The sequence below is a fragment of the Primulina eburnea genome, chromosome 2 (assembly GCF_022965805.1).
Source record: "Primulina eburnea isolate SZY01 chromosome 2, ASM2296580v1, whole genome shotgun sequence".
Classification (NCBI taxonomy): domain Eukaryota; kingdom Viridiplantae; phylum Streptophyta; class Magnoliopsida; order Lamiales; family Gesneriaceae; genus Primulina; species Primulina eburnea.
The window spans coordinates 31,513,238-31,585,326 of NC_133102.1; the positions used below are offsets into that span (position 1 = coordinate 31,513,238).

General features: G+C 38.5%; 1 protein-coding gene, 1 long non-coding RNA gene and 1 other non-coding gene across 5 annotated transcripts; 1 reads left to right on the forward strand and 2 right to left on the reverse strand.

Moving 5' to 3' along the window:
- Positions 1–31,755: 31,755 nt before the first annotated feature.
- LOC140823025 (F-box protein At5g49610-like) lies at positions 31,756–34,019 on the forward strand. Of its 3 annotated transcripts, XM_073184088.1 has the most exons (3): positions 31,756–31,885; positions 31,999–32,036; positions 32,717–34,019. In XM_073184088.1, exon 3 carries the CDS (start codon positions 32,727–32,729, stop codon positions 33,894–33,896), a length of 1,170 nt encoding a protein of 389 aa, XP_073040189.1. In that variant the 5' UTR covers positions 31,756–31,885; positions 31,999–32,036; positions 32,717–32,726; the 3' UTR covers positions 33,897–34,019. The 3 variants fall into 3 exon arrangements, with proteins under 3 accessions (XP_073040189.1, XP_073040188.1, XP_073040190.1); XM_073184087.1 differs by having other exon boundaries at positions 31,785–32,036; XM_073184089.1 differs by lacking the exon at positions 31,999–32,036 and having other exon boundaries at positions 31,786–31,885.
- A 309-nt stretch (positions 34,020–34,328) lies between these two features.
- LOC140823026 (uncharacterized) lies at positions 34,329–35,110 on the reverse strand. Its single transcript, XR_012116111.1, has 2 exons — positions 34,921–35,110; positions 34,329–34,805 (listed from the first exon to the last, which is right to left on the reverse strand). It is a non-coding gene; the product is annotated as an uncharacterized lncRNA (long non-coding RNA).
- Positions 35,111–56,981: 21,871 nt separating this feature from the next.
- On the reverse strand, positions 56,982–57,087 carry LOC140824885 (small nucleolar RNA R71). The gene has a single exon (XR_012116502.1). It is a non-coding gene; the product is annotated as a small nucleolar RNA R71 (small nucleolar RNA).
- Between the last annotated feature and the right edge of the window lie 15,002 nt (positions 57,088–72,089).

A 72,089-nucleotide genomic window follows, 5' to 3' on the forward strand; every position in this document is an offset into this window, starting at 1 on the left:
GTGAGCACAAGGAAATGAATTCCACTTACAACCAATAGAAACCTTGATTCTATTCTCTTGATACAAAACCTACAACAATAAACCATGAATTGTACCATCAACATCTGAATAATCACAATCCCATACAATAAAACCCATAAAACCAACACAATCAATAATCTCATATTTCCCCCAACACCATAAACCAAGAAATAACCAAAGCCACAAGCTTACCTTAGCTCTTTGAACCCAAAAATAACCTTGTTCTAACTTCAATAATCCAACAAGATGCTTGAATCAAGGAAAAAAAAGAAAAGAAATAAGAACCCTAGCTCTCCCAAGGCTGAAGAACCGAGGAAATGAAGTAAGAATGAGAGAAAATGAGCCAAATCCTTGTCTTATATCACTAAAAACACGAAACACGACTTTACTGTTTACTACCGCGGGTGCGCTACTGATCTTACCGCAGGTGCGCTGCCTGTACTTGACCACATTCAAAAATCTGAAAGTGACAACCGCGGGTGCGCTGCTCAGAAGACCGCGGGTGCACTCTCCATACTGTCCCATCACCGCGGGTGCGGTAGCTTTTTCAGTGCGGGTGCACTGTCACCTGAAGCCAACAATAAACTTTGCAAATAAAATCGAATCGCAACGTCACTTCTCTTCACAATCTGGCAACACTCCCAACAAGAAAGTTGCACCTCTATATCTTATCTAACCATTACAATTGGTCTCATACCAATTAGCTCAACATACAAATTAACATGAATTAAATCGCAACGATGCTACAATATAACCACACATCAACCAAAAACAACAATACTAGAAACCGTAAATCACAATTCTTAACATCAAAACTATACTTAAACTTAACCAAATAGTCCATAAACACAAGAAATCTTAAATCGTACCGTTCACCAAGCTTGGATATTACTATCTCCCCTCCTTAAAGGAATTTCGTCCCCGAAATTGACGTCACTGCGCAAACAACTCAGGATACTTTTCTGTCATCTCATCCTCTGGTTCCCACGTGGCTTCTTCAATCAACTGATTCCTCCAAAGGACTTTAACAATGCTGATCTCTTTATTTCTCAACACTTTAACTTTGCGATCCAGAATATGGACTGGAATATCTTGGTATGTCAATTCAATGTCAAGTCCAATGGCGCGTGGCGAAGAACATGGTAAGGATTCGCAATATACTTCCTGAGCATGGAGACATGAAAAACATTATGAACTCTATCAAGATCTGGCGGTAGGGCTAACCTGTAAGCTCGATCACCGACTCTGTCCAAAATGTCAAATGGGCCAATAAATCTTGGACTTAACTTTTCCTTTTTGCCAAACCGCATCACACCCTTAAGAGGTACAATATTCAAGAACACATGGTCGCCAACCTCAAACTGCAATGGCCTTCGTCTTACATCAGCATAACTCTTCTGTCTCGACTGTGCTGTCTTCATCCTATCTTGGATAACAGCAACAACATCAGCTGTCTGTTGGACCAACTCTGGACCCAACATCTTCCTCTCACCAATCTCGTCCCAATACAAGGGGGATCTACATTTTCTGCCATAAAGTGCTTCATACGGTGCCATGCCAATCGTCGCTTGGTAACTGTTATTGTACATGAACTCAACCAAAGGAAATTTGGAATCCCAGCTACCAGGATAGTCGATAGTACAAGCTCTGAGCATATCCTCCAAAATCTGAATAATTCTCTCTGATTGACAGTCGCTCTGAGGATGATATGTTGTACTGAATGCTAACCGCATACCCAAGGCTCTGTGTAAACTCTTCCAAAACTCTGAATTAAATCTAGGGTCACGATCAGACACAATCGACACAGGAACACCATGAAGTCTGAAAATCTCTGCTATGTACTCTTCGGCATACTGGTTCATGGAATACGATGTCTTGACTGGAAGAAAATGCGCTGACTTGGTCAATCGATCAACGATAACCCAAATAGAGTTATAGCCTTTCTGCGTTCTAGGAAGACCAACAACGAAATCCATTGTAATGAGATCTCATTTCCATTGAGGAATCGACAATGACTGCAATGTCCCAGCAGGTTTCTGATGCTCGATTTTCACCTGCTGACAAGTTAGACACTAAGAAATAAACATAGCAATATCCTTCTTCATACCTGGCCACCAATAGAGTCTACGAAGATCTTGATACATTTCGGTACCACCTGGATGTATCGAGTATGGCGCGGTATGTGCCTCTGTCAAGACGTCTCGTCGAATATCATCACCAATAGGAACGCAAATACGACCTCTGAATGTTATCAAACCATCTCTATTCATCCCAAACTCTGAATTACCTCTATCTTCTGCTCTGACTCTCATCTCTGTCAATTGCAAATTATTTGCCTGCTCTCTTCGGATCCTGTCCGTCAATGTAGCCCGAATGGTCAACACTAGCGAGCAATGGTTCCTGGGACTACCAAAGCTATATCCTCTTGTTGCAAGTCTAACAACAACGGCTGCTGAATCATAGAACTCAAAGAAGAACTTGACTTACGGCTCAAAGCATTCGCTACAACATTCGCCTTCCCTGGGTGGTAACTAATAGTCACATCATAATGTTTGACAAGCTCTAACCACCATCTCTGTCGCATATTGAGTTCTTTCTGGGAGAACAAATACCTTAAACTTTTGTGGTCCATGAAAATTTCACACTTTTCGCCATATAAATAATGTCTCCAGATTTTCAAGGAGAAAACCACAGCTTCCAGTTCTAGATCATGCGTAGGATAATTTTTCTCGTATTCTTTCAATTGATGAGAAGCATAGGCTATAACCTTTCCACGTTGCATCAACACTGCACCAAGACCCTTCTTCGACGCATCACTAAAAACAACAAAGTCCTCTGATCCACTGGGCAATGCAAGTACAGGAGCTGTCGTCAACTTATCTTTCAACTATTGAAATCCACTTTGGCATTCATTGGACCACTCAAACTTCACAGTCTTCCTCGTCAGATTGGTTAACGGCAGGGTAATCTTGGAAAATTCTGAAATAAAACGACAATAATAACCCGCCAAACCAAGAAAACTGCGTACCTCTGATAAAGTGGTAGGGATAGGCCACTTCTGTATCGCCTCGATTTTCACTGGATCAACAGCTATACCATCTTTCGAGACAACATGGCCTAAGAAAGAAATCTGCTCCAACCAGAACTCACATTTCTTCAACTTAGCATATAACCTCTTCTCTCTCAACAACTGAAGAACGACTCTGAGGTGCTCTGCATGAGGCTCTCTGGTTTGGAATAAATCAATATGTCATCGATGAAAACAATGACAAAGCTATCCAAATACGGCTTGAACACTCGGTTCATAAGATCCATGAAGATTGAAGGAGCATTAGTCAGACCGAATGGCATAACCAGAAATTCGTAATGCCCATACCTGGTCCGAAACGCCGTCTTAGGGATATCAGACTCTCTAACTTTCAATTGATAATAGCCAGATCGTATATCAATCTTCGAAAACACTGTAGCCCCTTGCAGTTGATCAAAAAGGTCATCTATCCGCGGCAACGGATATTTATTCTTGATCGTCACTTTGTTGATTTCTCTGTAATCAATGCAAAGCCGCAAAGACCCATCTTTCTTTTTGACAAAGAGAACCGGAGCTCCCCAAGGCGAAGAACTCGGCCGAATGAAAGCTTTATCCAAAAGATCCTGCAACTGTGTCTTCAACTCTTTCATCTCTGTAGGGGCCATTCTGTACAGAGCCTTGGAAATAGGAACCGTCTCGGGGTCTAGATCAATCACAAACTCTACATCTCTGTCCGACGGTAAACCCGGAACATGATCCTCAAATACATCAGGGAACTCTCTTACCACATCAATATCATCAATATTCAACTTCATAATTCTATCCAAATCAACAATTGAAGCCAAAAACCCATCACAACATCTAAACAACAACTTCTTAGCCTCAAGACATGAAATAAAAGGAAGGACCAGCGAAGCACCTGCACTGGCGAGCATACCTTCCTTATTAACATCATCTGCAAATTTCACAGTCTTGGCGACGCAATCAATCACTGCACGATAAGTTGATAGCCAATCCATGACAAGTATAATATCAAACGCAACCATCGGAATAACAATCAAATCGGCATAAACCACTCGCTTATCAATTTGAACAGAACACGCATACACAATAGACGACGGGCACAACACATCTCCCAAAGGCAATACAACATTAAACTGGAGGGAAAGAATAGAAGGAACTAAACCCGAAGATCTCAAAAATAGTTCAGACATAAAAGAATGAGTAGCACCTGTATCAATCAATGTCGTAGCTACTCTGCCTGAAATTAAAATAGTGCTAGAGATCACAGAAGAATCATGGTTTATACATTCCTTCATCATGGTGAAGATGCGACCATGCACCTTCTCTTTACTCGAGCCTCTCGGACAGTCCTTGGCAATATGGCCTGCAGTACCACATTGATAGCAAGTGTGAGTACCGAATCTGCACTCTCCCCTATGATGCCTATTGCTCTTGGGACATAACGGCTTCTCTGGATCAGATGGAACTGTCGGTGCTTTACAACTCGGCTCTACCTTCCCTTTCCCCTTAAAATTGCCTTTCCCTCTTTGGCTCGAACCTTGACCTCTTAGAGCAATAACCTGCTGCCTCGCCTATCTCTCTCTGGCAATATCTTTCTCATCTTGTTCGGCTAACAAGGCTTTAGCCACAATCTCTTTATATGTCACCGCCTTAGACATATTGATGTCCCTCCTGATCTCTGCTCGAAGGCCTCTAATGAAGCAAGCACCCTTATCTTTGTCATTGGAGGCAATATATGGGGCAAACAAACAGCCCTCCTCGAACTTCAAAATGTACTCGTCAACATTCATACCTCCTTGACGAAGCTCTAAAAACTCAGTCACCTTCCGAGCTCGAAGTGCATCTGGGAAGTACTTGTCATAGAAAAGATCCGTGAAATCTTGCCACTTAATTGCCGGAACATCAACACCTACCTTGGTAGCATTCCACCAAATACGTGCAGCTTTGACTAAAATGAATACTGCACAACCAACTCTGTCTTTGTCTTCATAATTGAGATGATCAAAAATCCCCTCAAGTGCTTTGATCCACTCTACAGCCACCAACGGATCAGTGCTTCCTGCAAACTCAAGCTGATCCACTCTCTTAAAAGCAGTAAAGATCCCATCGGTTTTAACTGCTGGAGCCACTTGGCCTCTCCCTTGGCCTCTACGTTGACCTTGCAAATGGATCAACTGTTGAATCTGCTCACTATGGACCTTGGCTTGCTCTTTCAATAACTTGCCGAACTCTTCGAAAACTCTCGATGAGGAACTATCCTCACCCTTTGAAGCTTTCCTCTTAAGAGGCATTAAATCCTACAATGTGCTCACATAATACATAACAACTGATAACAATAAATAGATGTAGAAGAAGACATACCCAGACTGTTGAAAGTAGACGAAGTCATATGCATTGGTCCGAAGAACGTTGCTCTGATACCACTAAATGTAACACCTCTGATCGATTTCATAAAATAACAGCGGAATTTTTCTAAAATTTACTTGAAGGGAGGAAGGATTTAAAAATTTTATTGACATAAATACATTTTCCAATCAAAAGTATATACATGATCAATAAAGTGTGGCAACAAATTACAAAATATCAATTTTTGATCATGTCAAAATGCTAGCAAAATATCTTTCCTCCTTCCATCTTTGTATGCATATGACCCCGGCTCCAATCAACGTCCCGGCTCGTCACTCTTATCTGCATCACAAGAAATAACTGAAATGAGTATAAAACTCAGCAAGTGGAACTCTTACATAGCAATGTATACATATCATACTCTGTAAAACATGGCTTTCAAATCATTGAATACCATCTAACTCTTGAAACATGAATAACATAGTATAACATAACAAAACGATGGTATTTCTCTTTTCTCTGTTGGATTGATATCTAAATAGTATCTCTGTCTCTGTACCTATATCCCATCGATATAAATCGATTACTCTGTTGGGATATAAGCTTATGGTCGTTGATCAACTAATTGCATGCAATCTCTGACTATGTATCTATCTATCCAATAAATCATTTGAACTCTCTTTTGGGCATTAAATCAAACACTTTGCATACTCTTTTCTTTTGTATTCTCTTTTACACAATTGAGACATATAAAAGCCTCTAATATACAACAAAGTGTATCTATACATAATATGAATCAAATGGAAGAGAATAACATGTTAAAACTATTGAAACACAATACATATATTATCATGTGAGCACAAGGAAATGAATTCCACTTACAACCAATAGAAACATTGATTCTATTCTCTTGGTACAAAACCTACAACAATAAACCATGAATTATACCATCAACATCTCAATAATCACAATCCCATATCATAAAACCCATAAAACCAACACAATTAATAATCCCATATTTCCCCCAACACCATAAACCAAGAAATAACCAAAGCCACAAGCTTACCTTAGCTCCTTGAACCCAAAATAACCTTGTTCTAACTTCAATATTCCAACAAGATGCTTGAATCAAGGAAAACAAAGAAAGGAAATAAGAACCCTAGCTCTCCCAAGGCTGAAGAACCGAGGAAATGAAGTAAGAATGAGAGAAAATGAGCCAAATCCTTGTCTTATATCACTAAAAACTCGAAACATGACTTTACTGTTCACTACCGCGGGCTACTGATCTTACCGCAGGTGCGCTGCGTGTACTGTAACATATCCAAAAATATGAAAGTGACGACCGCGGGTGCGCTGCTCGAAGGACAGCGGGTGCGCTGCTCCAAGGACAGCGGGTGCGCTGAAGGCTCTGCCCACCGCGGGTGCACTGCAAAATGGACCGCGGGTGCACTCTCCATACTGTCCCATCACCGTAGGTGCGGTAGCTTTTTCAGTGCGGGTGCATTGTCACCTGAAGCCAACAATAAACTTTGCAACTAAAATCGAATCACAACGTCACTTCTCTTCACAATCTGGCAACACTCCCAACAAAAAAGTTGCACCTCTATATCTTATCTAACCATTACAATTGGCCTCATAACAATTGGCTCAACATAAAAATTACCATGAATTAAATCGCAACGACGCTACAATATAACCACACATCAACCAAAAACAACAATAATAAAAACCATAAATCACAATTCTTAACGTCAAAACTATACTTAAACTTAACCAAATAGTCCATAAACACAAGAAATCTTAAACCGTACCGTTCATCAAGCTTGGGTATTACACTCTTTCCAGAGTATGAGATGTACGTTGGAGAAGGAGTTCTACAATAGTACAAGCTATGCCGCTATTTATATGTGTCACATAGTTATCGAATTCTTATGCAACCCTCGATGAACTAAGTGGTTGCAGATTCGATCGAGATATATGAGATGAAGGGACCGTACTGTACGTTAATTATAACTGACTGGTTATTGCAGGCACTATAAGTGATACCTAGGGAATCATGGGGCGATGCTACAAGACTCTCTTACCATGATTCGATGGATTTAATCAGAAATATGATTTTTGACATTTTCATGATCAATTGTTGATACATAGAATGAGGCAAATTAGGGTAAGCCCGAGTAAAGAATTATGTCCTGAATCACAAGGAGTTGTGAACCCACGGCTAGCTGTATCCCTAAATCATTGAGGGTCACACAAGCACTGAATCATTTGTTCCCGTTGAGAATATAAATTCAAGAAGTTGAATTTATATTATGATATATTAAATTCAAGGAGTTGAATTTATATAATTAAATTTTGAGAAAATAAATTCAAAGAGTGATTATGAGATAGTATATTCAAGAAGTTGAATTTATGAATTTATAAAATTTGGAGAGAATAAATTCAATGGAGTTGAATTTATAAATTGATATTTAATTTATTAAACTCAAAAATTGAGTTTATTGAATATTAAATTTTGGATGTGATAAATTCAACGAGTGAATTTATAATTTAAATATTAAATTCAAATGTTGAATTTAAAATGGATTTAAATTAAATGTAATGGTGTATGCATTATGGGCTTGTAGAGTACAAGACCAATAGACAAATTATTAAAGTTCTTATTTGGACTTTAAAAGATTATTAATTAATTAAACTAGTTGGAATAGAGTAATTAATTGATTAAGCCCATTAAGTATTTAATTTAATTAATGTAGCACTAAGCTTATATATATGTGTATTAGGTTTGGGGTTTAAAAATTCCACTCATAATTTTTGAAAACCCTAGCCTCCACAAGCTAGGAATTTCGAAAATCCTCCTCTCCTCCCCTCATAATTTTCGGCCTCCACCTTCGTTTATCAAAAGATTTGGAGCCTTCTCTTGTTTGATTAATCTCAACGAAAAATCCTTCTATACTTTCTAGTGCAAGTTGGAAGAGGAACACATAATCCAGTTGTAGACCGGATTAGAAGATTGAAGAAAGAAGATTTGAAGAAAGTTTGAAGGATTTACAACAAGAGCTACGTTCTCTTATACCAGGCGTAGTTGGAGCCAAGTGAAATTTCACTAAAGGTAAATTTACCAAACATCTTTTGTATGTTTAATTATTAAAATCATACGAGTGCTCAAATAATTATTTTGAACATCAAAATAAAATAACAATTTTAAAACTTCCGCTGCGTTTTGGGCACGAGAAAACCGAGATCCAACACGTCTTCCATAGACGGGCTTCCTTCTAGGGTCTTTTCCCATAAATGAGCTCTCTCTGAGGCCTTCTCCCGTAAATGGGCTCTCTCTGAGACCTTTTCCCCACACGACATGTGACACCCTAAACACAAAGGTACAGTAAATATATTTTAAAGTTTATTAGTATAACTAAATTATATTATTTTCATTTTAAAAATTTTACCACATTATTTTTCTGTACAAATTTTATTTGTCTAAAGTATCTAAAAATACATTAAAATACATCAAAATACACTTAAAAATTCATCAAGTACTATGAGGTTCTCATTCCCAGTCAAATACCCAAAATATAATAAAATATTATAATTAAGCTCAACATATATGTTAAGTAATTAAGTACAATAATCATTAGGTTCAATGTAAAATAATTTATAACTATGTTCAATACATTGGTTTAATGTAATGTAATTTATAATTAGATTTAATGAATATAATCATTAAGTACAATGTATTCTAACTAAGTACAAAGTATTTAAATGTATGTAAGTATATACTAATATTAAGTTTTGGATAAATATAATCTTTTTCATTTTATAAATAACAATGGATAAGCATGAAAAAAAAATGGATAAGCATGAAACATAAAATCAATATGTATAAACATGAAATCCATGGCTATATATATCTCTTATCAACCTCAAATTCATAAATCAACCAAGAAGAAAGAAACGAGAGAGAGAGAGAGAAGAAAGAAAAGGAAGAAGGAGAAGAAAGGAAGGAGGAAAAGAGAAGAAAATAGAAGAAAAATCTATACTCTTTTCCGAAAATTCCAATAAATCACCAACTATTCATCTCATATCTTAAAGCAATATAGCACTGGAGGTGATGTAAAAAGATCGATCAAGAACAAGAAAATCAAACCAAGATATTCGAAAAACGGCAACGGAATCCCGTTTCAAGCTAGGTAATCTACGCTCATCTTTCTTATAGTTACACACCAAACTAGAGGTTGACTTGAACACAAAAGTTGTACCTCTTGTTGCATAGATAAGGTACATACCGTCCGTCGTCACAAAATATTGACGGAACTAACATTTTCAGAATGTCGGAGTACCTTAGTTCTCCATAAGACGATATTTAAATTTGGTATTGATCGGCTAGAAATTTGAAAATACTTTCAACATAAGAATTAAAGATCTTACAAAGTTACATATGCTGGAAAAAACCCGGCCGCGTGTGGCTGCCGTAAGGCCACTCATGCGCCGGAACCATCGGCGCGTGTACCTCACGCGCCGCCGTATCACCGATTTTTCGGTGGCCGGACCTTCCTGGTGATATTTATGACTTTTTGGTCAAATTTCGTAATGTTTAGAGATATATTCTATTAATATGAATTTTGCAAACTTAAGTAAAATCAACCGAGTTAAATTTTGAACAAATGTAATCTGGAAATGATCAGCTAATTACTTAAAAATCTAACATATAAATATCATTCATAATATATTTTAGGACTTGCTCCAGTAACTCGGATTACTAATCAAGCCTAAACTGTAAGTTATCAGGTGGGGAAATTACTATTCATTCTTCTATTAAAGCCTTTGGCATTTGGCCGTAGCAAATTTTAAACAACATCAGATATTAGTTGGTTTACGTGACAGAACTGGATATACCATCAACTGGGTGATGCTGCATCGGTTGTGAGCTCAATTTGCCAGAGAAACGAGTTAAACTGCTTGAACTTGACTTCTTCGCAGACTAACTGGTCGAGCGGAATCTGACTAGGCTCAACTGGAATATAGCTGGTGAATCAATCAACCAACGTCCCCGAATGGATGAGTTTCTTCTGAAGAACTGCTGACCTGGTAGGCTTGCAACTGAAAACTTTTTCAATGAGAAATTTAGCTGTGCATCTTTGCAGATGATTCTCAGTCCCCTGCAGGATGATTAAAACCTCAAAGCTAAGAGTCTAGAGAAGTAGCTACAACGTTAGTTGGTGTGGGTACCCGGACGCTAATTCATTTCTTAATCATCGTTGGGAATAAATGGATCAACTAGATAAGTTGGGTCAATTTTTTTTTTTTAAATACATAAATGTACTATTTGTTACAACATGTGATAATCCATCTTATTTAATTTACAAGATCAAGTGTGATATCTACATCATGATCTACGATACAAACTTGTTCAAAGTAAAATCATACAACTAAGGTTCAACCACTACATCTCAAGTGTCGAAACCACTCTACTTCTGGGCCCGGATCTATACTCTAATCTCGATCTCTCATCGTCTTCTCGACTCTGATCATGTCCTACCTATTGTCATGCACACATACAAACACAACAACAGCCGGATAACTCCGGTGAGAATATAATTCCCAATATAAACAATGAATACATGCATTTCATATAAACATATAAAAAAACATATGACAGTTATCAATAACATGTATCATAATTTGAAAGACATGAATCGATATAAAACTGTAAATCAAACTCTTTGACTCTTAAATCTCTTACTCGACTCTTCTCTAGTCTAGGGATCCCGGTTCCCGGACGTTGGCACATTATATTGAATATCCGCAATAGGAGTCGATCTACTCTTAAGCACATCAATATAAACCAAACATCCAGTGTCTTGGCACCTCTGCCAAAGACTTGGCACCTCTACCAAAGACTCGTTCTCGATATCTATCTTCTATTCTCTGTTTTTCTATAAATCAATAGAATAAGCATACACATTCAATGAATTCAAAGGTATTAAAACAATACAAATAAGTATGTGGTTTGGGGAAACTCAAGTCGTATATAACTCGAGTCGTATCTCCCGGTTTAACATTGATTTATACCTTTTTTTTTTCGGGGTCTGGCTTTTCTCTGTCTTCAAAGTTTTCAATACCAATGTTCTTGTGAAGCCTTTGTTCAGAGAATCACGGAAATAAACTCGGATCAAAATTCTAACGGACGGATCTTTCGCAAATCAAATTCTAATATCAAAAGAACTTGAAGCTTTCCTTGGAGTCCCTCGCTTCTTTCCCTCGAAATCTGAATGGGAATTAAGGTTTTTACATCATATATGCATGATAGATCCATGTGGCTCACTCTTTGTAATACACGTCTCGCACATATGCGCGACCCTCAATGGCGCATATGCGCGAGACCTACTGGTCTCGGCATAGAGAAAATCTTATGCTCGCGCATATGCGCGTCCTGTCTCGCGCATATGCGCGAAACTTATTGTATCGGCATAATTCAAGTTCAACAGCTCGCGCATATGCGCGCCCTCTCTTCGCACATATGCGCGAGGTCTTCTGCCTCGCTCGCGCCTATGCACGCCTCTTATCCGCGCATGTGCGCTGATACCTACTGGATTTCACACTTACAATACTCATGCTTCCTCAATTCTCGTCTCGGCGCGGTCTTTCTATAATCACAATAATTATCAATTAATTATTCTCGGATTAATAGAATAAAACCTCGGGCATTACAATTCTCTCCCCTCTAAGATTTGATTTCGTCCTCGAAATCACAGGCAATCAAATCACATAAAAAGGGATACACAGAAGCTAAATAATAAAACTCACATCAATGAAATAACTCTGGAAACTTCTGTCTCATGTCTGATTCAGTTTCTCAGGTAGCTTCTTCAATGCCATTGCGATTCCACTGAACTTTCACAAGAGGAATAGTCTTCATTCTGAGGCTGCTTTTCTTTACGATCAAGAATCTGAATCGGCTTCTCAAAATAACTCAAAGTCTCATCAGGTTCTGCCTCGTCTGGCTTGAAGAATATCAGAAGCATCAGGAAGATATTTCCACAGTAAAGATACATGAAAGACATTATGTATTCCAGATAGAGATTAACGTAGGGCAAGTCGATAGGCACGATCACCTATCTTCTCCAGAATCTCATATGGACCAATATAACGTGGAGACAACTTTCCTTTCTTGCCAAATCTGAAAACGCATCTGAAAGGAGAAATCTTCAGAAATACTCGGTCTCCTGCCTCAAATACCAACTGGTCTTCATCGAACATTGTCATATTTGGCATGTCTATCTTGAGTTGTCTTCATTCTCTGACGAATCAGCTTCACTTTTCAGTCATATCTCGGATCATATCAGGTCCAATCTCAGGTATCTTAGAGATATCATCCCAATAAAGAGGGGATCTACACTTCTTGCCATACAACGCTTCAAACGGAGCCATCTCTATACTCGTCTGATAGCTGTTGTTGTACTGAAAACTCGCAAAGTGGCAAAGAATATTGCCAACTAGTGCCAAAATCTAGCACTACAGCTCTAAGCATATCCTCCAATGTTTGGATAGTCCGCTCTGACTGTCCGTCAGTATGAGGATGATATGCGGTACTCAAATGCAATTTCGTACCTAGAGCTTGATGTAAATGTGCCAAAAGTGCGAAGTAAACTGAGGATCACGGTCTGAAAAAATCGACTTCGGCACTCCATGCAATCTGACCAATTCTCTGACATAAATCTCTGCCATTTGGTCATGTATGTACGTCATCTTGTACGGAATAAAACATACTGATTTGGATAATCTGTCAATCACGACCCAAATTGCATCACAACCTTGGAAGGATCGTGGTAGCTTTGTAACAAAATCCATAGAAATGTGATCCCATTTCCATTCAGAAATAGATAAGCTATGCAATAAACCTCCTAGTTTCTTTCGTTCTGCTTTCACTTGTTGGCAATTTAGACATCTTGAAACAAAATCTGCAATATCTGCTTTCATCTGTTTCCACCAAAACTGTTTCTTCAAATCATTATACATCTTTCTGCTATCAGGATGAATACTGAATCGACTACTGTGTGCCTCAGGACAAGATCTGCTGTTTCAAATCTGAAACATTTGGCACAACAAGACGATTATTCACATATAATACATCATTACATACCTGATACTCTGATCAATGCCCTGATCTGGACCATCGCAATCGAATTCTGAATATTATGATCAACTCTCTGTGCTTCTTTAATTCTCAAAATCAGCTCTGGTTCAACTTGAACGGCATAGAGTCTCAAAGGTTTACAATCTGTTTCAAATACTAATCCAGACAAACAGCAATCTTCTATGAAATTTGAAACACCAATCATAGATAAGGATAAAGAGCATATCTTTCGACTCAGTGCATCAGCTGCTGCATTTGATTTTCCTGGATAGTATTTGATTTCACAATCAAAATCTTTTAACAAATCAAGCCATATTCGTTGCCTCATATTCAATTCTGACTGTGAAAATAGATATTTCAGACTCTTGTGATCAGAATAAATCTCAAATTTCTCACCATAAAGGTAGTGTCGTCAAATCTTCAATGCAAATACAATGGCCGCCAATTCAAGATCATGAATTAGGTAGCGAGTCTCATGTGGCTTCAATTGTCTCGAGACATAAGCAATGACATGTCTTCGCTGCATCAAAACACAATCTATTCCTCTGTGAGAAGCATCACAATAAACAACGAAATCACCAGTACCTGATGGGATAGTCAACACCAGAGCATTGGTTAATCTCTTCTTCAACTCAAGAAAACTGGATTCACACTCCTCTGACCAAACAAATTGTGCATTCTTCTGAGTCAAGTGAGCAATCGTCTTAGCAAAACTGGAAAAATCTTTAATGAATCGACGATAGTAACCTGCTAAACCCATAAAACTACGTATCTCTGGCACTGATGTCGGTATCGACCAATTGATGATAGCCTCAACTTTACTAGGATCAACAGAAATACCATCTCCAGATATAATGTGACCCAGAATTACAACTTGTCTCAGCCAAAACTCACATTTCGACAGCTTGGCATACAGTTTCTCAGCCTTCAGAATATTCAATACAATCCTCAAATATTCAGCATGATCAGTCAAATTATTTGAGTAAATCAGAATGTCATCAATGAAAATAATCACAAAATCATCAAGATACTTTTGAAATATACGGTTCATCAGACCCATAAATACAGCTGGAGCATTTGTTAAACCAAACGGCATGACTATAAACTCATAGTGGGCTATACCTGGTTCTGAAAGCTGTCTTCGATAGATCAGAATCTCTGACTCTCAGATGATGATATCCAGATCTCAGATCGATCATTGGAATACACAGAAGAACCCTGCAACTGATCAAATAAATCATCGATACGAGGCAAATGGTATTTATTCTTTACCGTAGCCTTGTTCAGTTGCCGATAGTCAATGCAGAGTCTCATTGAACTGTCTTTTTTTTTATGACAAATAGTACTGGAGCACCCAAGGAGAGACACTCGGTCTAATGTAACCCTTGGCCAGTAAATCTTCTAACTGATCTTTAAACTCTTTCAATTCAATTGGTGACATTCTGTATGGAGTTTTAGAAATAGGAACAGTACCTGGTAACAACTCAATACTGAAATCTATCTCCCGGACTGGAGGCAAACCCAGAATCTCATCTGAGAAGATGTCAGCAAACTCACACACCACTGGCAAATCCGCCAATATAGGGCTCGACTTCAGTACATCTATTGAATACACAAGGAATCCCTTAGCTCTTTTCTGTAATAGTCGAGTCATAGATAGTGCAGATATCAAAGGAATTCTAGATCTAGAACCCTTACCGTAAAATTTCCATTCATCAGCCATTTTAGGTCTGAATCTTACAATCTTCTGGAAACAATCTACGGTAGCTCTGTACATGGTTAGCCTATCAATACCAATAATGCAGTCAAAATCAGACAACCCAAGTACAATACAGTCTAACTCAATCTCATTACCATCATACTGCAGCATACAATGTTTAACAGCATTCACTGATATAAGACCTCTCCCCAAAGTTGATGAGATAGATACTACAGTAGATAATGACTCAACAAGCAAATAATGTATCAATGCAAATTGTTCAAAAATAAAAGTACGGGAGGCACCGGTATCAATCAATACATAAGCAGGGTAACCACAAAGAAAACAGTTACATGCAACAACATCATGTGGTGCTTCCTGGGCCTGTTCCTCAGTCAATGTAAATACCCTGGCCTGTTGTCTAGGAGGCTGGCTAACAGTCTGGCTTCCTCCTGGCCTTGGATGTGACAGGGTAGGTGCTGGCTGGAACGAGTGAACAGCAGATGATCGTCTATCAGGATGAGTCACTGATCCAGATGATTCTGCTCCCTCGGATCGTTGAGAACTTCTTTGTGGACAAACTCTGGCAAAATGTCCCTGTTGTCTGCAGATGTTGCAACTACCAAACACTCCTTGGCATTGCTCTGTGGGATGTCTCCCTCCACAAGTTTTGCAATAGACCCCTGTATAAATCTGGCTTGAACCAATGGAGCTAGATGAACTGCTGCCAGATTTCTTAAACTGTTTCCCTCTGGCTTTCAGATTATCTTTCTTCCCACTGCTGCTACTGCCACTCACAAATCTGGGAGGGGGTTGATGAAACTGAGGAGAAGGTGGTTGCTGTTTCGGTGCTGGTGCAACATACGAAGCTCCCCTCTGTCTGATCAGGACTGCTTCAGCTCCCTTTGCTCTATTCAAAGCATCAGCAAAGTTATTCGGTCTCCCAGTATTTACCAGTGTAAAGATTTCAGGATTCAATCCATTGATGAACTGATCAGCCACGGCTTCATCATTCTCGGCAATGCGGAGTAAAATGTAACCAGGTAGAGAACTTGGCCACATATTCTTCAATATTCAAATTACCCTGTTTCAGGTTGACAAACTCTGCACCCTTGTATTTCCTGTATGATACTGGGAAGAATCTTTGATAAAATTCATGTCTTAAAGATCTTCCAAGTAATACTGTACCTCGATGCTCCAAAGCCCTCTTTGTCGTAAGCCACCAATTCTTTGCAACGTCATGCAACTGATGCCCAATCAATCTGACTCTTCGTTCATCTGTATAATCCAATTAATCAAACATAATCTCAATAGTATCAAGCAAGCTCTCATAGTCAACTGACATGTCAGTTCCTTTCAGAGTCGGCGGTTAAAACGACTGAAATCTCTTCAGCAGTATTTCCATCAGTGTTGCTGTGACATCCATCAGATTAGTTGAGGTACTGCCCTATTCTGGGATTCTTCGAGGAGGCATATCTGATTATCAAAAGGGTTAGTAATCAAATCTGACAAATCTGTCTCAGTCCTCCTTTGATCATCTTACCTCTGATCAAAAATCAATCCTGATTCATATATCAATAATACATATTTCCAATCAAATCAGATAATCAGGTAACCATATATTAAAGTAATAAAACATGCTAGCATTGCAAAACCAAGGAAGAAAACTCAATCTACCCCGCTCACTCTCTTCTATCTCAGTCTAAGGAACCTACTGCTCTGATACCACCTGGTGTGGGGACCCGGACGCTAATTCATTTCTTAATCATCGTTGGGAATAAATGGATCAACTAAATATGTCGGGTCAATTTTTTTTTTAAATACATAAATGTACTAGTTGTTACAACATATGATAATCCATCTTATTTAATTCACAATATCAAGTGTGATATCTACAACAAGATCTACGATACAAACTTGTTCAAAGTAAAATCATACAACTAAGGTTCAACCACTACATCTCAAGTGTCCCCACTCTACTTCTGGGCCCGTATCTCCACTCTAATTTTGATCTCTCATCCTCTTCTGGACCATGATTCTGTCTTGCCTGTTGTCATGTACACATACAAACACAACAACAGCTGGATAACTCCGGTGAGAATATAATTCCCAGTATAAACAATGAATACATGAATTTCATATAAACATATACAAAAGCATATAACAGTTATCAATAACATGTATCATAATCTGAAAGACATGAATCAATATAAAACTTTAAATCAAATTCTTTGACTCTTAGATCTCTGACTCGACTCTTCTCTAGTCTAGGGATCCCGGTTCTCGTACGTTGGCAAATTATATCGAATCTCTGCAATAGGATTCGATCTACTCCTAAGCACATCAATATAAACCAAACATCCTTTGTCTTGGAACCTCTGCCGAAGACTTGGCACCTCTGCCAAAGACTCGTTCTCGATATCTATCTTCTATTCTCTTTTTCTATAAATCAATAGAATAAGTATACACATTCAATGAATTCAAAGGTATTAAAATAATACAAATAAGTATGTGGTTTTGGGAAACTCTAGTCTTATCTAACTCGAGTCGTATCTCCCGGTTTAACATTGATTTATACCTTTCTTTTCTCGGGGTTTGGCTTTGCTATGTCTTCAAAGTCTTCAATACCAATGTTCTTGTGAAGCCTTTGCGAGAGAATCACGGAAATAAACTCGGATCAAAATCTAACGGACGGATCTTTTGCAAATCAAATTCTAATATCAAAAGAACTGGAAGCTTTCCTTGGAGTTCCTCGCTTCTTTCCATCGAAATCTGAATGGAAATGAAGGTTTTACATCTTATATGCATGATAGAGCCATGTGGCTCACTCTTTGTACTGCACATCTCGCGCATATGCGCGACCCTCAATGGCGCATATGCGCGAGACCTACTGGTCTCGGCATAGAGAAAATATTCTGCTCGTGCATATGCGCGAGACTTACAGTCTTGGCATAATTCAAGTTCACCAACTCGCGCATATGCGCGCCCTCTCTTCACGTATATGCGCGAGGTCTTCTGCCTCGCTCGCGCATATGCGCCCCTCTTCTCCGCGCATGTGCGCGATACCTACTGGATTTCACACTTACAATACTCATGCTTCCTCAATTCTTGTCTCGGCGCGGTCCTTCTATATCACATTAATTATCAATTAATTATTCTCGGATTAATAGAATAAAACCTCGGGCATTACAGTTGCAGAATCAATCCTCTCAACTCTTTACTAAAGAGCGACATATAAATATTTTCAAATAGTTTTGAAAATAGTATGAAATACTTTTAAATAGCTTTTAACAATATTTTAAAGTAGAAAATTTTAAAAACACGGTTTTGTTCAAATGTTCTTCTTAGAACAGCCTGCTCTGGTACCAATTGAAGGATTGAGTGTGCTAGTGCCTTCGAAGGTATTTCAAACACTATATTCTCCAATGAGCTGCAATAGCTTGTGTTCTAAGAATATTAACACTGATGAATTAAATCGAGTTTTGTTTAAAACCAAACGGAAAAATCTCGAAATAATTCTTCGTTAAAAAGACTGTTATATTAGAAAATATTTTAACTCATGTAAATTGAATAACTGAAAAAGGGTAGATTGATTTTTGCATTCATCAGTTCAGTTATGGTGACAACTGAACTGACGGGTACTCCAACTGATCCAAACAGTTTGAAAACAGCAGTTAATCAGTTACATACACAAAATATGTTTATGGATGTTCGCCTACGTCACCTCTTCTACCGCATCGGGTAGGATCCACTAGAAGAATTTGATTTATACAACACTTGTACAAACACACTTAGCTAGGACTTACACTACTGTCTAAACTGAACTCCTAGCTATGAATGTAGCACCTTCCAGCCTTCTTTAACGTCTATACACAAGTTTAACGTCTTTGTGCAAGGCTGTATTTGAGTGATTGAGAGAGTTTGTGTGTGAGAACTGAACAAGGATGTTCTCACACACTGAGGGAAAATGACTTCTAATCTAAGTAGATAACACGTTAAAGTGTCTCTCTCGGCTGATTGCTTCTGAAAGCTGATGTTCAATGTGTATGCCCTTTCTTTATTCTCTTGTTGAAGCTTCTTTGTGTATATGGTTCTTTTTCTTTAGCTTCTACTTGTGTTCTTCTTGTTGAGTCTTCACTGATCTTCTCTTTATATAGGCGAGAAAAGTAAACGTACAGTGAGACTCATTTATTGAATCTGTTGCATCTTGAATTTGTTTCTTGGACTTTGTGTCTCGACTTTTTGACTGTCCTTCTGAAACGTTTTGTCTTTAATACTCTGATGCAACGTCCATTATTGTCCTTTGACTGGAAAATGACTTTGTACCTTCACGCACAGCTGAAATCCACTGAAAGAGTTTGTCTTCATCTACAACTGAAAGATTCTGACTGTTGCTTCAAACTGGTCAGCTGAACCGATCTTCTATTGGGCTGGTGAAATCAGTTGACTCGTCAGTTGAACTGATCTCACTCTCGTTCAGTTGAAATGATCAGCTTGGTTTCTTCATCAGTTGAACGCTCCTTCGGCGGTCAGGCTTATGAGGTTCTCCTACTGAACCACCTATCAGCTGGACAATCAGCTGGACTGCTCAATTGACGTAATCCGTTAGACTGATTCAGTTTGTGCGATCAGTTGGGTCTTCAGCTTGCGATGTAAACAGCTCGTGAATGATCCTAGCTTCTGCACACTAAGATATATTATTAGTAACACAAATTAACAAGTTTTCTTATCATTGAAATCAATATTGCGAACTTGAAAAGTTCAACAGTAAATCAATACAAAACCGCAAAAAATATGATTATTCACCTGTAATATTGATGACGGCTTCTTTTGTTGTCTTGGCGGTGATGGAAAGAGCATGCAATCCGGATTTCATCTCATCGGAGAGGAGGTCATACATCGTAAGGTGTTGTTTGGCGAGACTTTTCCCATGAAATCGGTCAACATGATTTTGACGTTGAAATGACTCTCGTTGGTTCCCCGGCCATTTATTTAACGGCAGATTGACCGGCGTGCCGTAGGAGACGTCCACCACCTCTAGAGCGGAGGCCTAGAGCGCCATTTCAAGCTTCATCTTGATTCTACTTGCACTCGACATCAGCACTCGCGACGCCATATTGCTCTAGAGGCCCCATTTTCTTTTTCAACTTTATATCAATTATTTTAATTTAAAACTATTAAGTATAGATTAATTTAGGGGTGTCGAAATCAGACACGATCCTCCAACCAGATACGGTTCAACCCGAAAAAAATCAGGTTTGAGTTTGAGGTTTTCAGGCTCAGGTTGGACCCGATAGCTGACCCGAAAAAAAAAGATCAGGTTGGGTTGGGTTGACCTGAAAATTTAATTTTTTTAATAACATAATTCATAAATATTACTTATATGTTTATATATTGTATCTCTGAAAAATATTTATTGTATATTTATATCATAAATTTTTATAATTTAATATTTATTTTAAACATATTAAATTTTTTAAACAATTGTTTATTTGATTTAGCAAATATATTTTATTTTTCTACAATTAGAATTTCGCATTTAAATCGTATATATGAGTATATTTTGTTATTATGTTTTTGAATTAAAATATTTTTTTTAATTTTTTTTAATTTTCTTTCAAAAAATAAAAAACAAATTCAAAATCAGGTTGATCGGATTGATTCAGGTTCGAGTTGGCTCTGTTCGGGTTGATCAATTTTTGAATAGTACTATTGCTCAACCCGACCCAACCCATCCAACCCATCCGAATTGACACCCTTAGATTAATTATTTAATTGGGTTTGACTAATCTTATTGAACTTATAATTTTTTATATTTTATAAGTTGTTTTAAGATATCATAACTTGTTAAGTCTTATTTTAAAAATAGTTGTTGAAGTTTTTAGATGAATTTATTTGAAATGACTTAAAGATTTTGATGTTGTTGATATTATAAGATTTTTTTATTGTTAAAATTAATAAAAATAATATAATACTTATGAAATAATGTAAGTAGTTTTACATATATATAAAAATAGTTGTAGAATTTTATTTTAAACTTATATTTTAAAAAATAAATTTATTTTATATTTTGACGTTTTTTGGGAAAAAATTATTTAATATTATCTTTATGTTCAAGAAAAAATTGATTAAATAAATTTGAGTTAAGACTGACTCAATAAAACTTTAACTCTTTTGTTTAATAAATTCTAAAAAAAATAGAACAAACACTTATTTTACAAAATATAAAGTAAAGTGATAAATCAATCAATAATTTAATATATTATGAACTTTACGAAAACATGTAATTTGTTAGGTTATTAATTGTTAAAATTTGTGGAAGTCACAGCGGACATTTAAGAAAGTATACAAAAATATTTTGGAGAAGTAAAATATTTAAATAAGATCTTTTTAAAAAAAGTGAGATGACCCAAATATTTTAAAGGAGATTATAAGTTCTCCAATTCCTTATTTTGATAGTTTATAATTTGTTTCAAAAAAAAATTAACAAATGCTTTTTTAGAGGTTCTAATCTCTTTCAAACACTCTCTAAATCGGTTTTGATTATCTACCTAAAGAATCAAAATTAAGTATGAACACTCTCAAGTTCAACTTTCTAGTGTGGTTTGCAGGTTAATGCGTTAGCACAAAAATTTATATTGTATACATCAAAAGATAGCATCTGTGCATTTCATTGTCATAAAAAAGAAGAAAAAGTTAAGCATGAACGAGCTCACTTATTTAATGAATTCGAGTTTTGATTATTTACGAATTTTAATATTTTTATTTTAGATGATGGATATACTTAAGTTACACAAACTCACTATTTTCATTGAAAATTTAAGTGATTATTTTTTTTAAATTCAAGTATTTTATAAATAATAAAGTTGATGATATATTGTAATGCCCGGAAATTTAATCCTAGTAATCTGTAATTATTGACCTATAATTGATGCGATTATGAAAGGATTAATCGGGACACGATTTGAGATAACGGGTGAAAATTAAATGTGCGAGAACAGTAGCCTCGGCGCACATGCGCGGTTATACGCGCGCACATGCGCGAGAAATCCAGTGGCTGTGGCGCACATGCGCGAATTAACGTGCGCACATGCGCGAGCACTCCAGTAGCCAAGGAGGAAGTCCAGTAGGTTCGGCGCACATGCGCGGCGGGAAGCGTGCATATGCGCGAGTGGATGCGTGCGGAGACAGTAGGTCTCGCGCATATGCGCGATGTCAGTGCGCGCATATGCGCGAGGCGGTTGCGCAGCACGCGCCGAGACATGGTATCGCGCATATGCGCGAAGACAATGCGCGCATATGCGCGAGAGGATTTGGGCGAATTGTAAGGATGACACGTATGGAATTTTGCATGCAATATATATATATATATACAATCGTTTCCTCAGAAGCAAGAAAGGAAAGAAAAAGAATTGGAGAGGAAACGTTGTTCTTGATTTTAGAATTCAATCGTGCGATCAATCCGTCCGTCTGAATTATAATCCGACTTCGGTACTGTTATCCTATCGACGTAGGCTACACTTTGACGTAAGTTTTACTACGTTTTGACATGTCTTGAAATTATGATGTTGTCAGAATTGAATAGGATTCAGATATGATGTTCTTGATATGTTAGACATCGTAGAATCGAAGTCAGAGTAAGAAATAGACTGATTATGGAATTGTTATGAATTTCTGATTATAATCGGTTGATATCGGACAGATTTAGATTATGGATTGATTATAGATTGTACTGGATATGAGTTATGGATTGTAACTGTTATCTGGTGTATTGGTATTGACGGGGATATTGGAATTGTACCGTTATACCGTTGGTTTTGAATTAAATCCAGATTGATCAAATTGTTATGGAATTGACTCGTATATTAATATGAGATTATTGATATTGTCAGTACCAGACAGACTGTGAATTCAGGACTTCGACTGAGCCAGAAACCGACGAAAAAAAGGTATAAGTCAATGTGGTAGTGGGAGATGGACTCGAGTCGGTTTAGACTTGGGTTTCCCTAAATCACATACTTTATTCTATTGCATGGATATTTGCATTACATTGATTAATGTACTTGTTCTCGTGAATTTAGATGACAGGTATTAGACGAGTTATGTTGTGACAGAAGTGCCGGATAGTGGTGGTATCGCCACGGCACATTGCACGATGTCTCAAGATAGGATATTAGCGATAGAGCTACAGTCCATGACGGTTAGGTCAGGACACCGGATGTTTGGTTATATCGAGTAACAGGGAATAGGAATTCGTCTATTACGGAAGTCGATATAGGAACACCGGATAGGGTTATATCGAGTAATAGAATTACGGTTCCTCCTATTACGGAATTCGATATAGGAATACCACATCTGGAAACCGGGATCCCTAGACTAGGATTGAGTCTAGTCTGAATTATGTGTCGACAGTTTGATTTTATATTGTTTATGTTTCAGATTTTGATACATATTCATGTTACCTGATTACATGCTTTATATTTGTTTATATGATTGCATGTTTCATTGATTTATACTGGGATTTATTCTCACCGGAGTTATCCGGCTGTTGTCTTGTCTGTATGTGTACTTGACAATAGGTGGGACAGGTCCAGGGTCGAGGAGATGAAGAGCTAGATCGTGATTAGAGTGGTGGCACCGGACTTGGACTAGATGTAGGGTTAAACACTTGACTTTAGTTTTAAACCCTAGTTTGAATAAATGTTGAAATACAGGACTTGTATTTTATATACTGATATGTATATATGTTGTATGTCACTACGTTCCGCATTTAAAAAAAAAAATTTAGACCCTGTTTTAATTGATTAATTAGTCCCAATGATGATTAAGAACTTGATTAGCGTCCGGGTCCCCACAACAGGTGGTATCAGAGCGATAGATCCTTGAGATTAAGATAGCAGCTAGTGAGCGGGGTAGAATGAGATTTTCTTTTCTTGCTTTTGATTGCTAGCATGTTTACTGCTTTAATACATGTTACCTGACTTATCTGTTATTGATATGGTATTGTGTATTATTGGAATGGATCAGCTGTAAGATGATCCAGGGAGGCTTGAACAGGATTATTGTTGGGATTGCTAATCCTTTTGAATTCAGATATGCCTCCGAGGAGAATGCCAGAACAGGGGAGTACCTCGAATCCTCCCATGGATGTGACACCTACAGCAATGGAGAAATTGCTGAAAAGATTCCAGTCATTCCATCCACCGACTTTGAAAGGTACGGAGAACTCCGTGGAATGTGAAAGTTGGTTGGACGACATTGAATCACTGTTTGAATCTTTGGAGTATACTGAGGAAAAGAGGGCGAAACTGATAATACACCAGTTGCATGACGTTGCTAAACACTGGTGGATCACGACTAGAAGGGCATTGGAACAGAGAGGTACGGCCATTACCTGGAATGTGTTTAAGACTGAATTCTATCTACGGTTCTTTCCAGTTTCTTATAGGAAAGACAAGGGAGCCGAGTTTTCAAACCTGAATCAAGGCCAGTTGAACATTGAGGATTATGTGGCTAAGTTTTCGACATTGCTCCGATTTGCTCCCCACGTAGCTGAACATGATGAGGCCGTAGCAGACCAGTTCATAAATGGCCTAAATCCTGAGATTTTTACGCTGGTAAATACTGGGAGGCCTAACAATTTCACCGATGCCCTGAACAGAGCCAAGGGAGCCGAGGCAGGCCTGATGAGGCTGAAAGAGGCTTCGTTTGTGGTTCCAGTATCGGGACAACCACCACCTCCTAGATTTGAAGGTGGCAGCAGTGGTAGCGGAAAGAAGGATTTCTTGAAGGCTAGAGGGAAGCAATTCAAGAAATCAGGGACTACTTCGTCCAGTTCGAGTGGCTCTAGACAGACCGGTGAGGGCCAGAGCTATGCAGGACCGTACTGTGGTACTTGTGGAGGGAGGCATTCCACAGATCAGTGTCGAGGAGTAGTTGGCAGCTGTCGTATCTGTAGACAGCAGGGACACTTTGCCCGAGTGTGTCCACAGCGAGGTGCCCAGGGATCGCAGGCAGCTGAGTCATCTGGATCAGTGGCTCAGGCAGGTAGACGACCATCTGCCGTTCATACTTTTCAGCCAGTACCGTCTACTCTGTCACAGCAGAGGCCAGGAGGGGGCCAGACCGCGAGTCAGCCTCCTAGACAGCAGGCCCGATTGTTTGCTTTGACTGAGGAGCAAGCACAGGATGCACCTGACGATGTAGTTGCAGGTAACTGTTTTATTTCTGGTTATCCTGCATATGTATTGATTGATACTGGTGCATCGCATACTTTTATTTCTGAGAGGTTTGCATTAAGTCGTGCATTACCAATTGAGTCATTGTCTGCAGTAGTGTCTGTGTCTTCCCCGTTAGGAACAGGTTTGATATCAGTGAAATCTGTGAAACCTTGTATACTGCAGTACGATGGACATACGATTGAGCTAGACTGTATTGTGCTTGGTTTATCTGATTTTGATTGCATTATCGGTATCGATATGTTGGCCAAGTACCGAGCTACAGTCGATTGTTTCCACAAGATTGTTCGATTCAGACCGGACATGGCTGAGGAGTGGAAATTTTATGGTAAGGGTTCTCGTGCTAGAATTCCTTTGATATCTGCAATGAATATAACTCGATTGTTACAGAAGGGAGCGGATGGATTCCTGGTATATTCAGTTGATTTACTGAAGACGAGCCCATCATTGGCGGACTTGCCAGTGGTGTGTGAGTTTGCTGATGTCTTTCCAGATGAGATTCCTGGATTGCCTCCGATTCGAGATATAGACTTCAGCATTGAGTTAATGCCAGGAACAGTTCCGATTTCGAGAGCTCCTTACCGGATGGCACCGATCGAGTTGAAGGAATTGAAAGAACAGTTGGAGGATTTATTGGCCAAGGGTTACATTAGACCAAGTGTTTCTCCTTGGGGTGCCCCAGTACTGTTCGTGAGGAAGAAAGACGGGTCGATGAGACTTTGTATCGACTACCGGCAGCTGAACAAGGCAACGGTAAAGAATAAATACCCATTGCCTCGTATTGATGATTTGTTTGATCAGTTGCAAGGTTCATCTGTATATTCCAAGATCGATTTGAGATTTGGATACCATCAACTGAGAGTCAGGGACTCTGATATCTCAAAGACAACATTCAGAACGAGGTATGGACATTATGAGTTTATTTTCATGCCTTTTGGTTTGATGAATGCACCGGCGGTATTTATGGGATTGATGAACCGCGTCTTTCAGAAATACTTAGATGATTTTGTGATCATATTCATTGATGATATATTGATTTATTCAAAGAATATGATTGAGCATGCTAATCATCTGAGGATTATGTTGAGAATTCTGAGGACTGAGAAGCTGTATGCTAAATTGTCGAAATGCGAGTTCTGGTTGAAACAGGTGATATTTCTGGGTCATATTATATCCGGAGATGGGATATCAGTTGATCCCAGTAAGATTGAGGCAGTGATTTCTTGGCCGAGACCTACATCTGTGCCGGAAATTCGCAGTTTTATGGGTTTGGCAGGATATTATCGCCGATTCATTAAAGATTTTTCGAGTATTGCCAAACCGATTACACAATTGACCCAGAAGAATGCTCCATTTGTGTGGACCGAAGACTGTGAATCCAGTTTTCTTGAGTTGAAAAAGAGACTGACCAGTGCGCCTGTGTTGACGATTCCTTCAGGCACTGGTGGATTTGTCGTTTATTGTGATGCATCTCACCGAGGATTGGGTTGTGTTTTAATGCAGCAAGGGCATGTGATTGCTTATGCCTCGAGACAGCTGAAACCCCATGAAACTCGTTACCCAATTCATGATCTTGAATTGGCAGCCATAGTCTTTGCATTGAAGATATGGCGACATTACCTGTATGGTGAAAAATTCGAGATATATTCTGATCATAAAAGCTTGAAATATCTGTTTTCACAATCTGAATTGAATATGAGACAGCGGAGATGGCTGGATTTATTGAAAGACTTCGATTGTAAAATCAAGTATTATCCAGGGAAGTCCAATGCAGCAGCTGATGCACTGAGTCGAAAGGTATGTGCACTATCCTTATCGACGATTGGTGTATCGAATTTGATTGAAGACTGCTGTTTGTCTGGATTAATATTTGAAACATATCGTCAGCCTCTGAGATTGTGTGCTATTCGAGCTGAACCAGAGCTGCTTTTGGAAATTAAAACAGCTCAGAAAGTTGATCAGAATGTACAGAATTCGATTGCTATGATTAGAGCTGGACATCAATCGGAATATCAGGCTCGTGACAATGTCTTGTATGTGAATAATCGTATTGTTGTGCCAAATGTTTCAGAATTAAGACAGCGAATACTGACAGAAGCGCACAACAGTCGGTTTAGCATTCATCCTGGTGGCAGGAAAATGTATAATGATTTAAAGACACAGTATTGGTGGAAACAAATGAAATCCGATGTGACTGAATTTGTAGCCAAGTGTCTGAATTGCCAACAGGTGAAGGCTGAAAGAAAGAAACCAGGAGGATTGTTACAGAGTTTGTCCATTCCTGAATGGAAATGGGATCACATTTCCATGGATTTTGTGACACAGTTGCCGAGATCCTCCCGAGGTTGTGATGCGATTTGGGTCGTGATTGATCGATTGACCAAATCTGCTTGTTTTATTCCATACAAGATGACATACCGATATGACCAGATGGCAGATATTTACATCAAGGAAGTGGTGAGATTGCACGGAGTGCCGAAGTCGATTGTTTCAGATCGTGATCCTCGATTTACTTCCACTTCTGGCAGAGCCTGCAACAAGCTCTTGGTACGAAGTTACATCTTAGTACCGCATATCATCCACAAACTGACGGACAGTCAGAGCGTACGATCCAGACATTGGAAGATATGTTGAGAGCTATAGTGCTGGATTTTAGCACTAATTGGCAAGAAGCATTGTCACTTTGTGAATTTTCGTACAACAATAGCTATCAAACGAGTATTGAGATGGCACCATTTGAAGCGTTGTACGGAAAGAAGTGGAGATCCCCATTATATTGGGATGATATCTCTGAAGTTCCTGAGACTGGACCGGATATGATCAGAGATATGACCGAGAAAGTTAAATTGATTCAAAAGAAAATGAAGGCAGCTCAGGACAGACAAGCCAAGTATGCCAACCTCAGACGACGACCGTTGGTATTTGAGGCTGGAGACTGAGTATTCCTAAAGATTTCTCCTTTCAGAGGTGTTGTCAGATTTGGCAAGAAAGGGAAATTGTCTCCAAGATATGTAGTTCCATATGAGATTCTTGAAAAGATAGGAGATCGTGCCTATCGACTTGCATTACCGCCTTCATTATCTGGAATACATGATGTCTTTCATGTATCAATGCTGCGGAAATATCTCCCTGATGATTCTCACGTGATTCAACCAGACGAGACTGAGCTGGATGAGACATTGAGTTATGTCGAGAAACCGATCCGGATTATAGATCGTAAAGAAAAACAGCTCAGAACAAAGAGGATTCCTCTTGTGAAAGTTCAATGGACTCGTCATGGCGTTGAAGAGGCCACTTGGGAGACTGAATCAGATATGAGACAGGAATTCCCATCATTGTTTCACTGATGTAAATTTTGATACAGTTTTTGTATACATACTTTCTTAATGATATGATTTGATTATCGATGATTTCGAGGACGAAATCGTATCTTAGGGGAGGAGAAATGTAATGCCCGGAAATTTAATCCTAGTAATCTGTAATTATTGACCTATAATTGATGCGATTATGAAAGGATTAATCGGGACACGATTTGAGATAACGGGTGAAAATTAAATGTGCGAGAACAGTAGCCTCGGCGCACATGCGCGGTTATACGCGCGCACATGCGCGAGAAATCCAGTGGCTGTGGCGCACATGCGCGAATTAACGCGCGCACATGCGCGAGCACTCCAGTAGCCAAGGAGGAAGTCCAGTAGGTTCGGCGCACATGCGCGGCGGGAAGCGTGCATATGCGCGAGTGGATGCGTGCGGAGACAGTAGGTCTCGCGCATATGCGCGATGTCAGTGCGCGCATATGCGCGAGGCGAGTTGCGCAGCACGCGCCGAGACATGGTCTCGTGCATATGCGCGAAGACAATGCGCGCATATGCGCGAGAGGATTTGGGCGAATTGTAAGGATGACACGTATGGAATTTTGCATGCAATATATATATATACAATCGTTTCCTCAGAAGCAAGAAAGGAAAGAAAAAGAATTGGAGAGGAAACGTTGTTCTTGATTTTAGAATTCAATCGTGCGATCAATCCGTCCGTCTGAATTATAATCCGACTTCGGTACTGTTATCCTATCGACGTAGGCTACACTTTGACGTAAGTTTTACTACGTTTTGACATGTCTTGAAATTATGATGTTGTCAGAATTGAATAGGATTCAGATATGATGTTCTTGATATGTTAGACATCGTAGAATCGAAGTCAGAGTAAGAAATAGACTGATTATGGAATTGTTATGAATTTCTGATTATAATCGGTTGATATCGGACATATTTAGATTATGGATTGATTATAGATTGTACTGGATATGAGTTATGGATTGTAACTGTTATCTGGTGTATTGGTATTGACGGGGATATTGGAATTGTACCGTTATACCGTTGGTTTTGAATTAAATCCAGATTGATCAAATTGTTATGGAATTGACTCGTATATTAATATGAGATTATTGATATTGTCAGTACCAGACAGACTGTGAATTCAGGACTTCGACTGAGCCAGAAACCGACGAAAGAAAGGTATAAGTCAATGTGGTAGTGGGAGATAGACTCGAGTCGGTTTAGACTTGGGTTTCCCTAAATCACATACTTTATTCTATTGCATGGATATTTGCATTACATTGATTAATGTACTTGTTCTCGTGAATTTAGATGACAGGTATTAGACGAGTTATGTTGTGACAGAAGTGCCGGATAGTGGTGGTATCGCCACGGCACATTGCACGATGTCTCAAGATAGGATATTAGCGATAGAGCTACAGTCCATGACGGTTAGGTCAGGACACCGGATGTTTGGTTATATCGAGTAACAGGGAATAGGAATTCGTCTATTACGGAAGTCGATATAGGAACACCGGATAGGGTTATATCGAGTAATAGAATTACGGTTCCTCCTATTACGGAATTCGATATAGGAATACCACATCTGGAAACCGGGATCCCTAGACTAGGATTGAGTCTAGTCTGAATTATGTGTCGACAGTTTGATTTTATATTGTTTATGTTTCAGATTTTGATACATATTCATGTTACCTGATTACATGCTTTATATTTGTTTATATGATTGCATGTTTCATTGATTTATACTGGGATTTATTCTCACCGGAGTTATCCGGCTGTTGTCTTGTCTGTATGTGTACTTGACAACAGGTGAGACAGGTCCAGGGTCGAGGAGATGAAGAGCTAGATCGTGATTAGAGTGGTGGCACCGGACTTGGACTAGATGTAGGGTTAAACACTTGACTTTAGTTTTAAACCCTAGTTTGAATAAATGTTGAAATACAGGACTTGTATTTTATATATTGATATGTATATATGTTGTATGTCACTACGTTCCGCATTTTAAAAAAAAAAAAAATTTAGACCCTGTTTTAATTGATTAATTAGTCCCAATGATGATTAAGAACTTGATTAGCGTCCGGGTCCCCACATATATAATTATAGGAAGTGATATTAATTTGCATAATAATATGAGACCGTTAAGTCTGGGTGTATGTTAGTACATTTTAAATAATGTCACTGTATTAAATTGGTAATTTTGTGCTTGAATTAATTAACTATGTAAAGATAGAGGAAGAAAGAAGATTAAAAGTTTTAAAAATCTTTAGATTGAACCAAATATAAATTTTGATATTTTATAATTGTACATTGATCAAATGAGTTAAAGTGAAATTAATTAATCCATAAAGTACTGGAGTGATACGACTAAATATAGATACATAAATTTTAAAAAAAATTAGCGAAAAAATTATATACACTTAAAATTGAATAAAAAATTATAACTTTTCTAAATCCCATGCTCTAACTTAGAGAAGAGTAGGTCACGGATTCCAATCTGTGAGACGGGTTAACCGTAACCATATTCACAATAAAAAGTAATACTTTTAGCATAAAAATTAATAATTTTTCATGGATTATCCAAATAAAGATCTGTCTCACAAAACACGACCCGTGAGACCGTCTCACACAAGTTTTTGCTCTTAAAGAAACTCTCTTAACCGCCCCTACTCGATTGAAAAAAGAGCTTTGACGGATAAAAATATAATTTAGTTTTGTAAGTTATTTTGTTTTAGATTTTAATCATATAATTTGTCAAATTTTAATTTTTATCTAATAATTTAAATTTTTTTTAGGTCAATTTTTTTGCCACTATATCTTATTTTTAAAAAAAGAAATAAATTTATTAGATGAATCATGGAAAACAAAATTTGACAAAAAAAAAAAAACATGCTAGAATCCAAAACACATCACGTATTGGATTAAATTGAAATTTTAACTACAGGGAATAATAAAACGCGTGACGTGTTTGTTCCGTCCATGACTCCATTCCCAAACCACAGTCTGCACTTTGCCGAGACGGAGAGACTGATACAGGCATGAATCCTTGAGCATTTCCAGGTTTACAGTTTCTTTCTTTTTTCTTCTTTTTGTTTTCATTATTATTTTTTGCACAATATATGGTATCAGATTCGTCACTCGTCTCTGTCGATTCTTCTTCTTGGTTTTCTCAGCTCCAGTAATCATCAGAAATTCGTTGCCAAGAACTGAGGTATGTTCTTGCTCCCCATGTTTTGAGCTCTTATTTTCGAAGAATTTCTTTTTGGCTTCGTGTTTCAGTGATTTTATCCATGGTTTTCTTTCATGGGTGTTGAAACTTTTTCCTTCGGATGCCTCAACATTTTAGGATTTCTGTTTTTTTGAGGTTGTACAGTCCGGCGGAAAACCCATCTTTTCTTTTAAGTTGTAAAGATGCTTTTTCATTGACGTTTGCTTTTATTTATTTTTTTTCTACGGATTCTTTTTGCCGGTTTGCTTGCTTACAAGAATCGTTGGCTTATTACGCACAGATTCGTCATCTTTTTCCCCTTTCCATCAGATATGGGGTATTTGTGTTATGATGTCTTATATTTTAAAGTTTAGTATTGGGTAGCAACACTGTTTGCTTAGCGCTAGTTTGGTATAGTGGCGTATCATCTAAACTTGTTATTTTTCTGAAAAATACTTGAAGCTCTCGTTGTAATTTATCGTTTCATAGTATAGAAGATTGGTTTGAAACCACTGCCTACGAAATGCTACTCAGTTTCTCCTCTCTGTCACAATTGAAAGGAGACTGACTAGAACTGCCATATTTATAACTACTTATGCAGTGTATGTTCTCAGATATATGCACTCTGTAAAACTTTATATGTTGGTATTTGATGACACCCAAGATGAAATTCTTTCTTGCAGTTTGTGGGAAATGAAGGGGCGTTGGTTTTCTGACAATGATATCCCCATTAATGTACTATCCCGACTGTCAGCTAGAGCATTGCATCGGTTGAAGTATGTTTCGAAAGAGTGGTATGATCTTATATCGGACCGTTCTTTCATTCGCCTCCAGTTGAAAAAGACAGAATCCGTGTCAGGACTATTCTTCCAGGAGGTATATAGGTGGTCTGATAAGGATATTGAATCGATCAGCTATATCCCAATTGAACTGGAAAGTGTTAAAGTGTGGAACAACATTTTGAGCTTTCTCCCCGAAAATGTTGTCATTTTGTCATCGAACAACGGCTTAATTTGCTGTCGAAGTTGTTTCCCTACTCCCACGCCTATAATATATGTTTGCAATCCATTGATTAAACAATGGACGCCTGTAAAATGGCCTAATCTGCCCAGAAGCAGCAGCATCTCCCTGGCTTTTGATCCTTTTCTGAACCCCATTGATGCTTCTACAGATTTCACATTAGTGTCAGTCTGTGCTACAGAGACAGAGGCCAACAAAGAAGAAGAGAAGGAAGAAGAAGAATCCTGTTTTGTTCTTGATATATATTCCTCAAAGACAGGGTTGTGGAGAAGATCACAAGAGTGTTGTAAATGCAATTACAATCTGGCTAAAAACAAAGGCATCTTAGTTGCAGGAATTCTGCATTGGCTCACAGATGGCGACCAAATTCTGATGTTTGACCCTAACAACGAGATATCGTGGTTGATAACGGTTCCTGTACCTGCATCACAATTGTCCAGCATACCGGAAATGTGTATAGGAGAATCCCAAGATAAGCTGTATTATGTTATAATCTCCGAAGATGGTCTCCAACTATGGGTGCTAGAGGATCACTTCACATCTCAGTGGAACCTAAAATGCTTTACATCCTTGGAAGAACTCGAGAAAAAAAATTCAAAAGTATTATACGACATACCAAAGAAAGTGGGAAGCCGGTTGTGCAAAGACATGCTTTCTTGGATTGATCCTCTTGCTTTCAAAGATGGAATAGTGTTTTTAAAGGTGTCGGCTAACATATACTCGTACCAATTCGAGACAGGGAAACTGAAAATACTCTATGATGCTAAGACACTTGGGCCAAAATCCATGCATTCTCCTATTATTGCTACGTATACTATGAGCTTGGTGCCACTTGATGAGTAGGAGATATGTGTTGGTCTTGTTTTAGCTAGATTCTGCAAATGTTAGAAAATGGTGTTTGAAATTCAAAAATTTTCGTCTTAGCCCTTGTTTTACGAAGGTTGGAAAAGTGGCAGTGATTTTAGATTTCTGTATAAATTAATTTTGTCGACTCAATTTTTTTTAATTTTTATTGGACTCTTTGAACCTACTTCAGTAAAAATATTCCTGGAAAATTTCTACTTGACACGGCAAGGTTGAATAAATCCACGGTCCCAAGGAAAATATAGCTTCATTTGTTTGAAATAATGAAGTGGCATTTTAACTAGCTGCTGGAAGACGCTAGCAGTTTTTCCCAATTTTCTCTATTTCCACCGAGTTTCGAACCTGGGCAATTCAAACTGCCATCTAATCAACTAACTTGGAGTGTTAAAAGCTTTTACAGAAAGAATCAAGGAGATTCAAATGCATGACCATTGAAGAAAACTTCAATACAAATGTTGGGATAATATCCCTTGAATACTCAATTCCAAATACATCCGTTGCTAGGGTACTATTTTATTAATCATTAGAAATCTTGATCCGTTCAAAATGTGATGCGGCCAGAGCCATTGGGAATAAATCTAAGCAAAATTCAGCTCCAATAACAAGCATTTAAGCTTACTTATGTTTGATAAAGTCACCTCATGAGCCAATGAACCCTCCTCTTCTGTCCAGGAACTCAGCTGCCCTCTCCTGTTTCAGTTACTGCAAGATTTCTCGTGTGGTAGAATCATAAAATTGATCATGAACAAATTTCCTTTCCTCAGCCTGTATCTCCTTGATAGCACTCGAATATGGATTTGGAGGTGGGCTCCTTCCTTGAATCCGAGCAATTTGTTTCAGCCGAGCAAATGCCTTCTTTTTGGCTTTTCTTTCATTTCGATATTCCATCTATCCACAAAGAAACCACGATTCAGAGGGGGAATAAATGAGATTTCATTTTCAGGTTTGACTGCTTTATTTATGACAAAAAATGAGAGTAGGTGACCTGTGACAGAGAACAAACATCGACAACGACAATAGCATCCTCATCACTAATTCCGTGCTCCTTTAACTCAAGCACCCTCCAAGCAAATACATGGGCAGCAGGTGGATCAAAACCAGATATCTTGTTCACGTGCAAGAATCATTGATTCATATTCACTTTCATGAAAAATGGACATACTCTTCTCTAAACCGTCTCTTGGTTAAACTTGGTCACTGATGCCACCCGGGTCGAACAGTGGAGTCGGGTCGGTAACTCTACCAGGTAAGCTATCAAGAATACGGGAAGAAATATGAGCTAAGACGGCGGACTGGGAAGAAGATTCTTCGTTGACCTTTGAAAGATCTGCCAATAAGAAAAACAACCACGTGAATGGGCGCCGGAGGGGGTCCCCGGCGTGGCCACTCCGATGCTTAAGTCAGCAGGGTACTCAAACAAGAAACCAATGTAGCCAAGTGATGGCTGTGATATTGGTGTGCAATAAATGAGTGTGTTAAATGTTCATTAATATCTGAATGAAGGAATAAATGCAAAACCTGGTATTTATAGTAGAGGAAATAATGATGACCTCGTTTTTTGGGACGTGCGCATTAAATATACTAGGGCGGCTGATTATACCCTATTGTTCTGACGTGTCAAATCATGTATTGGTCATATCCCATCTGTCCAGTCACTCATTAATGTTAATAGGTCGGCCGCGTGTATTTCAACATCATTAAATGCCTCCCTCGCTTCGAGATGTCAGAAGAGAAGTCATACCAGAACTCTGGTGCTATGTCCTGAATCAACCACTCGAGAGATGGGCTGTCCTGACCCGGGCATCGCTCATGGGCCTGACCCATGACCCTAGCATTCCCGGGATCAACTGCCCGGGACATATTGGGGTATCATCACTCCTTCCTTAAATAGTCGGGCTAGAGTCTACTCGCTGTCCCGATTAGTCCCTTGTGCCCGGTCAGGAAAGCCATTTTGATACACCTTCTGGACTGAGCATAGCTACACAGACGTCGGTGTATGGTGAAGACTCGCGATGTACATCAATCAATCATACCTCCCACGTTTTTATGTTTTCGAGGATGATTTATCGCAATATTTCGATAGGCGTGTACGTCTTTTCAACTTTCTGGTGCAATTCCCAATGTCCGTCCTGACCGTCTATGTATCCAAGGATTCGACGGTTGTGATTAGCCCCTTGCTATTATAAATATAGCAACATCTTTTTTATTTTTTCCAAGTTACCATTAAATAGTTGGTCACAAGAGTCAAATGGCGAGCTCCAGTAATCCGTCGAATTCAGATATGGAAGAAGTCTCGTGGCGATTAGTTGAGAAGAAGAAAACCGAGATAGAAGATGAAGTGTTCCATAAGATTGTTCGTTACTGGGAGAAACTTCAGAAATTACAACTTCTCCACGAGACCGGAGAAGCTAATGCTTCTAGACTGGTGGTAAAGATGGAGAAGTATCGGGAATGTCTGAACGTGACTGAAGAGGTGAACATCTTCGAGGGTGATTACATCTACCAGCTGATGTTGCTTAAGGAGATGAAAATCCTCTCGGGCATTACAAGCACCGAGGGCTTCCTCAAGTCTTCCCCAAATGAGCTAAGGAAATGGAAAACCATGTGGATACTCTTTGTAGAAGAAGAATACTCCGCTGTAATTAGTAGAAATGCTAGCAAGTGAATAAAGTTATTCTTCTGTTTCATCCTTGCTTTGTATTTTTAAGATCTGGCATGAGTCTTTATTACTGAATATCTGCTGAACAAACCAAACAAAAGTATCCCCACGGTAATGGTTGATCACCGGCTTTGCTTTGAAACATTACGTTGGGCCCTGACAATCTCTTAGAGAGGATACGAAGCTCCAAGGTTTGTGATATCCGGGTAGTCAGAATGATGCATGCATTATCATTGAATATTATCTCGGGAAACCTTTCATATTCGGGGTCGTTTTGATAACTGCATCCGCCTTTTGGTCTACCCCACGTAATTTTCGAGGCCCTTAATAATCGCCCACGTGCACTGGTCTTAATGGCTATGATACATTCTCCTTCCCAATAAATGACGGCATGCTTTAATTAACCTTAGGCTCTTCACATTCCCTCATCCCAAACGTCTTTTCCTCCCTTTCCTATAAATAAATTGGTGGATAAGATGCACCCATACCAATCAGAACAATGTCGAGCTCCAGCGACTCCAGCACTTGCAGCAGTGCCATCTCTTCTGTTGGTGTGCAAAGTCAAATCCCAGCGGAGTTACGTCCCTATGTAGAGCTTTTCAAAAAGAATGTCGATGAGTACATTCTGGCCAAAGTCGTATGTACCTGGCATAAGCTTCAATTCATCGGCCTTCTTTATTTGAACGGCACAGTCCTCACTCGTTCTCAAAGGATGGTGACGAGGAAATACAGGCGGGAACTAGGGGTATCCCGCATTGAAGAGTTGCTGACTGACCAAAACCTGCTGCATGCCATGTTGTGGAAGGAATGGCGGCATCTAAATAAGGTCTCGAGCACTGATTCCTTTGTCAATCTTGGCATTCAAGAAGTTACTGACTGGATGGATGAGTGGAAAGGTCGAGTGGCCACTGAAATTTCTGTAATAAGACGCCGACCATTCCCTTAATGAAAATTTAGACAATTAATTCCTGCGTCTTCTTTTAATTCCTTGCAAATGTTTTAACACCAGCTAAACTAATCATCAATCCGAAAACCGAAAAAGGTAGGCCTAAACATATCCGAACGTCGGGTCCCATGCTGTCCGGGCCTTTTAGCCGGGTGATGGGATCCTCTGCTCCCGAGTTACCTCGTAAGAGGCCGGGACTTGGCATGTTTTCTTTCTTGATTGTGATAAAAGGATTCTATCGGGGCGTATTACCTCTTTACCTTTTTCACGCATGGATATAAAAGAATAGTCATATGATAAATCGGTAAGTCCCAATCTGAGTATAGTGGGTATTCCTTCGATAACTTTAGTTCTTCCGGGATCTGAATAAGGCCGAGATATGGCATTATCCCAATCCCTCTCTTCGCTTTTTCAGTCAATCATTGCGCAGTCATAATGATAGAATTCTGAGGACGTGTTGTCAGAGCCCGTACGTATTCTCAGCTACCATGGCGCCTCGATTTGAGCAACTGTCTTTTCAATTTTCCCGCCGAATGATGCCGCTCAACTTCCAAGGCTAATCTAGCCCGTCCAATCTATGCCAGATCAACGGCATAAATTCCATCTTACCCTTATATATAGCGATCCATCGCTTTTCTAAAAATCACTTGCAAATTTATTCTTCGGCGAAGCCCTGCTTGTTTTCTTCCTCGGTCTTCTCTGTAGATTTCTCCGGCGATCTCTCCGACTATCAACCATCACCCTCAATTCCTCTCAGTAAGTCTCTCTTTTCTGTGTCTTATTTGCTTCTTTTCCATCATGTCCAATTCCACTTCTTCTACCTCTGGCAAAAATGCTAGGGGCCTATCGGAGGACAATTCTCCCACCCCTTCTGACCAGTCTGTTCAGATTCCGAGGGGTATTCCTACTATCCCCTCTCGATCCTTGTCCAAGAAGACTGCTAAAGCGTCTTCTTCCCGACCCCTGGGCTCCCCGAGTAGAGGGAAGGGTAAAATAACAGGGCCCTTCTGGTTTTCTACGGTGTCTTCCACTCTCCGTCCGGGTAGTTTAGGAGACATTCGGTCCCTGGGGGCTATTCCTTCCACTTATGACATTAGGATTCCCGGACCTACTGACCATCCTGATACTCCTCCCCTCGGATACCACGCTTTCTTCCTTGAGCAGCTTAGGAGCGGTCTCCGTTTCCCGGTTCATCATTTCTTTGAAGGAGTTGCTCGATTTTTTAACCTTCCTCTTAATCATCTTCATCCCAATGCTTTTCGTATTATGGCAGCTACTTTTGTTTTGTTCCGCATGAAACTTATTCCCATTAACTCCTCCGTCTTTCACTATTTTTATTCCTGTCGATTTAATGACGGGGTTTTTTCTTTTATGGCCCGGATGCACTATCGGTTTTTAACCGACATCCCTTCTTCTTTGAAGGGATGGAAAACAAAATTTTTCTTTCTGAAATTTCCGACTCTCCCCACCTGTGCTTGCTTACGCTGCTGTTCATGCTGACTGGCCTGGTGAGAAGCAGCCTTTTTGGCGTTAGCCATGTTGACAGCATCGGTTATGATTTTCTTCAATTCTTCGGGAGTCAAATGAATGGTGGGTTGAGGATCATTAGGGGGGGGACCACCTGCGCCAGAGAGACGTGTATTGTTTTCCTCTGGGGCTCGAGAGGCGTCTTGGTTTGCTCTCCTAGTAGGAGCCATATCCACGTCTTAGGACTCAGATTTCCCACAGACGGCGCCAATGATGCCACCCGGGTCGAACAGTGGAGTCGGGTCGGTAACTCTACCAGGTAAGCTATCAAGAATACGGGAAGAAATATGAGCTAAGACGGCGGACTGGGAAGAAGATTCTTCGTTGACCTTTGAAAGATCTGCCAATAAGAAAAACAACCACGTGAATGGGCGCCGGAGGGGGTCCCCGGCGTGGCCACTCCGATGCTTAAGTCAGCAGGGTACTCAAACAAGAAACCAATGTAGCCAAGTGATGGCTGTGATATTGGTGTGCAATAAATGAGTGTGTTAAATGTTCATTAATATCTGAATGAAGGAATAAATGCAAAACCTGGTATTTATAGTAGAGGAAATAATGATGACCTCGTTTTTTGGGACGTGCGCATTAAATATACTAGGGCGGCTGATTATACCCTATTGTTCTGACGTGTCAAATCATGTATTGGTCATATCCCATCTGTCCAGTCACTCATTAATGTTAATAGGTCGGCCGCGTGTATTTCAACATCATTAAATGCCTCCCTCGCTTCGAGATGTCAGAAGAGAAGTCATACCAGAACTCTGGTGCTATGTCCTGAATCAACCACTCGAGAGATGGGCTGTCCTGACCCGGGCATCGCTCATGGGCCTGACCCATGACCCTAGCATTCCCGGGATCAACTGCCCGGGACATATTGGGGTATCAGTCACTAAATAAGATCAAACAGAAGTCTACCATGCAGATGTAAAACCTTTTCTTCCTTATGAAATGGCACATTTTGTTCCATAAAGCACATATTTCACCTAGGGGTTTCATTTTCCTTTTGTATATATTTTATTTTGATATTTGGTCCTGTCGATTATAAAAAAGAAGGAAACAAGAAATATCTTCATGAACGACGTTTTTGGAAAACAACAAGTGAATACATTCAATCACTAAAAAAGGTCTTTCAATAACAAATATGTCATCAAATATGAATATAAACACAAAATATAACGAATGATATTTTTGTATTTAAAGTATCAACTTCAAAATCTTACATATGTATTAAGCCACTGACCAGGCAACCGTAATTCAATCCATCATTGGCCAAAGAATAATCATGCATGCACATCAATGGATACTTGGAGTATAATTATTTGTTCACTTATTTGATTTTTATGTGACATAGATATATCTTATTGTATAATATGGAAAAAAATATCATAATATCGTAACACAAAAAAATGTGTGAAGTACATAAAATAAAACTTCCTGAATTTCAATGCGTGAAAAACTCACTCTCACGAAAATTAAGATTTACCTTGACATTACGTTATTCATCTCTCAAAAATAAAAAATAAAAAACAGATCCCGATAATATCACCAAAAAGGGCAAAAATAGTGAGTTTGTTAGTTAAACCCAAGACTAAGTCCTACATACGCAAACCATTCTTTCCTCAAGAGTTATTTTTTTCCTCCAAAACTCAGACACCACGGCACACACAATACACCAATATAATGTACATACATACTTATATACAAAATCACAATCACTTTGCTTCTCAGCTTATCTCGTAGAATGCATGTGTGGTCTTTTCAACCTCTAAAATTGATTAATTGAATCATACTTATAACTAGTATTATCAAATAAATACAGAAATGCACAATTAGACCTCTAAAAGATATTTTCCGTAATAGAGAAGCTCAGAGTCCCTGAACTATGCTTCTAAATATAATTTCTATTTTTCATCAGCACTAGAGGCAGCGGATTAAGAAGTTGGTTCACGGAAGTAGTCACAGGTTCATCGACAAACATATGTTATGTGCATATGTCCTTTACATCAAACCTCATTCATTAATCTGAAGGAAATTATCATTATTAATTACCAAAATATCTCAGGTGGTGTTAGCTTCGAAGAATCAGTTTGATGTAAAATTACACAAAACATGTTGGATCTCGGTTTTTTACGCGCCCAAAAGCAGCGGAAGTTTAAAAATTTTATTTATTTTGAAAACAAAATAATTTTCTTTGGGCGCTCGTATGATTTTAACAAAACATTCATAGGGCGTCAGAAATTATACCTTTGTGAATGAATCACTGGACACCAACCGATCCGGTATAACAGATCTGGCTCTTGATGAATCCCTACGAACTTTATTCAAAGACTCCTTTCTTCTAATCAGGTCCACGACTGGATGATTTGTTCCTCTTCCAATTTGCACTAGAAAATTGAAAGAGATTTTGCGTTGAGATAGAACACGAAAAATTCGACTCAATCTCCTAAGCCAAATTTTTCTTGTTTTGTGAAGAGATTTTCGAGAGGTCCATGGGAAGAGCCGAGAGTCTTTTTCAAATCTTGGGAATTCCAAGTCTCGAAAATCATATCCTATTATAATAAAGAAATCCCATTATTTCTTTTTTTTTAAATCATTATTTACTTAATTAATTAAATTAATTAAGTAAACTAAATATTTGGAGGATTATGGTTGTGATTCTCAAAATCTCACAATCCAAATTTGTGGAGGCTCTCATTTTAGGTCAAAGAAAACTCAATAACCTAATTACCATAATTAACATTAATGGGCTTGATTAATTAATTGGGCTAGTCCAACTAATTTAATTAATTAATCAAAATCCATTAAGAACTTTAATTATTTAGTATGTTGGACTTGTACTCCTACAAGCCCATTAAACATACTTTCCACTATATTTAATTTAATATTTAATAAACTCAACATTTGAGCTTTAATAAATTAAATCAATTATAAATTCAACATTTGAATTTAATATTTAAATTATAAATTCAACTCCTTGAATTTATCACCTCCAAAATTTAATATTTGATAAACCCAACTTTTGAGTTTAATAAATTAAATTATCAATTTTATAAATTCAACTCCTTGAATTTATTCTCTCAAAATTTCATAATTCAACTTCTTGAATTTACTATATCAATAAATTCAACTCCTTGAATTTATTTTCTCAAAATGTAATTATCATAAATTCAACTCCTTGAATTTACTATATTATAATATAAATTCAACTCCTTGAATTTATTCTCTCAACGGGAACAAACAATCCAGTACTTGTGTGACCCTCAATGGTTCAGGGATACAGCTAGCCGTGGGTTCACAACTCTTTGTGATTCAGGACATAATCCTTTATTCGGGCTTACCCTAGTTAGCCCCATTCTTTTCATCAACACCTTGATCAAGAATGTCAGAACTCATTTCTGATTGCACCCATCGGATCATGGTAAGAGCGTCTAGTAGCATCGCCCCATGATCCCCTAGGTATCACTGATAGTGCCTGCAAGAACCAGTCGATTATGATTAGCGTACAGTACGGTCCTTTCATCTCATATATCCCGATCGAATCTGCAACCATTGGTTCATCGAGGGTTGCATAATAATTCGATAACTATGTGATAACTATAATAGTGGCATCGCGTGTACTATTTGAGAACTCCTTCTCTAACGTACATCTCGTACTCTGGCCAGAGATTCCATGCACTATTATTTCATTAGATCACATAGGATATCCACACCCGTAGGTGAGCGGTGAATCCCCGACTACAATGCACTGGCTCCTATATGTGTCGCAATTGTACCCAACCTCGCCACCTGATGACTCTCCTGGAGCTGGTAAACGAGTCAAAGCACAGCCCTAGCATATAGAGCCTCAGAGTTGTCTCGGGTCATAAGGACTAATGGTGTACAATCATAACCACGGACTTATCCTCTCGATGAATGATAACCACTTGGAAAGTCCGAGGGAGGGTTGTTCGGTATAATCATCATATGACTACCCATCTGTATGTTTGGACATCTCTATGCCCTTACCAAGAAACGCAGTACACAACATCACAGACGCTAGTCTCGAGCTCAAGCGACCTTTATCCCTGTTTTAGGCGGCTGAATCGACTAGGAACGAATTTAGAATATGCAGTGTTTACAAATGAGTTTCAATATCGAATTACGATTCATTTGTATTAAAGCATAATCAAGGACTTTATCTATGCTGCTTGCATGGGTATACAGATAAAGTATAACGAACCATGAAATAATGAATTATATTAAAATAAAGATTGTTCTTTACAACCGAGTCAATAAAATCCCTAGTCAACAGTTGACTTGCAGGGCATCTACTCTAACAATCTCCCACTTGCCCTAAAGCCAACTACCCATAAACTTTAATCCCATTGCTTCGCGATGCTTCTCAAACAATGGTCCTGGTAAGGGCTTCGTAAGTGGATCAGCAACGTTATCTGCAGAGGGGACTCTTTCAACTGATATGTCTCCTCTTCCCACAATCTCCCGTATGATGTGGAACTTCCTCAGTACATGTTTGGATCGCTGATGAGACCTTGGTTCCTTTGCTTGCGCAATGGCACCAGTGTTGTCGCAGTACAACGGGACTGGATCAACTCCATTAGGAATAACGCCCAACTCTTAGACAAAATTCCTCATCCAAACTGCCTCTTTGGATGCATCAGATGCAACAATGTATTCAGCTTCAGTGGTGGAATCCGCAACGGTGTCTTGCTTGGAACATTTCCAAGAGACAGCCGCACCATTTAGCATGAATACAAAACCAAAGGTCGATTTCGAATCATCTACGTCACATTGGAAGCTAGATTCAGTGTAGCCTTCCAATTTTAATTCTCCACCCCCATAGACCATGAACAAATTCTTAGTCCTTCTCAAGTACTTAAGAATATCTTTCACGGCTTTCCAACGCATTGGACCAGGGTTTGCCTGATATCTGCTAGTAACACTCAAAGCGTAAGCAACATTAGGACGTGTCGATATCATACCATACATGATACTACCAATAGTTGACGCATATGGAATACGTGTCATCATCTCTATCTCCTCATCAATTTTGGGACACATAGCTTTAGATAGAGTAACACCATGACACATTGGTAAGTATCCTCTCTTGGACTCTTCCATAGAGAATCGTTTCACAAATGGTATCGATATAAGTGACTTGGGTGAGTCCTAGCATCCTCTTTGATCTATCTCTATAGATTTGTATTCTCAATACGTAGGATGCTTCACCCATGTCTTTCATGGAGAATTTACTGGCTAACCATACTTTAGTTGATTGCAGTAATCCTACATCATTCCCAATGAGCAGGATATCATCAACATAAAGTACTAGGAATGTCACTGCACTCCCACTAACTTTCTTGTACACACATGGTTCCTCAGGATTCTTTGCAAAACCAAACTCTTTGATAGTGCTATCAAATCTGAGGTTCCAACTCCTTGATGCCTGCTTGAGACCATATATTGATCTCTGAAGTTTGCATACCTTATGTTCACTTCCTACTGATGTGTATCCCTCGGGTTGAGACATATAAATTTCTTCTTTGATGTCTCCATTGAGGAATGCAGTCTTTACATCCATTTGCCATATCTCATAGTCATACCATGATGCTATGGCTAGTAGTATTCTAATGGACTTAAACATAACAACTGGTGAAAAAGTTTCCTCATAGTCAACTACTTGTCTTTGAGTATAATCTTTTACAACCAGCCTTGCTTTGAAGGTCACTACCTTCCCATCCGCCCCAAGCTTTCTTTTGTAGATCTATTTGTACCCTATGGGAACGATTCCCTCAGGTTGATCCACCAATGTCCAGAATTGGTTTGAATACATAGAGTCTATTTCTGACTGCATGGCTTCAAGCCATTTGGCTGAATCAGTATAAGATATTGCTTCTTTAAAATTCATTGGATCACATCCAACACAAGGCTCATCGTGGCCTTGTTCATGAAGAAGTGTATATCTGGCAGGTGGTCTAATAACCCTATCAGACCTTCTAGAAGCTTGTACTTCAACTACTGGTTCTTGGGAAATGGGTTCAACTTCTATAGTTGAGGGAGTATCTTGAATTTCTTCAAGTTCTATCATCTTGCCTTTTCTATCTAATAGAAATTCCTTTTCCAAAAAGGTGGCATTTCTTGAAACAAACACTTTTGCTTCATTGGGATGATAGAAATAATATCCAACAGAATTCTTTGGATATCCTACAAAGTAGCACAAAGTGGATCTACTATCCAATTTGTCTCCCACTGTCTGCTTCACGTAAGCAGGACATCCCCATATTCTCATGTAAGAATATTTGGGATTTTTTCCCATCCATATCTCATATGGTGTTTTATCCACTGCACTATTATAGACATTATTCAACAACATTTCCGCGGTTTCAAGCGCAAATCCCCAAAACGATGTAGGCAATTCAGTGAATCTCATCATTCATCGAACCATGTCCAACAAGGTTCTCTTACAATGTTCAGAAACACCGTTCAATTGTGGTGTTGCTGGTGGAGTCCACTGTGAGAATCACATTCTCTTTTAGATAACCCAAAAATTCAGCACTCAAGTATTCTCCACCACAATCAGATCGAAGTGCCTTAATACTTCTTTCTAGCTGATTTTCTACTTCAGATCTGAATTCTTTGAACTTTTCAAATGATTCAGATTTATGTTTCATAAACATATCCATACCTCGAATGGTCATCAGTAAGGATAACGAAGTAGGATTGCCCATATTTTGTGCTAACACTTAGCGGGACACAAATATCTGTGTGGATCAAATCCAATAGACCATGCGCACGTTCCACGTTTCCATCGAATGAAGTCTTGGTCATTTTTCTTTTAGACAGGATTTACAAGCACGTAGAGAATTTATGTCCGACAAGTCAAACATGCATTCTCCCACTAGCTTGTGCATCCTTCTTTGGGAAATATGACCTAGTCTAGCGTGCCATATTTGTGTGAGATTTGGATCATCTAACTCTATTTTGGTTTTTGTTGAAATCATGTTTACTTGGACATTCACTTATCATTTCCAGAACATTTCTGGCACATATAATTTCTTATGTCCGGACTTCTTGCAGTAAAATAAATATGTTCTAACTTATCGGGCTTCGTAAGCCTTTTAAGTGTCTTTCAGAGTTTGTCTCTTATTGGGATTGTTTTTTCTTGTGAGGGTCAGAACATTTCTTTCCCTTATCTTGTGGGTCATTTTTCGTCTGACGAGAGGCCCATTAGAAAAACAACAATTCTATGTTTTATGGTGATCTCATAAGTTATAAGCGTATTGACTAGCTTTTCAAGGCTATCAACTATCTTATTCAAATTAAAGTTCACCATAACCCCGTCAAATGAGGAAGATAAAGACAACAAATTGATGTTATCTTGTAACTCATTAGGAATCACATATTCCAGGCCCACCACATTCTTAGCAAGCCCAGTCATACGTACACCATGCTCATGGGCCAAAGCCCCATCATGCATGCATGTAGTCATGAGCTTTTAAAATGGTGTGCATAGTTTCATGCACTATGCAACTCTTGCATGCGCATTCGAATGTCAGCAGCATTCAAGATTTCCTCAAACTGTCCCTACAGTTCATTTGACGTAAAAGGGAGCATGTTACACTTTAGCTTGCATACTATGGTCCTACCATCTTGCATGCTTTGTCAGTTCAACAAGACTGACATTAGTGTGTATGCTATTTTCTCTGAATTCAGAACAATTTTCCAACCAGTCTTGAAAATTAGATTCGGTTAGCTTGTTAATAACAAAATTGGATTATGTGACGAAATCGAAAAATATACTGACATGAAAACAGAATAATAGTTGCTGATTATTTTAAAATAATTTTAAGATATAAAATATGGATTTTATTTTATAAATCTCCCTCCCACTATTTTGACATTTCCACCACCCTCTGATGAAAAAGGGAAATCGTATTTTCTTAGTGAGCACGTAGAGTCCAATTAGCCAATTATAATCCCGAATAATATCAGCCAATTATAATTTCTAAAAGGTAGAAGACAATTGCATCCCTATGCAACCTCCGCGTGTTTTGCCTCACGTTTAATAAGGACCCAATAATATGACGCCGTTTATTTTCACGTGTCAAACCAACCCATCAATATTGAATTGTAGTAGACGGTCGCCATGAGTTCCCCCAATAATATGAGCCGAAGTCATGGGAGTTCCACTCAATTCACATCATATGTCCGGTGGAAGTCACAGCTTTCCGGCGTACAGGCCTCCCCAATAATATGAGCCAGACACTATCCGCGGGTAGCGATCAACATGCAACCACGGTTGATGGAAGGCAAGGAAAAATTAAACTCTTTTAATTTTTACTTTTTCGGTTTGATATAAATTTTGAATCATATTCAAAATGAGGGATTTTAATTTTAAAATTGTCTCATCATTTTAATTTAAAAATCGTGTGCCACGAGTTTGTATGTTTGCCGGATTCATGCAACTATATTATCCAATAATATACATACATGCATACTACTATATATCGCATATATCATAATATGACATTCAACAATAAATAAGGATGATCGATCGCCAACACTATTAGATCCATGTGAGCCATACATGGATATAAGTCCAAACCTAGGTGAATGCAGGGATGCAAATGCAACTATTACAAAAGCTTCCAATATTTTACATGTCTTCATCTTGATCATCGGGCCCACCATCTTCCAGTCTTGATCTCCCACTATTTCTAATGATTACATTTAAATAGCCATGGCACATAAGGGATACATCTCATGGGGTGGGAACGGGCCATAAACCAGGCCCACTTTAATAATATCAAATATTAACAAAATGAATAAAACAGTAAAATATCCTAACATACACCTAACACATTGGTCAAGGCTCTCGATCATCCTTCATGCATTTAATATCAAATATTAACATCAATTTAATTAAACAATTTAATTAATTGATCAATCATATATCTAATAATTTTATCACTAACCACCTCAATTATTAAAAGATTTAATAAATTAAATAAACTCCTTCATTTAATTTCCAATTAAATCAATAATAATTGATTTCTTGTAAAAACTCATTTTTACCATAAATAATTAAAATCATATTCTAATTATTTATTTTACAAGAAAATTATTAATTTTTCAAAAATTAATTTTCAAAAAGAAAAATTGAATCTATTTCAAAAATATCAATTTTACCCAAAAATTTGAAAAATCAGAAAATTGCACCCTAGGCCCAAACAATTCAGGCCCATCATCCAGCACGCTTCCCGAGACGATCCCGGGCAGCCGCCCGAGCTGCCCGCCCGCTGCCCGAACGTTTCGGGCAGTGGCGGCAGCCCCTGTGCGCGCTGGGCGCACAGGTGCACGCGGCGCGTGCGGACGTTCCGCACGCCGCGCTAGCGCAGCCGCCGCGCGCTGTGCGGACGTTCCGCACAGCGCGCCAGCGCGGCCGCCGAGCGCTGTGCGGACGCTCCGCACAGCGCGCCAGCGCGGCCGCCGAGCGCTGTGCGGACGCTCCGCACAGCGCGCCAGCGCGGCCGCCGAGAGCTGTGCAGACGCTCCGCACAGCGCGCGCGGCCGCTGCGCGCCCCCGTGCGCGGCCCTGCGCGCACGGGCTGCCCGGAACAGTTCCGGGCAGAAACGAAATTTTTTTTTTTTTTTTTTTTTTTCCCGAAAATCTGGAAAATAAATTTTCATGGTGCCATAATTTTCTGAAAAATTTTCTTGTGTGGTTAGAAATAAATTATTCAATATCAAAACCATACGATCTAGAAAAACCTTGGCTCTGATACCACTGTTGGATCTCGGTTTTCTACGCGCCCAAAAGCAGCGGAAGTTTAAAATTTTATTTTATTTTGACAATCAAAATATGTTTTCTTTGGGCGCTCGTATGATTTTAACAAAACATTCATAGGGCGTCAGAAATTATACCTTTGTGAATGAATCACTGGACACCAACCGATCCGGTATAACAGATCTGGCTCTTGATGAATCCCTACGAACTTTCTTCAAAGACTCCTTTCTTCTAATCAGGTCCACGCCTGGATGATTTGTTCCTCTTCCAATTTGCACTAGAAAATTGAAAGAGATTTTGCGTTGAGATAGAACACGAAAAATTCGACTCAATCTCCTAAGCCAAATTTTTCTTGTTTTGTGAAGAGATTTTCGAGAGGTCCATGGGAAGAGCCGAGAGTCTTTTTCAAATCTTGGGAATTCCAAGTCTCGAAAATCATATCCCATTATAATAAAGAAATCCCATTATTTCTTTTTTTTTTTAATCATTATTTACTTAATTAATTAAATTAATTAAGTAAACTAAATATTTGGAGGATTATGGTTGTGATTCTCAAAATCTCACAATCCAAATTTGTGGAGGCTCTCATTTTAGGTCAAAGAAAACTCAATAACCTAATTACCATAATTAACATTAATGGGCTTGATTAATTAATTGGGCTAGTCCAACTAATTTAATTAATTAATCAAAATCCATTAAGAACTTTAATTATTTAGTATGTTGGACTTGTACTCCTACAAGCCCATTAAACATACTTTCCACTATATTTAATTTAATATTTAATAAACTCAACATTTGAGCTTTAATAAATTAAATCAATTATAAATTCAACATTTGAATTTAATATTTAAATTATAAATTCAACTCCTTGAATTTATCACCTCCAAAATTTAATATTTAATAAACCCAACTTTTGAGTTTAATAAATTAAATTATCAATTTTATAAATTCAACTCCTTGAATTTATTCTCTCAAAATTTCATAATTCAACTTCTTGAATTTACTATATCAATAAATTCAACTCCTTGAATTTATTTTCTCAAAATGTAATTATCATAAATTCAACTCCTTGAATTTACTATATTATAATATAAATTCAACTCCTTGAATTTATTCTCTCAACGGGAACAAACAATCCAGTACTTGTGTGACCCTCAATGGTTCAGGGATACAGCTAGCCGTGGGTTCACAACTCTTTGTGATTCAGGACATAATCCTTTATTCGGGCTTACCCTAGTTAGCCCCATTCTTTTCATCAACACCTTGATCAAGAATGTCAGAACTCATTTCTGATTGCACCCATCGGATCATGGTAAGAGCGTCTAGTAGCATCGCCCCATGATCCCCTAGGTATCACTGATAGTGCCTGCAAGAACCAGTCGATTATGATTAGCGTACAGTACGGTCCTTTCATCTCATATATCCCGATCGAATCTGCAACCATTGGTTCATCGAGGGTTGCATAATAATTCGATAACTATGTGATAACTATAATAGTGGCATCGCGTGTACTATTTGAGAACTCCTTCTCTAACGTACATCTCGTACTCTGGCCAGAGATTCCATGCACTATTATTTCATTAGATCACATAGGATATCCACACCCGTAGGTGAGCGGTGAATCCCCGACTACAATGCACTGGCTCCTATATGTGTCGCAATTGTACCCAACCTCGCCACCTGATGACTCTCCTGGAGCCGGTAAACGAGTCAAAGCACAGCCCTAGCATATAGAGCCTCAGAGTTGTCTCGGGTCATAAGGACTAATGGTGTACAATCATAACCACGGACTTATCCTCTCGATGAATGATAACCACTTGGAAAGTCCGAGGGAGGGTTGTTCGGTATAATCATCATATGACTACCCATCTGTATGTTTGGACATCTCTATGCCCTTACCAAGAAACGCAGTACACAACATCACAGACGCTAGTCTCGAGCTCAAGCGACCTTTATCCCTGTTTTAGGCGGCTGAATCGACTAGGAACGAATTTAGAATATGCAGTGTTTACAAATGAGTTTCAATATCGAATTACGATTCATTTGTATTAAAGCATAATCAAGGACTTTATCTATGCTGCTTGCATGGGTATACAGATAAAGTATAACGAACCATGAAATAATGAATTATATTAAAATAAAGATTGTTCTTTACAACCGAGTCAATAAAATCCCTAGTCAACAGTTGACTTGCAGGGCATCTACTCTAACAAAACACACATCTGATGTTAGCAGTTTCCTCAAGTGATGAACAAGAGTCTTCTTCTTGCCATCATAAATAATCGCGAATCCACAAAAAAGGAAAAGAAATTCGACACGTCCAGATCTATATGCATCGTGTTCCACAACACGTTTTGTTTTCGGCCTCTTTGTTTCACCTTTGTAGGCAGAGACGGATCTACGCTAGGGCTATACTGGGCTGTAGCCCAGCCCATTTTTTTTATTTAGCGACGGTTTTAGCGATGGTTTTTTGATAACCGTCTCTAATTTTGCGACGGTTAGTAAACCTGTCGCCGATGTGGATCGGCGACAGTTTTACCAAAAACCGTCGCAAATATTAGCGACGGTTATTACTAAAACCGTCGCTAAATTATTTAAAAATAAAAAAAGGTGGATCGGCGATTTTAATTAGCGACAGTTTATTCAATAGAACATCATTACCCCTTTGATGTTTTTAATGCAGCAATAGATTTCATTTTGATGGAGTTAAATACTCGGTTCAATGAGTTATCGGTGAAACTTCTTTCTCTTAGTATAGCTTTAGATCCTAAAAATTCATTTGACTCATTTAACAGTGATGATATTTGCAAGCTTGCGGAGAAGTTTTATCCTGGAGATTTCACAGATCAAGAAATTGTTGTTTTGAAGTATGGATTGATACATTTATAAACTCGATGTGATGCAGAATTTAAAGGAATTTTATGTTTTAAAATCCCGTAAGGCACAACTTCGTTGAACGATATAATGTACTTTTTTTAATAATATATAACTTATCATATTGAGTTCAAGCCCACCCCAACTCTTATCCCTGGATCCGTCCCTGTTTGTAGGTATAAATAAAAGGGACTATTAGGCATCATGACATGGATCGAACAACATGAGAAAATATGGATCTGTGATTAGGTAGAAAAAAAGAGTGATTGCTGAACATGTTCAAGGAAACATCATTTAATCATGTTAAAAATTAATGCAAGAAATAACTAATATGATGATGATTGTCATCAGGCAATAGTACCTGCAATGGCTTAATCTTGACATAAGCTAAAAGGTTTTAATGGCTATAAACAATGTTCTAAAATGCCGCCTAGGCGTTAGGCGGAGGCCAGCTACACCGATAAGGTGCTAGGCGACAAGACTCGTAGGGCCTGTTTTTTTTAAAAAAAAAAACAATTAGGGCTTTTAAAATTTATTGATCCACTTAGAAGCCCATTTTAAAAAATAAAATTTGGGCTTACTAGGTCTTATGCAATTCTTTCTTTCTTGGCTTCTCGTTATTTTCCAATCTCGTTCCAAAGTCTCCTTCTCGGCCACGACTCCTACTGCAAATCCGAAGCACTCTAGCTCAATTACTCAGGTTTTTCTTTTGTGTAGTATTATTCATTGGATATCATATACTTCAGTCTTAAGTCATCTCTTGATTCTCATCTTTTAAACCTACTATGGAATAAGTATTGGGTGTTTTGATATGTTTTGAGAATAATTTTGAATTACTCGTTGGAAATGTGTTCTGAAACTTTTTGAAAGTTGTATGATTCTGTGTCCGTGCATTTAACTATTTTGGCATGAGCTGTTGAAAAATGAATTCAGTCGAAAGTTTTTTTCCCCAACGCGAGCTGTTGGTGGAAAATGAATTCAATCGAAAGATTTTTTTCCCCCCAGCATGAGCTGTTGGTTCAATCAGCCTGTGCATTTAATTATTTCTGCATCTACACCTTCTGATATTGCGATTTTGTGGTGGTCGTGCCTTGTCAACATGGTGATTTTTTTTCTTTAAAAATCATATTGTATAGATTATGTGATTCTGTGGCCGTGCATTGTCAAAACTCAAAAGTAAATTAATCATTTGATCCAAATATATGGAGTGACTTTGAGCTTTTTGATACAATCATTTGTTTGTGTGGTGTTATCACATCAAATTTTAAGGTCTATTGTTGACAAGGTTTAAGTGTTTCGTATTCAACAAGATTTGGAGGGTAACAATGACAAGTAATCCATCACCGACTGCATCCGTCACTCGGCCTGAATCTGAGATTCTTAAGAGAAAGTCAAATGACATTGGATGATAGTTTGGTATGTTTATTGATCCAAAGAACCTGAACAAAGTTAAATGTAAATTGTGAAAAGTTGATGTCCGGTGGAGTGTATATAATCAACGAGTACATATGAAATATACCTGGAAATGTATCTGGTTGTCAAAACGCATGTCAAGAAGATCGTAGAGAGGAACAAAAAGAAAAACAAAATAATGGAACAATAAAGTTGTAGAGCAGAGGTTAATATTTCTCTAGATGAAGAAAAAGATGTTGAAATTGAAGGGATAGATGGAATTAAAAAGCCTCATCTACTTGGCCTCATGGATAGATATGTATCGATGATTGCTCCAGAAAATGTAAGTTCAAGTGGGAGTAAAGTGCCTCGCCAAAAAAATATAAATGAGGTTCTTTTCAAAGAGAGAACTAAACAAGTTCAACAATATATTGGGAGATGGGCTTATGAAAATGGAATCTCATTCAATGCTCTTGATAATGATAGCTTCAAAAAATTAATGGAGGCAATGGGTCAATTTGGACCATGGTTCAAGCCTCAAACTCAATATCAACTTAGAGAGTCACTTTTGAAAGCTGAAATTGAAAAAAACAAAGCAACTGTTGAAGAATGTTGTTAATTGCAAGGAAGGTACTGTATTTTTAGAGTCTAACGAGTCTTCAGAAGAAGCATATTAAATTTGTGTGTTAATTGCAAGGAAGGTACTGTATTTTTAGAAAAAGAAGAAGCATATTAAATTTGTGTGTTAATTGCAAGGAAGGTACTGTATTTTTAGAGTCTAACGAGTCTTCAGACGAGCACATACAGCTGGACTTATTTTTGAGTATGTTGACTAGTGTGTTGAAGAAGTAGGAGCTCAGAATGTTGTTCAGATTGTAACAGACAATGCCATCAACAATATGACCGTGGCTAAATTGATGAAAAAAAGCGGCCTGAGATTTTTTGGAGTTAATGTGCAACTCTTACTGTTAATCTCATGCTTGAAAGTATTGGCAAGCTTCCAAAATTTAAAAAGATTATCGACCAAGTAAAGTCTTTCACAATTTTCATTTATGCTCACCATAAGACTTTGTCATTGATTTGAAGTTTTACGAAGATATAGTCCGGTCATGAGTTACCAGGTTTGCGTCAAACTTCCTCACATTGCAAAGTTTGATTGAGAAAAAATCTAGTTTAAGGGTCATGTTTACAAGTGATATGTGGGAGAACTGTAAATGGTCAAAGACAAACAAAGGGAAATTGGCTTACTCTACTGTGATGAACATGGATTTTTGGAATGGTGTGACACTTTGTTTGAATATATTTGCTCCTATGGTAAGAGTTCTCCGATTGGTTGACGGAGATAGAAAGCCATCCATGGGTTTCTATATGGCGAGCTTCTTCGAGCTAAAGAAGATATCAATGTGGCCCTTAACAATGTCGAATCAAATTATCAACCTATCATAGTGATTATTGAGTAAAAAATGAAGGATAAACTTGATACATCATTGCATAACACTTTTTTTTGTTGAATCCCTACTTCTACTACAAAGATAGTTCTATTGCTCTTTATGGAGAGGTCGTGACAGAGATTTTTGAATGTATGGAAATTTTGCATGCCGATGAGTTTGAACTGCAAGATACAATTATTAATATGGAATTTTCAAAATATAGAGACAAGACTGAGTTATTTGGGAAAGCATTGGCTGCAAAAGAATGTGAAAAAAATGACGATACATTTGATCCATGTGCATGGTGGAGTAGAGTACTTACGGTGCTCACACACCCAACTTGCTAAGAGTGGCATTGAGAATTCTTTCATTAAATACAAGTGATAGGTGTCGTTTTTACGTGTTTTATTGCATTAGTTGGCATGTGTTTGCATTGTGCATACATCTCTTTCAGTCACATTTTGTTCATTTTAGAGTAGGCAGTTGCATTTGATCATTTCTCACCTGGGCGTGACGAATTTGCAGGAAAAATGGCCGGAAAACTAAAATCGGAGCCAAGTGCCAAGCTAGGGAGATAATGTGCAGAAGCGGCGGTGCTCGAGCGGTAAAATTGTATCGCCCGAACGCGAGAGGTGTAAGCCCGAGGAGAATTCCAGAGAGGCTGGCGCTCGAGCGGTAATTTTATACCGCTCGAGCGCGAGAAGCTGCAACACTCAAGTATTTTACAGAGAGTGTGGCGCTCGAGCAGTAATTCCCTACCGCCCGAGCGCCACCTAATTTTGGCAAGATTTTGCAGCGGATTCTTTACCTTATTTTGAGGATTGCGGCAGAGGGAGATTCATTCTAGACGATTATTGAGGGCGGCTGGACGAGTTTGGAGAGCCTCTTGCGCTTGGATTGAAGATTTGAAGATTTCCGGGCATCGCTCTTCGTGTTTTTCGTCACTTCTAGTATTTCTTATTTAGTTTTTGTCACTTGAACTTAATTTTGTTGAATTCAATCATGAATTATAGTAGTTAAACTTCGAATATTTGTTGGGATTTAAGGGGAGCCTACCCCAAACTTTAATTTGAATTAATTTATATTCGATTGTTGCGTTATTCTTGATTATACTATTGTTTGATTGTGTTGTTAGATGTTGTTAGAGCGTAGCTAACTTTAACAACGTTTTTATATTGCGAGTGAGTTCGATAGAATAACTTGTGATAGGAACGAGTAGTATAATCCGTGGATCTACAATTTACATAGATATATGAAATTGGATACACACCGATAGTCATAGTCCTTAGGGTCGAAAACTAGGGGATTTCATAAATCGAAATGCGATTCACTCTTGATAAATAATTAAAGATATTTAATTACTTCATTGAGTCAAATTAGTTTCGCATAGCTCGAGAGAGTGTGTTCAGTAGAATAGGAAATCCTGTCGGAAGCATATAATCACTATCGAACGAATTAATTAATTAACGAGGGGTAGGTGAACCGAAATTCCCAACAAATCCATTTCTTATTGAATTTTATTTAACCATTTTGGATACTATCTCTGATTATTAATTTAGTTTTGAATCTTTTATTATCTGTTTAATTATTTAAGAACAGTAGTGCTAAAACAATCAAATCAATTTTCGTTGCTAAATGTTTAATAACTGCAAATAATAATTGTTAAATATAGTCTTCAGTGGAACGATACTCGTACTCACGTACACTATATTATAACTTGATATCGTGCACTTGCGATTATTTTGAGCATATAAAACATATTTTTATTGAGGATTCCACAGTGCAAGTTTTGCTCGATCAAGTTTTTGGCGCCGTTGCCGGGGACTGTTAATCTACAATTTTATTTTTAGTTATTTTCTTTAGCATTATTTTATTTTTCTTGAGCTAACACTCATATTTTATTCCAGACATCTTGTCTAGTGCATGCCAAAATCACTTGACGTGGAGCTTGAATTCGATCCTGAAATTGCAAGAACCTTCCGCAGGAGAAGACAACAACAGAGACTTAAAGAACTGATGGAGAGACACGAGCAAGAACGTGAGGAGGAACATCGTGAAAATAGACAAGTTGAGATGCCACGTCGCATACCGATGCTAGAGTATGCCCAGCCTTCTTTGGAGGGTGCACGCCCTAGCGTTGTGAGGCCTATCGTGCGGGCAAATCACTTTGAAATCAAGCCAGCTATAATCCAGATGATTCAGAACACAGTCCAATTTGGAGGAACTGCAGCAGATGACCCAAACACGCACATCGCGGATTTTCTTGAAATTTGCGATACTTTTAAATTCAATGGAGTTTCTGATGATGCTGTTAGATTGCGTTTGTTTCCTTTCTCTTTACGTGATAAAGCTAAAGCATGGTTAAACTATTTGCTCGTAGGTTCGATCACTACATGGGAAGACATGGCGAAAGCATTTCTCATTAAATACTTTCCTCCATCAAAGACCATGAAGCTGTGGGGAGACATTACAACATTTGCTCAATTCGATCAGGAGTCTTTATATGAGGCATGAGAACGCTTCAAGGATCTATTACGAAGATGCCCACATCACGAATTACCACTTGGGTTAGTCGTTCAAACATTTTATTATGGTTTGCCTACTCCTAACCGCACTATGATAGATGTTGTTGCGTGTGGGAACTTATTGAGAAAAACCGCGGAAGAAGGATATGAGTTATTGGAGGAAATGGCTGCGAGCAGTTATCATCCTCAATCTGAAAGGAACAACCCGCGGAAAAGTGCAGGAGTTCACCAGGTAACTGACCTTTCTGCTATTACTGCACAACTGGATGTTTTGAACAGGAAAATAGACAGCTTGAATGTAAGTGGCACGACTATGCGTCTTCAAGAGATATTTTGTGAAAAGTGTGGAGGGGAACACTATGTGAAGGACTGTCAAGATGACAATCCATTTTATGTGCAAGAAGGGGCACCAATAAATCAAGTAGGGGTCCAAAACCGCCCAAGGAATGACCCTTATTCGAACACATACAATCCGAGGTGGAGGCAACATCCAAACTTCTCATAGGGTGGTCAAAACAGCCAGAATAGACCACAAGGAGGACATTCATATGTGAAACAACCGATGTACAGAACTGATCCTCCTAGAGAAGAGAAGTCCAATTTGGAGCAGATGATGTCTAAGTTTATTTCATCCACTGAAACTAGACTTCAAAATCAGGATGCATCGATAAAGGGGCCTGAAAATCAGATTGGTCAGTTAGCGAAGATGATAGCAAGTAGAGAGCCAGGCACCTTGCCAAGTAACACCGAGACTAATCCAAAAGAGCAAGTGAAGGCCATTGAGTTGAAGAGTGGGAAAGTTTTGGAGTCAAGAGAGAAAGAGAAAACTCAAACATTGGATGAGCAGACTGCGACATCTAAAGATAATGCTTCTAACTCTACACTAGCACCCACTGCACAACCTAAAATTGTTATTCCTCCACCTTTCCCTGCAGCATTGAAAAAAGCAAAACTAGATGCACAATTCGGTAAGTTTCTTGAGGTATTCAAAAAATTGCATATCAATATTCCTTTTGCCGATGCTTTGATGCAAATGCCTAGTTATGCTAAATTTTTGAAGGATATATTGGCCAATAAGAGGAAGTTGGAGGATCACATGACAGTGAACCTAACTGAAAATTGCTCCGCTTTGGTGCAAAACAAAATCCCACCGAAACTAAAAGACCCAGGGTGTTTCTCTATTCTTTGCATGATTGGTGATGTAGTTTTTCACAAAGCTTTGTGTAATCTTGGTGCAAGTATTAATCTTATGCCTTTGTCTGTGTTCAGGAAACTTGGGTTGGGGGAGCCTAAGCCAACGAGGATGTCTTTACAGCTGGCAAACAGATCTGTCAAGTATCCGTGGGAAGTTATTGAGGATGTGCCAGTGAAAGTAGATAAGTTTATTTTTCGTGCTGATTTCGTGGTGCTAGACATGGAGGAGGATAAGGAGATGCCTTTGATTTTGGGGAGACCATTCCTTGCGACTGGCGAGGCCCTGATTGATGTTCAAGAGGGGAAGTTGAGATTGAGAGTGGGAGAGGAAGAGATTACTTTTAATGTCTTTAATGCACTTAAGCACACTTTGCATTCTGATAGTTGTTTTAGAATTGATGCTTTTGATTCTTTTGTGTCTAACTATGTGCAGGATGCTCATAGGGATCCTTTGGAAGCCATTATCACTACTAAATTGGGAGAAGAGGAATTGGACGAAGAAAAAGCTGAAATAGTGGCATACTTTAATGCCAACCATCCATGGAGAAAGCCAATGAGGATGAGGTTAGAGGATTTGGGAGATCGAAAAGACTTGAGCCCACAGAAGTCAAGCCTAGAGGAGCCACCGACACTCGAGCTCAAACCACTGCCTCCACACCTAAAGTACGTATACCTAGGTGAGCACAACACTTTACCTGTCATTATTTCTGCTGCTTTGACAGATGTGATGGAGGACAAACTGTTGAAAGTCTTGAAGTCGCACAAAAGTGCATTTGCGTGGAAGGTGGCGGATATCAGAGGAATCAATCCATCAGTCTGCATGCACAAGATCTTGATGGAAGATAAGTACTCACCTCTTGTGCAACCTCAAAGAAGATTAAATCCAAAGATGCAAGAGGTAGTAAAAGCAGAGACTATCAAACTCCTTGATGCAGGTATTATCTATCATATATCTGATAGTGCTTGGGTAAGTCCTGTTCAGTGTGTGCCGAAAAAAGGTGGGATTACTGTGATCACAAATGAAAATAACGAATTAATACCCACTAGAACTGTTACGGGATGGCTTGTGTGCATTGATTATAGGAAATTAAATGATGCTACCCGTAAAGATCACTTTCCGCTGCCCTTCATTGATCAAATGCTTGAGAGGTTAGCGGGTCATGAGTTTTATTGTTTTTTGGATGGGTATTCAGGGTATAACCAAATCATGATTGCGCCCAAGGAACAAGAGAAAACCACTTTCTCTTGTCCTTATTGCACTTTTTCTTTTAGACGGATGCCTTTGGTCTGTGTAATGCCCCTGTCACATTTCAGCGATGCATGACTGCTATATTTCATGACCTGATAGAAACTTTTCTTGAGATATTTATGGATGACTTCTCGATATTTGGCTCTTCTTTTGATAACTGTTTGCATAATTTGAAGGTGGTGTTGATGCGATGCGAGGAGACAAATTTGGTGCTGAATTGGGAAAAATGCCACTTCATGGTAAAAGAAGGAATTGTCCTAGGGCACAAGATTTCGGAACAATGGATTGAGGTGGAAAAGGCGAAAGTAGAAGTCATCAAGAACCTACAACCACCATCTTCAATAAAGGGAGTTATAAGTTTTCTAGGCCACGCCGGTTTCTATCGGCGGTTTATCAAAGATTTTTCTAAAGTCGCCAAACCTCTATCTTCTCTACTTATGAAAGATATGCACTTTGATTTTAATTCTAATTGTTTGCAGGCATACAAGGTTTTAAAGGAGCGCTTGGTGACGACTCCTATCTTGGTGGCACTGGATTGGGATCTGCCCTTCGAGGTCATGTGCGATGCCAGTGATACTGCGGTTGGTGCTGTCCTCGGCCAAAGACGAAACAAGGTATTCCACACTATATACTATGCAAGTAAGACTCTAGATGAAGCACAGTTAAATTATGCCACCACTGAAAAAGAGTTACTTGCAGTAGTGTTCGCACTTGATAAATTTCATTCATACCTTATTTTGTCTAAAGTTATTGTTTACACAGACCACTCAGCATTGAAGTACTTACTTGCTAAAAAGGATGCAAAACCACGCCTACTTAGGTGTTTTTTACTGTTGCAAGAATTTGATTTAGAAATCAAAGATAAAAAATATGTTGAAAATGTGGTAGCAGATCACTTGTCTAGATTAGAAATGATCAGTGATGATTGTGTGAATGATGCTATTAATGATTGGTTCCCTGATGAGCAACTGTTTGAGGTGAAAAATTGTCCATGGTATGCAAATTTTGCAAATTTCCTTGTTACAGGCTCAACCCCCCCAAATTTAACATTTCACTAAAGAAAGAAATTCTTTTCGGACGTGAAATATTATTTTTGGGAGGAACCCTTCTTGTTAAAAATATGTGCAGATTCCATGATAAGAAGGTGTGTTTCAGAGGAGGAGTTCGGTCAAATCATAAACCATTGCCATGACCGTGAGGTAGGTGGTCATTTCGGACCAACAAGGACGGCATCCAAGGTACTTGAATGTGGCTTTTATTGGCCAACCCTCTTTAAAGATGCTCGTTCTTATGTGCTACATTGTGATAAATGCCAGCGGACAGGTAACATCTCTAACCGTCATGAAATGCCATTGAATAACATCATTGAGTGTGAGGTTTTTGATGTGTGGGGGATAGACTTCATGGGACCGTTTTCCAGTTCATTCACGAAAAAATATATTTTAGTGGCGGTTGACTATGTGTCTAAGTGGGTAGAGGCAGAAGCACTTGCCACTAATGATGCTCAAGTGGTCTTGAAATTTCTAAAGAAAAATATTTTTAACAGGTTTGGGACTCCACGAGCAATCATTAGTGATGGTGGCACCCATTTTTGCAACAAACTCTTTGAAAAATTTTTGAGCAAATACGGTGTCACACACAAGATCTCTACCCCATATCACCCCCAAACGAGCGGTCAAGTTGAGGTGTCCAATCGAGAAATCAAGCGAATTCTAGAAAAAGTGGTGGGTGTCAGTAGGAAAGATTGGTCGGTGAGGTTAGATGATGCTCTTTGGGCATATAGGACTGCGTTCAAAACACCTATAGGCACAACACCGTACAGGTTATTGTTTGGTAAAGCATATCACTTACCTGTAGAGTTAGAGCATCGGGCATATTAGGCAACAAAAGCACTAAAATTTAACTTTACTGATGCAGGTGAACGACGTTTGCTTCAACTAGATCAGTTGGAGGAATTCCGAAATCTAGCATATGATCTCGCACTCACCTACAAGGAAAAGACGAAGAAGGTGCATGACAAGCGGATTATCGAGAAGGAATTCAAGGAAGGTGACAATGTCCTACTCTACAACTCCCGATTGCGATTATTTTTTCCGGAAAGTTGAAGTCGCGATGGTCTGGTCCATTCGTGATTGCCAAAGTCTACCCATCGGGAGCTGTAGAATTGCACGATGGAAAGGATGGGACCTTCACGGTCAATGCACAGCGACTGAAGCACTACATGGGTGGCACAGTTGAGCCACAACTTGGAATCACCCGGTTCCAAGACAATTCAAACTGAGACCGGCCGACAGTCTAGCTCTCGACTGTAAATCGAGAACTTACTTTTCTTTCCGTTCTCTTGCATTTGATTAAACTTTTCTTTCTTGTCAATTTATCTATTTTCTTTTACTGTTGTTTTGTTTTCATTTTTTTTTCTTTTGCTCTTCAATCAAGTCATATACATTATTTTAACCATATTTTTTCAATATTTTAACAGCTAAAAACCGAAATTTTATCATGCAACTTTCGAATTATTGTACAGAAATTTTTGGATTTTTCCTTGCACTTCACGGCTGGTATGTTTTTGATGGTTTCAGGGTGTCTCGATTTTCAGGGGCTCAAGGCTGCATCTAGGCTTGTAATAGATGGTATTAGGAAGGTTTCGGTCCATTGTTTGCGGTCCATGCGCCCCAACAAAACCATTTTGATAGCAACAATCCATGCTGCAATTTTATGTCTCGATTTTCTTGTTTGAGTTGTCTAAGGGAGATTTCTGATCTTGGCTGCCCTAGGGGCTCTAGCCATGGTTAGAATCCCTCATTGATATGTCTAGGACATGACCAAGATGCCCTTTTATGGCTTGGTTCATTTCCCCCTCGATTTTTAAAACAAACAAGAACAGCCCCATCGGTTTTAAAATTCTTGTTATGGTTGAGTGTGTGGAGTTTCGGTTTTATGGTGTCAAGTGAGTTGTGGTTGGCTTCTAGCCCTTAGCCATGACTCATGCAACACCTTAGAATTTCAAGCATGGACCATGGTTAATGTCATAGCCATTGGATCCTTCATTTGACAGCAAAACAAGCAAGACGTCCCACGCGTGCAGTTTGGTTCTCGGTTGGAAGCGTGGTGATATTTCTGGTGTTGCTTGGATCGTGGCTGGCCTAGGGCCTTTAGCCATGGTTCAAGCCATACCTTAGGGTGTTGAAAAGAGGCTCTGGTCGGTGGTTCAAGCCCAAATGGCCATTATTCTCGCAAAAGATGCAAGGAAGCGCAAGCGCTACTGCTGTAATTTTGGACATCAACTTGGTGCTTCGGTTCGGAGGCTCGTTTGAGTTCTTGGTTGGCTTTTAGCCTATGGCCTTGGACTGGACAGTACCTCATCAAGTTAGGAAGGTCATGTTTTTGGCCGTTTGTGATTCGATTGAGTTTAGAGGTCGTACGTGAATTTATGGTGCAATGTGATGTGAATCTGGCTAGGCATCGTGTGCAGATGTTTGGGGGAAAATTTAAGTGGCGTTGCTGTGTTGGAATTTCAAGCTTTATCGTGATTAATAATGAAGAATCAATCATATTCAAGTTTTTGAAGAAGTTTGAAGAAACATTTCAAGGACTCATGATGAACTACCAAGTAGGAGCTACAAGTTGGATGCTTACATTAGAGGAGGTTGGGAATCATGGGAATAATATTGGAAGTCTTTGGAATGTTATTCAAGTGCAAATTGACGAAGCAAGACCGCACCTGCAGTCCTGCAAGCACCGCACCCGCGGTCCAAATCATAAAATCATGAAGAATGGCCGAAGCCATAGCGCACCCGCGCTCATACGAAGCACCGCACCCGCGCTCCTTCACGTGCCGCACCCGCGGTCTCCACCGCACCCGCGGTCCTTACGTCACCGCCCCCGCGGTGTTCTGGCGGACTTGCGTGTCAAAGTTGCTAATTAGCTCAATCAAGCTTTTCACACTACTTTTCTTGTATTTTATTGCTTATATAATTGATGTATCATTGTTGAACGAAAATATACATTGAATGATATGAAAATTGTTTGAGTTTTTTCTCAACTTTCAAAGCTTTAAGCTTTGTTCTTCTCAAAGAAGAAAACCAAATCAAACTTATCAAAGATTTCATCTTTGTGGCGTTTGTCGATTGTTTCTTCGCTCGGATTGTCAAAACAAGTTTTTTTTTGAAGGTTCGTTCGAGATTCAATTGTTATCCTCGTTGATATTTGTTGCTAAGATTTAATATCTTAGAGGTGAATATCACAAATCTTTACTTGTTTCAAAAGATCGGGACAACATAATAGATCCTTGTTTGTTATTGAGTTGAGGGTGCGATTCTGATAATCGTGTTTGCTTCTCATTCGTACTTGGATTCTCATCATTTGGTATCAGAGCTTAGGTTCATTGAAATCAAGTAAGTATCTTGTTCTTCATTTTCCGATCTGTCTAAAAATTTAAAAAAAAAAAATCTGTTCTGTTATCAGATCTGTTGTATCCTTGTGTTTCTATTGTCATATCTATCAAAAACAAAAACAAAAATTCGTTCCGTTTCAGTTTTGTGTTATCCTTTGTTCTATTTCAAGATCTGTGTTATTCTTTCGTTTCTGTTTATCAGATCTGTATTATCTGTTCGTTGTCATTCAAGATCTTTCAAAAAATTCGTTCTGTTTCCAGATTTGTGTTATCCTTTGTTCTTTGTCAGATCTATGTTATTTCTATCATCCTTTGTTATTGATAATCCAAAATTCTTAAAAAAAAAAAAAAAAAAAATTGTTCTGTGTTATTGTGTCGTTCTTGTTTTGTGCAGTCCAAGTGAGACAGTTGCAAGTGTTCACAAGTTGAATCTTGTAAGTTTGATAAAAAGAAAATATAAAAAAAATAAAAATTGAGCACACCTTTGAGAGAACTATCAAATTCGAGTGACAATACTTGAGTGCGAGCGTTATTTCTTTGGAGTGACCGGTGAGTATTTGTAGTGAAAAAAAAAAAAAAAAGAGTCGAGTGATTTTTATCGGAGTGACCAGTGAGAATTTGGGTGAGGAAAAATCTTTTATTTCCACTAACATTTTATTGGAGGTACAAAAATCTGAAATTAAAATGGAGAGGGAAGTAAGAGATATTTCGAAGTCGGGGTTGCCTAATGCCCAAATAGAAGCGTTGTTTGGGGATCTTAGTAGGATGATGACGACTCAAATGGAATCGATGCATGAAAGGTTGGATAGGCTTGAGGTTAGCACTAGTGAAAATAAATCTAAGCCTAAAGGTTTGGGTAGAGTTGAAAAGGAAGAAAATGATTATGATTTGAGAAGGTTGGAGAAAATCTGGGAAAAAGAGTTTAAACCTCTACGTGAGAGGTATAGAAAGAGTGAAGGAGAGGAAAAATATAATATGCAAGATGATGGGAATAGACGAGTTAATAGAATTGGTGGGAATAGAGCTTTACATGTGGATCATTATGATGATAGACAATTTGATGATGATGGACGACGTAGAAGATTTGGAGGTGATAGATCGTTGTATTTGCATCGTGATGATGATAGGCGATGTGAGGAGAATAGAAGAGTGGACAGAAGAAGTGAACGTGATGTGGATAGGGAGTCTTTGACACCTAATTGGCGGAGGAGCTTGGGAGAAAAAATCATTGCTACGCCAAAGAAGGAATCGAGACGTGAAGCTAGCAAATATGAATATCAAGGTACATTTAAAAAATCAAATTCTAGTACTTGTGATATTATATGTTGTTGGTGTCTAGAAGTCGGGCATGATATCAGTCAATGTCGACGTGAGGAAGTTACTGTAGTAAAATCGCCAGTTGAGCTTAAATCTCAAATGGAGGTTGATGTTGTGATTGAGATTGAATCTCAAGTAGATGTAGAGGTTGTTGTTGAACCTGTATCTGAAGTTGAGATTGTTGGTGAATTTGAACATGAATTTGAGGTTGTGGTTGATAAAGTTGTTTATGATAGAATTCCACTAGTTGATGAGTCGAATGATGTTAAATTGTGTACAGTGGAAAGTGAATCATTGAGTGGTGAAGAAATGCCTAAGTTGTCTACTATGGACAAGGAGAATAGGCAAAGAGAAATTGTTTTGCATAAATTGGTTGATGAACAAAACGTTTTATTGGCTCAATTGAATCCAAGTGTTCTTGAGGATCAATTGAAATTCCTTGAATTGAGTGAAAAAGAAATTAATATAGTCGAAAGAATGAGTGAACAAAAAGGTGAGATGGCCATAGAAAAGAAACAAGAGAGAAAAGAAAAAGAAAAAGAGGCCAAAGAAAAAGAAAAAGAAAAGAAATATAATTTGAAGGCCCAAAAGAATAAAAAGTGTGAGGTTGAAAATTATGTGTTTTTGAATAAACCCTTTAAAGTACCTTTGTACAAATTGATTTATTCTTATTGTGATGAAATAGCCGGTTCAATTCCGAGCATTGCTATTTCTTATTTGCAGGTTCTTGGGGTTGTCATGCCAAGAAGACAAGTGAATCTTACTAAAGGGAGAATCCAAGGGTCCGAGTCTCAAGGATACAAGTACCATCTCGATGAGGTAAGGTTAGTTGCCAACGGAAAAACCATGAGGTATGACTTTCGTCTTTATCTTAATTCGTTGTTGTGTTGTATTCAAGAATTTGGAGTGAGTGTCAAAAATGTGATGTCCAAAGGATCTAACTTTGAATTAGCGTTTTTGTCGAGGAGTCATGGAGGTGAGAGTGGTGTTGCATTGATCGAGTTTAGTTCAAATGTTACTGATTTTGATTTCTCAAAAGCTTTTAAATTGATAAAACTTAGTCATGGCCATGAATTGTATGCGTTATGCTTAAATATTCATGAAGTGTTAAATGATTACATGGATAGTACATTTAGGGTGTTCTATTTGCATGATTTAAATTTAGTTGACGATGGTATTGAGAAATTGATGGTTGGGTATCATAATTGTTTCATTCATGATGAATATATGCTTAAGGAGATTAAATTTGACATTCTATATCCATTGCATGAGTTGTTACTTGATATTGAGGCACATGACAATTATTTGATTGGTAGCCATGAAGTAGCTAAAGCCATAGATATGATGTATGAATTTTTACTATGGTTGCATATGAAGAAGTATCTTAAGTGGTGTAATCAAGGGTGCATTGGATATGGGGAAAGGGCATTTAAGTTTGATTATCATGTGTTGCATCAATTATCTCTTATTCCTAGTGGATTATGGTCGTACACGTGTATGAATTTTACTTGTGTGTTAACTAGGTCTAAAAAGGGAAGGAACCTGATCTTTGTAATTCTTAATGATATTTTATCAATTGTTGTAATTTGTTATTTGACGTGTGGAAAGGTTAAAGAACATATAGAGAAGGCGACTGTGAAGTTGTGGTTTCAAGTGCGGATGGAGCTAGTGTTTGATGATGTCTACAATCTTGAACTTAAAGATAAGCATGTTGATAATATAATTCTTGTTATTATTAATTTGTTTTGTTTTTGTGCAGGTAAAAAGATTTGAGGACAAATCTTTTTGAAGAAGGGGAGTATGATGTGAATCTGGCTAGGCATCGTGTGCAGATGTTTGGGGGAAAATTTAAGTGGCGTTGCTGTGTTGGAATTTCAAGCTTTATCATGATTAATAATGAAGAATCAATCATATTCAAGTTTTTGAAGAAGTTTGAAGAAACATTTCAAGGACTCATGATGAACTACCAAGTAGGAGCTACAAGTTGGATGCTTACATTAGAGGAGGTTGGGAATCATGGGAATAATATTGGAAGTCTTTGGAATGTTATTCAAGTGCAAATTGACGAAGCAAGACCGCACCTGCAGTCCTGCAAGCACCGCACCCGCGGTCCAAATCATAAAATCATGAAGAATGGCCGAAGCCATAGCGCACCCGCGCTCATACGAAGCACCGCACCCGCGGTCACCACCGCACCCGCGCTCCTTCACGTGCCGCACCCGCGGTCCTTACGTCACCGCCCCCGCGGTGTTCTGGCGGACTTGCGTGTCAAAGTTGCTAATTAGCTCAATCAAGCTTTTCACACTACTTTTCTTGTATTTTATTGCTTATATAATTGATGTATCATTGTTGAACGAAAATATACATTGAATGATATGAAAATTGTTTGAGTTTTTTCTCAACTTTCAAAGCTTTAAGCTTTGTTCTTCTCAAAGAAGAAAACCAAATCAAACTTATCAAAGATTTCATCTTTGTGGCGTTTGTCGATTGTTTCTTCGCTCGGATTGTCAAAACAAGTTTTTTTTTGAAGGTTCGTTCGAGATTCAATTGTTATCCTCGTTGATATTTGTTGCTAAGATTTAATATCTTAGAGGTGAATATCACAAATTTTTACTTGTTTCAAAAGATCGGGACAACATAATAGATACTTGTTTGTTATTGAGTTGAGGGTGCGATTCTGATAATCGTGTTTGCTTCTCATTCGTACTTGGATTCTCATCACAATGTGCCAAAGCGACTCTTGAAAGAGCGTTTCATGTTTTTGGCCCCAATTTACCAAATTTCGCCTTGTACAATTTTTAGAATCATTATTTCATCATTTTAGGTGTATTTTAATCATGACTAAATTATGTTTCGATGTTGGTTCGGGTTGGTACGGAGTCATGGTTAGAATTTAAGTTGTTGGTCTAGTTGGCCCTGTTTTTGGGTTCAATTACGAAGTCATTCTCAAGTTAAGACTATTTGAATTTTTCTCATGTTAGAATTAGGTCGCGGTGAGCCTGGGAACAATCCAACCCATTCGGTAAAATAAAACAGGATTTTTAAGTATATTACGTGCATAAAAATATAAAATGTTCATTTTGGGATATATGCGATATTGCTTGTGGCCACCTGACGTTCATGGGATTGCAGCTTATCATGGGATTATTACTTCATCCGGTGGCCACTGACTGGTTCATGTTCATGTATGGGTACGGATATCCAGTCTAAGGACTGTGATGTGTTGGATCTCGGTTTTCTATGCGCCCAAACGCAGCGGAAGTTTTAAAATTTTTATTTTATTTTGACAATCAAAATATATTTGATTTGGACGCTCGTATGGTTTTCATAATTAAACAAACATTCATAGGATGTTTAAGAAAATACCTTTGTGAATTAAATCACTGGACTCCAACTATTCCGAGATTAGCGGAGATAGCTCTTGTTGTAAATCCTCACGAATGTTCTTCGATCTACTAATCCGGTCCACGACTGGAATACTTGTTCCTCTTATAATTTGCACTAGAAAATTATAAGATATTTTGCATAGAGATAGAACACTCTTGTCACAAGAAATAATTTTCGAGAGCAGCACCCAAAATTGGGAGGAGCCGAAAAGAATGAATCATCGGAACAGAGATTTCGGATGCAATCTTATATTTAGAAATCTATTCTCCACTGAATGCATGGGATATTAAGGATAAGAAAATCCTTATTTTAATACTAATAATTCATTTACTTAATTAACCAATTAATTAAGGTAAAGAAAAATTCTTATCGCATGCCCAATCACCGAAAACTTTTGGGAAGAGTCAAAAAGGTCAATTCTTGTTCCTCAAACCTTCGGTCATGCCATTTATCAATTAACCAAAATAATATATTTTATTATTTCAGTTAATTGTAGTTTCTTTAATTAATCACATTATTTAAGTTAATGGATTTCAACATATATTTGATTCTCGAAAATATTACACCACTAATCATGCAATATTATTTTCTTTGTGTGCAATGTTTTTAAAATTATGGTATCATGAATATTTTCATATTACATAAATCAATACCATATTTTATAAAAACTTAATGGGCTATATTTTAACTCAATTAAAATATAATTAATTATTAAAACCCATTTGAACTTTAATAAATTTGCATGATGGGCTTATACTCTTACAAGACCATGTTCCATGCTCCCATTAATATCATCATAATCCCGATCGACGATCCAACATCATCGATGTGACAATTTCCACTTATTTCTTATTATGATGCACACTTTAATTTCGAGATCATCAATGTCTAAATAAGGCATGTGTACTCCTTTGACTGTCTTAACAGTCATGCTATCAAAATTTCTATAAGCTTTTATAAATTTTATTTATAAGCTTATCGATTGATCATATAAAACTTATTTCTTATAAATTCAACTCATTGAATTTATTATCTCAACGAGAACAAGTAAACCAGTGCGTGTGTGACCCTCAATGGTTCAGGGATATAGCTAGCCGTGGGTTCACAACTCTTTGTGATTCAGGACATAATCCTTTATTCGGGCTTACCCTAGTTAACCCCAATCTTTTCATCAACTCCTTGATCAAGAATGTCAGAACTCATTTCTGATTGCACCCATCGGATCATGGTAAGAGCGTCTAGTAGCATCGCCCCATGATCCCCTAGGTATCACTGATAGTGCCTGCAAGAACCAGTCGATTATGATTAGCGTACAGTACGGTCCCTTCATCTCATATATCCCGATCGAATCTGCAAACATTGGTTCATCGAGGGTTGCACATTAATTCGATAACTATGTGATAACTATAATAGTGGCATCGCGTGTAATATTTGGAGAACTCCTTCTCCAACGTACATCTCGTACTCTGGCCAGAGATTCCATGCAATATTATTTCATTAGATCATATAGGATATCCACACCCGTGGGTGAGCGGTGAATCCCCGACTACAATGCACTGGCTCCTATATGTGTCGCAGTTGTACCCAACCTCGCCACCTGATGACTCTCTTGGAGCCGGTAAACGAGTCAAAGCACAGCCCTAGCATATAGAGCCTCAGTGTTGTCCCGGGTCGTAAGGACTAATGGTTTACAATCATAACCACGGACTTATCCTCTCGATGAATGAAAACCACTTGGAAAGTCCGAGGGAGGGTTGTTCAGTATAATCATCATATGACTACCCATCTGCATGTTTGGACATCTCCATGCCCTTACCAAGAAACGCAGTACACAACATCACAGATGCTAGTCTCGAGCTCAAGCGACCTTTATCCATGTTTTAGGCGACTGAATCGACTAGGAATGAATTTAGAATATGCAGTGTTTACAAATGAGTTTCAACATCTAATTACGATTCATTTGTATTAAAGCATAATCAAGGACTTTATCTATGCTGATTGCATGGGTATATAGATAAAGTATAACAAGACCATAAAAAGTTAAATTATATTATAATAAAGATTGTTTATTTCACTTGAGTCAATAAATTCCCTAGCCAACCGTTGGCTTGCAGGGCATCTACTCTAACAATCTCCCACTTGCCCTAGAGCCAACTACCCTTAATCCCATTGCTTCGCGATGCTTTTCAAACAATGGTCCTGGCAAGGGCTTTATAAGTAGATCAGCAACATTATTTGCAGAGGAGACTCTTTCAACTGATATGTCTCCTCTTCCCACCATCTCCCGTATGATGTGGAACTTCCTTAGTACATGTTTGGATCGCTGATGAGACCTTGGTTCCTTTGCTTGCGCAACGGCACCAGTGTTGTCCCAGTACAACGGGACTGGATCAACTCCATTAGGAATAACGCCCAACTCTTGGACCGAATTCCTCATCCAAACTACCTCTTGGGCTGCATCAGATGCAGCAATGCATTCAGCTTCAGTGGTGGAATCCGCAACGGTGTCTTGCTTGGAACCTTTCCAAGAGACAGCCGCACCATTAAGCATGAATACAAAACCAAAGGTCGATTTCAAATCATCTACGTCACATTGGAAGCTAGAATCAGTGTAGCCTTCCAATTTCAATTCTCCACCCCCGTAGACCATGAACAAGTTCTTAGATCTTCTCAAGTACTTAAGAATATCTTTCACGGCCTTCCAATGCATTGGACCAGGGTTCGCCTGATATCTGCTTGTAACACTCAAAGCGTAAGCAACATCAGGACGTGTCGATATCATACCATACATGATACTACCAATGGCTGACGCATATGGAATTCGTGTCATCATCTCTATCTCTTCATCAGTTTTGGGACACATTGCCTTAGATAGAGTAACACCATGACACATTGGTAAGTATCCTCTCTTGGACTCTTCCATAGAGAATCGTTTTATAATGGTATCAATATATGTGGCTTGGGTGAGCCCCAACATCCTTTTTGATCTATCTCTATAGATTTGTATTCCTAATACATAGGATGCTTCACCCACGTCCTTCATGGAGAATTTACTGGCCAGCCATACTTTAGTTGATTGCAATAATCCTACATCATTCCCAGTGAGTAGGATGTCATCAACATAAAGTACTAGGAATGTCACTGCACTCCCACTAACTTTCTTGTACACACATGGTTCCTCAGGATTCTTAGCAAAACCAAACTCTTTGATAGTGCTATAAAATCTGAGGTTCCAACTCCTTGACTCCTGCTTGAGACCATATATATAGATCTCTGAAGTTTGCATACCTTATGCTCACTTCTTACTGATGTGTATCCCTCAGGTTGAGACATATAAATTTCATTTTTGATGTCTCCATTGAGGAATGCAGTCTTTACATCCATTTGCCATATCTCATAGTCATACCATGATGCTATGGCTAGTAGTAATCTAACGGACTTAAACATATCAACTGGTGAAAATTTTTCTCATAGTCAACTCCTTGCCTTTGAGTA

Bases quoted from the DNA above. Each gene is read 5' to 3' on its own strand.
- LOC140823025 (XM_073184088.1), top strand. From the start codon at position 32,727: ATGAAGGGGCGTTGGTTTTCTGACAATGATATCCCCATTAATGTACTA.